Source organism: Rhopalosiphum maidis, chromosome 4, assembly GCF_003676215.2.
Source record: "Rhopalosiphum maidis isolate BTI-1 chromosome 4, ASM367621v3, whole genome shotgun sequence".
In the NCBI taxonomy this organism is placed as follows: domain Eukaryota; kingdom Metazoa; phylum Arthropoda; class Insecta; order Hemiptera; family Aphididae; genus Rhopalosiphum; species Rhopalosiphum maidis.
In genome coordinates, this window is record NC_040880.1 from 36,209,854 (window position 1) to 36,281,942 (window position 72,089).

Here is a 72,089-nt window from a genome sequence, read left to right on the forward strand (position 1 = left end):
GTTACCTAACGTCTGCAGCACTGTGTACACAATAATAAATATATATGTATGTATATGTATGTACATAATAGTGCTTTGGCGGCGGCGTATTATATCATAACGTCGGTGGTTTCTTGCGATACACATATATTTTACGTAATAATATTATAAATAAAACCACCGAGTCCTATGTGATGGACATGACGGAGAGCGTGTATGCGACCGTCACGCTGGAGAAAATAAAATAAATTTAACCTTACGTCGCGAACGGTTTGATGTGGCTAATAATTATTTATTGTAATGCGACATGCTTGTATCATAACATAAGTACAGCAACAAAATCACATAGCATCAATAGACTAGTTTAATATCGTATATTAACTCGTTCGGATTCGGCCGAGCTTCATTCCAATAGTGATATATTACACATACTTTAGGGTGAATCGTCAATTGTGTTAACCTCCTTTTCTTTTTCAACAATACAGTTATTCAAAATCTGATTTTTGGCATTTTAAATTTTAAAAGTATATTTAATGACCATATTATTTTCAAATCCTTGAGATTTTTGTACTGTTAAGGAAAATATTGTAGAGATACAAACATTTATTTTTTTAATGAATAACCTCCCTTTTTTACTGTACATTATTTAACAGATAATTTCTTTGAATATTTTGATGGATCAAAAGCAAAATGCAAACGAGTAGTTTTTGAGCTATTTATGATAATACGTAAGTTCATAATGATATGAGTTTGAAAAATATGGGGGCTATGGTAATTTGAACATTTCGTTAATTTATATTATTCTATCAATATTTATAATTTATAAAAAACGATTCAAGTATCATAAATTCAATATTCAACGAAATATTTATTTTATATTTTTGTAATTTTTAAGGATTATCCTTAATAAACCAACTAATAACTGGAAAACTACTCGTTCGAATTTTTATTTGATGGGTACATCAAAATGTAAAAATAATAGTTCTCTTTTTACTTGAAAAATAGAAATCCATATCACCATTAGACACTGTAACATAAAAATCTCAAAAATCTGGAAATATGATCTTACTAAATATTTAAAACATTTCAAAGATCAGAAGTTGAATAAATGTAATATTAAATTAAAAAAATAAGATTAGCATACTTAGTAAATAAACCTATACGGCTATATATGCACATTAACCTGCATCAGCATTAATTCAAAATAAACTCCTAGGAATATTATTATCTGCCTACGCATGTAATTAGTTTAAATTTAAATCATCAAAACATTTACGGAGTCATGGTTTTAATCAAGTTACAACGAAGTACAAATAAGGAGCAAATTGATTATATTTATTTTAAGCACTTTTAGCTCACAAATCACAATTGCAACCATGACCCACGGGCTATATAGTTCAAAACCACGTGTAATCAAAATCCGATCGGTATGATTATAAATTATCATGAAGTATATAATAATTGTTTTATTTTAATGAGCAACTAATAACAAAACCTGTTATATAAACAATTTTCTGATATTATCATAACTAACTATGTATAAAGTAAACTTAATGATTCTAATAAAATATATCATATGATATTAAAAATTACATCAAGCAAAAACTTAATGAATAACTCAGTGTCGAAGCGTGAATCTTTAGATCGGGAAAACATTGTAAAAAAACCAACCACAATTAAAATAATAACGATATTTCATATTTAGAAAATATAACAATATTAAACCATAAATACACTAACAATAAATTAAAAACCAACAATAATAACAATTTCATGGTGGTCGATAATGTGACGTCGATTACTGAGTTAATAACGATTACTTAAAAAAAATAAACCTAACAAAATTATGAACGGCAAAAAATGTTTTATAGAAAATTCCAAACGATAATTTTTATTTTGCTAATACAGTTTTATTATTTATACTTCATAGACATGTGTGGACCACAAGGAAGCTTAATAGAATATATGTAACCAGTTAAAGACAAAGATATTTACTTACAAATTTGGTAAAAAAAATTATAATTACTTGTTGTGAGTACAGAAAAAAAATGTTTAGTGTTAATACCTATTTAAAAAGAATCTAATAATTATTATATCACATATTTTACACATACCTTGTCGAATTCCGCAGTTCGTGTATGTGCATAATGACCCGTAGAGAAGCTCGTCTATGTATATTATTATTACACGCATGGAATGTTTCAATAATCAAATAATTACCATCACACACGCGGCGTTTTAGATAGGCCATTTAGGTACATTGTTGTCGCGTAGTCCATCTTCTAGTATCTCACGTGTTCATTTGATTTGATTTTTAATGAAAATCAAAATTTGTCATAGTATAGATACTATCGGAAATTTTAAATATCAATTAAATTGCATTTAATATACATTGAATAAAATATACAAATTAATATTAATCTTATAAAATCAAAATATTTAATTAATAATATGATCGTATGTAAACATAATATTATAGTTGGTAATTAAATGTCATTTAATGTAGTATAAATTAAACTGTATAATGTAATGAAAATTCAACCCATTGCCAATATAAGTAATGTAATGACGGCTAATAACCACGCAGTTTAGACCTTGACAATTAAATAAAATAAATAAATAAAAAGGTATGTAATTAGTAATAAATTATTATGTAACCTAAGCACCTACTCGAGAGCTTTTAAATGAATAAACCAGAATATAATAGGTATATATTATGTAGATATTGTAAATAGGTATCTGACACCTTATGCCTTTACACTATTTCACCTGATCCATTCATTTATTTAAACTTGGATTACAAAAGTAATTTCGAGTAATTTTGTTTTATTAATATAATAATAATATATATATATATATATATATATATTCTTACTCGAATTTACTTTTATCTTATATTGTACAATGAAATTGTTTTCTTCTTCAAAAGTTTTCTTCTTACGTGAACTTTTACAGTCTCTATAGGATATAAGAATATTTTAAGAGAGATTATTAAGGCGTAACAGGCGTTTAATAAAATGTAGCCATTGGCGGTTGGCGGTGGCATATACACGCGTGTACGTGTGTAATTAAAATATAACTAATTGTCATCGACTATAAGTAATCGAGAAAATTAAGTTTTAAATTTAATTACGGACAAAAACTCGTGCTCGCTACATGTACTGACTATACATTTTAGATATGATAATACGGTATAATACACTTACACAGACACACAGTTATACGAATTTACATAAATATTTATGTTCTATTAGATTTTAGATAATTTATTTCATAAATTATCAATTGTTATTTATGAAACTATTAAATTTTATTGACATTTTCTTTTTAAAAAATCTATCAAGATACTTTAATACTTATTTTTTTTATAATTTATTTGTTTATTTGTTAAAAAGTACTATATAGTCTTTTAAGTTTTCTCATGACAAACTATATTTTTAATTTTCTCGAAGAACGTTAAAGTTTAAATGCATATTGATAAAAAATAAAGGTATAAATATAAAAGATATTCGTTGGTTCTTTTTTTTTACTTATACTTCAAAGTATCAAACGATTAATATTCTGGTTCAGTCACTCCGTGGGCTATGGAATAAAAATCTAAGCATTACTTTAAAAATCAAATAGACGTAGAGTTTTCCCTGACATATCCGGTGGTGAAACAAATAAGGCCAATATAAAACTTACAAAAAGAAAATGTCAAATATAACAATGAATGTCTTTCTTTGACGGGTGTTTGTTAAAAGAATCGCTCTGTACCCACCACACATAAACCTAATATAGGATAGCTGCTGGTCAAATTATATTGTTTACATTACTACAGCACCGGTAGCTATAGGTGGTTGAACAAATAGGATTTGCTGAGCGTTGAAAACTAAAAAGCCGACTTACTTTCTTTTTTTTTTTTTTACCTTATTTATGACTCTACGACTGTAGTGAATATATTATAATATATATATATTTGGATGTGTGTGTGTGTGGTTTTGGGTGTGTATATTGTATATATACAAGTAGTAGATACATATATATAATAATATACATGGGATCCTACATCTATACAGTATATATATATATATATATATATATATATGTGTGTGTTAGTAGGATGTTTCTTATTGGAGAAAAGCGCACTTGACAACCCTTGTAATTCGAAAGGCGTGTATTTCTGTATTTCTTGTGCGAAAGATCTATTTCTCAGACATGAAATGTCATACAATAATTCCACCGCGGTCATTATGCACGTTTTGGTTTATTTCTATATTTATATATTACGGTACAACTGCCCTAAAATACGAGTTTATTGGACCTCGAGTGAAACAATGCAATGAACAACGTCCACAAGTACCTACGTCACGGTCAAACAACACAACATTTAAAATATATATTATTATATTATACAGTGTTTGGTTGTGTTTATCCTTGAAATACTCACCTATAAAGCTAATGACAATATTTGTAATAATTGCACTAATATATACTTCTTTTATGTACCTTTTAATATAAAATTATTTTAATACATTTAAGAAAACTTAATACTCATTTAATAATATAGTATATTATATTGCTACTTCCGTCTATATTCAATGAACAATATAACATAACGCCACTGCGCAAAAACAAAATTAATCTATGTAAAATTATTATAGAATTTAGCACCTTTTATCAAGTTTTAAAAGAAGAATATCTTGAAGATGATAATAATTAATATTCTGTTTTTAAAATATTCTCTTAAACGATAATTTCTTCGTTAATTAATATTTTATAAAATATAATTAGCCATTTTCTCGAAAATATTATCATCTTTAAGTTCAGTAATAGTGATGAATTTAAACTCTAATACTATTGTATAGATGGGACAATTTTCAATTTGTGCACCTAATGGTATTTCGTTACGTTGATCATTAGATAAACTGAAAAATTTAATTTACACATGTACTTACTGTTCACTTACTCTCAGTGAAAATTTATAATTCAACTTTTAAAATATTTTCTTATAAACGATGCCTCTTGACTATTTCCGTAAATAATAGAAAAGCGAATACTGTGCAACAGTTTTTCAGTATTCTTCGAATTTATATTCTTAATATCTAAATCATAACTCAATTATAAAATAATAACAATTTTACTATAAAAATGTAAATATAAATTTAAAAAATATTGAAAATCTCTAATACTTATAATTTATATGTTAATTAAAAAAACACGTTTACCCTGAAAAATACGATGAAAATAATAAACTTTAAAACCAATACTGTGATGAAATTTATTCAAAGAATTACTAATAATTTGACGTGTGTTGTCATGAACGCTTTAGATATAAAAATCGTGAGAAATTCTAACAATATATTAACATTATTGAAAAATCTCAAACTTGTTGAATCGAATAAAACATACTTAACTAACTACAATATGAATGAATAAATTATACACGAGTACAGTACAAAATAAACAAAACAGTTTTTTCACAACTGTAAAATTGTGAATAATAATAGTAACACCTAACGTTTTATCCACAGCAGTTTGGACATTGATCGGTCATTCGAGTCGGGTATATCAAATAACTAATGGCGAATGAGTGTAAAATCCTACCCTAATATGTCAAACAGATTCTACCGTTTTAGGCTTGTAAAAAAAAAAATAAAAAATAACTCTGGGACACAAGACTTTATAATAATACATACTACATATATTACATAGGGTTTTGGCGCTCGTTCTCGCGTTGTCGTTGATTTTTTCTCACGCCCAAAGTATACAATTTAAAAACAAAAGCTTATTCTCGTAAGACAATTTATTTTTACGCATATGACGTGTTAGTAAAAATGTAAATATTAAATAACAATTTTTCAAATACCTATCGCAGTTTTTGTAATTATATAAAATTTCGTTACCGGTGATCGATGACTGCAACATATAGTTCGAAGTATTTGGCAGCGAAGGCAAACAACGTCAAACTACAATAAAGTCATATTATTGTTATAAACACTTAATACACGGTATTATATCATATATGTATAATACAAACGACCAAGAGGGAGAACGTCAACGTCACGGTATTAAGTATACGATTCGCAAAGTTTGTGGTCTATATTAGTTATTGTCGCTCGTCTTTGAAATAATTTTCGTATATTTGTCTATACTATACTACTCATTGTAATCGATAACAAATACGCCACGGGCAATATTACATATATTTTATTAAAGTAGACACACCGTGCATGCGTAACGCTAGAGACTGAAATTTTTTTAAAATATAAAATCAAAAATTGTGCAGTAATGTTGCGTATTACGAAAATATGTTATTATTTTTTTATTTTTTTTTTTCATAATTTATTCATACGCGATAGTGTTCTATCATTTATATATTTGTACATAATTAATACTATTGTGAGAAAAATATCTTTTCAAAAGATATATAAGCATAATATTTTGAGAAATTCAATAATCTTTTAAATTTTTACTTATGAGTAAAATCAATATAGGTATCGATGATAATCATAATAAGGGAACGGATTTTAATTTAAATAAATGTTTTTATATAGTTTTAATATCGGAAAGTTGTTGACATATTTGTACGTTTCATTTAATTTTGAATAAGCTGATGCTAATTGTATTTTAAATATTTTCAAATATTTTAGAATAATTAAATATTTCTTAAATATTTCATAAATAAATAAATAATAATTAAATTTTTTATAGAAAAGTATACGTAATTTGTATTATTGTAGAAGAAATGAGAAATTGAGAAATTGGAGTTTTAACCAATTCTAAATTACGAAACATATTGTGAAAAAAAACCAGGATTGAACTCCGTAATGTTGATAAGGGATATACTATTAAACAAGTTACAACTCCAAAAAACAATTTAGAAATACAATACAATCCAAAATAATAATTAACGTGTATGAAATATGCACTTATCAATGTCAATTAACCGTTATAAAGCAATAATAAGATCGAATCGCCGTAATTTTAAATTTGAACATCTCAAATTTTATGTCGTTTCTAACTGTTTCCCCTACAAATACTATTTGGATGATTCAGAATAAAAATTTTTAATTTGTATTATGCGTTATTTATAAATTATAGTGAATCCTATCTTATTTTCCATTTAAATATTTAAATATTATAAATACATTTTTATGAAGTAATAAACAAATATATTTTTAAATATTTTTTATTTTGTACTAAGTTAAAATCCGTTCCCTAATCATAAATTATGTATACAATGCATCTGTAAAGGGATTGAGAAGAGAAATGTGTATTTTTTATACCATTTTTTATAATTCACGAAACTTGGAGTTTATTTAGAATGAACCGAATGAAAATTTCTAAAAAACATTTTTCTTTTTTAGGTAGTCTTATTTAGGTATTTTAAAAAAAAAAATTTTATCGCTTCTTTTAATTTTGAACATTAGCCATTAGATCATCTTTAGATAATGTACCTACATATGTGACTTATTATTATGGTACATACATCAACTGTGCAATACGAGCAAACATATAATTTAGCATCTGCATTATACATTAAATATTATTTAAGTACGAATTGTAAAGTAAAAAGTTATTCAATTATAATATAAATTATAAATATGAGTGTCGCACTGCACTTGGAGTTTACCCGGAAATGGTATTTGAACTGTTTGTAGGTACCGCGTACAGTTACGTTTATTAGATTCTATTTTTGCCGTTTTCCAGAAATATACTGGGAAACTCATAGAATTATCTCTTTCCGAGTACAATCTGCGTTCAATTTGCAATCTATGGGATTGCGCAGCATACAAAACTTTTTCACATTTCTCTATTGTAGCAAAAAGTGTTAACCGAATGATCAAAACGCATATTACATTGTAACAAAACCAATAAAGCTCTATAAGGCCCTGTATGGGATATTAAACTAAAATTGATTCGTTAGTAGAATGTAATCGATGTCACCCGTGGGTGTGTGCTACAATAACCCCTAACTCCATCACTAACCGTTTACCCACTTTGAATTATAATAATAATATTATTCCTGCCTCGCGATATATTATATACCTACATATCTATTATTGATATTTGATTTTATATACCTATATTTATATATATTAATATTATGTATAAATATACGATGATCAATAAATAGTATACACACGCGTCGTTGTCGTGGTAGACAGTGCTATAGCGGCAGTTTTTTTAAATTATTTTTCCGTAAAAGAGTTCTCAAACCTGTTCACATTTGTAGGTACCTGTGTATATTTAATTGGAAAAGCATTTGCATAAAGGTGGTATGGACGTTACAATTCAATAAGATGGAAAGTATATGCTAAAAGCTAAAAAGGCACCAATTTCTTATATAAAACCGTCGAGCTGCTTGAAAATAACAGGTACACACAAATTACATAATATACGAATAAATAACCCTCCATTTTGTCTACTCAACGTAGGGATTTAAGAAAACTCAAGCTTACGGGTCGGTGGTTAATCAACTATGAGCTAACGCTCTTGTAGCAATGTAGCGTTCCGTGACAAAATATATATTTTATAGGTATCTATGAGTAGTGTATGGCGTATATAAAGTGAAGTTAATGTTAACACAAGTTTGTCCTATTTCCGAATGATAAATCTAAAATATCTAATCTATAATATTTAATATAGAAACGTATGCATAAAATACACAAGCACGAAATAACCCAAACGTAGTCTCGGTTACCTATCTTTACCCATTTTATATTTACAAAAATAAATTATAAGCTAACATTATAATATTTTAATAGTTTTATATAGATATAAATAGGTATTAGATACATCATTAATTTATTCGTATAGATATTAATATATTATTTATTATAATATTATATTATAAGTAATCGTTATTACCTTGGGGACCACAGAATACTTAAAACATGGAAAATGGAATACAAGACATATTAAAATAATTGTTGACATAAATTATTTAATTAGATGTTTTGTTAATTTGACAGTTGGTTTGAGTCCAAATCTGGAAGACATTTTTATAACAATTCATGTAATATTAAATTCAGAAGTTTATAATTACCTACTTCATATTTTTTTCGACTATCTATTTATAGTTTAAAATAAAAAACCATTTATAGTTCAACCTTTTAATTTTAGAACAAATATACATTTTATTATATAGGTACAATAGGTACATCTATTTTGTTATAAAAATATTATTATAAAATCGATATTTTTATTTTTTATCATTACAAAAACAAATATAATTCTTTGTTAATGTAAATAGGAATAATTAATCAGTGCTCTAAGTACCCAATAAGGTATTATAATTAACAAATTATTAACAAGATTAATTATTTTGAATTAAAAATATATTAATTAAATACCTACTGTAACACAAAATATGCTAATACAGCTATAATTATGTAGGTCTATATCGTAATCAAAATAAAATATTATCATACAAATTATTGTCCCCATAAGAAATAATCAAAAAAGCCCACAATTTAAGCTTATCGAAATTACTTACTCAGCAAAAGTCTGAACAAATAATAAAAATAGGTACCAACAGCCATATACCAGATAAAACTTAATATACTTAATTAAAACCACTTAACCATTACCAACATTCGTAGGTCTAGCGATATTCAGTTTATCACGTTCACATAATTATAAATCGAAAATCCACAAACGCACGAATTTATCCCGAAATTTGCATAACTTTACACAATTATACCTACGTTATCAATTTTCCACATGCAAATTCGCGAATTATATGATTACGGAAACTCAGTCTTCCCGATTATTACTGATCGGTGTTAGTAAGACAGTTTTCGTACCTATACTATATATCTACTGAGTACTGACTACCTAACTGTATAATTCGATAACTCAAAAGTCAAAAATGACTTAGTTTTGCTAGGTAGGTCGATATAACTAATTATAACTATCTTAAGAGATTAGGATTTCGGTAAAAATTATTCTATTTTAAAATGGAAAAAAATCATCAAAATATAAAATTGTTATTTTAAATTTCCTTTTACCTAATTATTTATTTTTTAGCTATTTTAAGGATAAAAAAAATTTATTAAGCTCATTTTTAGTGTTTCGTGTTTCTAAGACTTTGGAATGAGGATATCTCATTGTAGTTAAATTAGTTTTAAGTGGCACTGTTGCTTACTCATTTATCAGACACAAAATAACAAGAAAATTGACTTAAAACTTCGTTTTACTTCAAACTCATTTAAACCATATTGTATTTGTTAACCCACTTACTCTTTTTTAACACATTCTTGTATTTCTTAGCAACAGTCTGATTACTCTGATTAACTTCCAGCGCATCATTAATAAATATGGAACTTCTTTAGCAACAATAAACGACAATCTAATTATATTATTTGTCAACTAACAATAGAATAATTGAGATTTTCATCAAATGTTTTAACTTTTTAGTGTACTTTGTGATATGAATAAAATGACATAACAAATACCAACACAATAAAACATTTCATGCACAAGTCACGATAAGTCCAATAGGTACTGTCATTCTTTCATTAAAATAATTTTAAATTTAATTTAGTTAAGCTTTCGTATAAATTATAATAAACAATTTTACTTGGAAACAAGACGAAAAAAATTATGTTTAAAATAAAAAATCATTACAAATGCATGTTAAATTTTAATTTTTTAGTAACATTTTTTTTTTCTGTACAAACTATTAACTAATAAAAATAAAACGATGATCTTGATTAAAGTAACATGATAATACAAACGCCTATTATTATTTTTATTTTTAACATATTATAGGCTATTACTTATTCGTCCTACCGAATGTTATTACTATAATTATTAACAACTATACTTCATTATCATTCATTATAATATTTATTATTATAATTACCTACATCAATTTTAATTAATTTATGTATATATATTATATCATATAGCACATAAATAGGTATGTTTATTATTAATGTATTATAATTTCACAAATAAATGAATTCCACAATTTTTTTACTCGTTTCCCATCCCTATACTAAAACCTAATAAAACGAATATAAAGTTTCAAGAACACCACTGGGCACTGGTTAACTTCACTGTCCAGCAAGAGAACGCGCCGCAACCCGACTAAATCAGTTATTCTGCGCATTCCCCAATGATTCCCAGCCATAAGCACAGAACCAGTTTTGATAGCATGGTGACGCGGGAGGATGCGCAGAATCACGCGTTCTTTCGCTGGACAGACCAGTTATTTACAGTGCTGCGCAAAGATAACTAAAAATGTATCTAGATACAGCTGATAAAAGATGGTCAATATCGAAATTAACTAGATAAAGATTAAAGACATCACTATTTATCTAGATAAAAAAATTAGAAATGTATATTTTATTTTATACACACTATTATAGATATATGGAACTTTACTATATTATAATATCTATTAATATATAAAATACACATTTATCTTAATGCAACTATAAAGATACCTATGCCATTCCCGGAAATCAATGCATTATTTTTATTTATATAAAGATTTTAACGGATAATATGAATATACCATTTTACCAAAATATCATTGTTGTGTACATAATGTATGTTTAGCCTATCGCTTATGGTCTACTTCTACACAAGTATACAACGTCGTAAATCACAACCTATTATTACGTATAAGGTATAACCAGTATCAGACTAGATAAAATTAAAGAAATTACGTTAATAAACGGTACGGAAAGTTATAATTACTTTATATTTATAATTTAGTTCCTTTTCTATACTCCAAAGAAACATGAATAGCGAGACTGGTTTTCAACTATCTCACTAATAGTTGTGTACTAACCTAACGTTCTATTTTCTGGAAAAAAAATATTCCCATAATTTATTTATATAGATGAATTGGGTAAAACGATACAATTATTCATCGAAGATATTCTTGAGATAATCAAATTAATTTATTTAAATAATGCTAACACTGACTACACAATAACTGATTACAATATTCTAAAATAAAAGAAGGTAGATTTTGTAAATTTTGCGTGGCATTTGTGAAGTTTAGTGGTGGAACAAGGGTTTCTTTCTAAGGCATTTAGAAATTGTAATTTTATTAATTATTTTAATTTTAATATTACAATTCAAAATATAACGTATTTATACATAATTATAATTAATTTTTTTGTTAATATTTTATTTATCAATAGGCGTTTTAAAAGTTATTTATTTTGACAATTACATACTTAATTCAATTACGAAATTAGCTATGAAAAATTTGAAAAGTATATGAATAAAAAACCCGAAATATTACCTATGATAAATTTTAACTTATGTTAAATTACCTATCACTAATTATATGAACTAAAACATTAATTAATATCAACACAAGCAATTAATTATGTTAGGTAGGGACCAACCAACTGAATTTTGTGTAAGCTTTACATCTCTGGACTCGTGATTTATAAAAGGAAAAAAGTCCTATAAAATTAAAGTAGAATTGAAAGAGCTAAATTGATCAATAGATGTGTACATTTAATATACGGGTTTAGCACCTGATTTTGATTAACGGAAAATGAGGATTAAAATACATTTAAGATTAATTTGCTTAGTTATTTTAAAACTAAATGAATGTATTATATTAAATAATGTATTCTTATGCCAATAAATAAATGTGAAACATTGAGCTAGGTATTCAAGTTTCTGATAATGGTTTTGGAATCTTAAGTGTATGTATGCTTCGTCTATAGATCCATGGGCGGAAAGGCCTACCGGGAACCCGGACATTTCCAGGTGAGCCTTCCTTCGTATTTCGGTAATGAGGCCCTTTTTTGACTTTTTTTCTTATGTGGGGCCTCTTTTTAAAATAGGTAGGCTAAAAATGGCCTATCCGCCCGTGTATATATCTTTTATCATCAATCATCGTTACAACAAATATCCAGACACTATTTATTTTATATACTTTAAATAAGTATATATACTTATATAATATAATTACGTACACAGGTTTAATCTAATATCAACCGTAGGTTGCACGATGTCATAAGTCAAATGTTGTTCCTTGATAAAAAAAAACTCAACCAATTTTTATGACGATTAACTTAAACCGAACAAATACACGTTTAATAATAGCTTTCATAGTCTAATCATCGACGAATTAAACGTTAACGTTACAACGTACAAAATAGATTGTCTTTTAAACGGTATAGTTAAATTGCGTTAGCACAAAAACGAAAGTACATTTATATGTAATGTACGAGAATCGTGTATGTATAATAAAAAACCACACAAGATGATTAAAATGAATAAAATTCTAAATAAATTTTACCAGCAAACAGTATATATAAAGAACAAAAAATGTTGCGAAACTATAGACACGCTTGCATAGCAGTGTTTGTAAAGAATCTTGCATAATAGCGCATCGTTTTCCATATACACAGATTTCCACTATTTTATACGATATAACGAGAGAAATCTCAGTTTGTAGGGAAACTGAGAAAGGATTTAACTACAGGGATAAAAGTTGAATGGAACCGACAACCGAGGCGGCTTACTGATGCTTTTCAATGCCAGAATCCTTTCAGATATTTTCAGGAGAGGAGAGGTTTATACGGACTAACGAAACATAATTAATAGGAAGTGTTAAACAAGAATTTAATAATTGAAAAAAATAAACGATAAAATGTGTTTAAATCGACATTTATATTTAAAACAGCAATTAAGCAATAAATTCATAAGGTAGAGGAGCTAAACTGATTGGATCCGTTCCTCTTACTATGTGACCTGGTCGGGGTCCTTGAGGCTGAAAACAAATTGAACAAATTAAATAAATGATAAACAATATTTAATCAAATGTTAGTTTGTATACTAAAATTTAAATGGTATACTTATAACTTTGCTATAATTTGTATAAATAATTATGGTGGATAGAAAAAAGATCATTATATATATATTTTTAATAATTACCTACTAGTATTTTCTAAAATATTAGATAATATTATAATTGAAATTTGGATTAGTTATTGCACCAAAATAAAACTGTACTCAGAAATGTTTTATCTTTATTGTTTACCCACTATTAGTTTAATTTTTATTATTTTTGGCTTTCATAAATATTTCTGTAAATAAGTATACACATAAAAATGTTCAAATGTATATTTTTTCATGTCTTTCAAATTCTTTTTAATTTAAAATTAAATTATACCAACATTCTAGAACATTGAGGCAACTTTAGAATTGTATAAAATGTCATTAAGCTAAAAATCATAACATTTTTATGAAAATGTAGTAATTTTTAAAATCATAATCATAGAACAATGTTCAATTCATAAAATCTATTAGAGTATATACACGACACAATGATAAAAAATATACACATAGGAAATAACACTAATAACAGCTTCATTAATAAATTCAAAAATAAACAATCTTTTTTAACAATAAAAACAATACCTATAATAAATCTAATGTGTTTACTGAAAAATGAACTATTATTCTTACTTTGCGTTTAAGGCACACTCTAATTCCCTTCTTTTTAGCATCAGCAACTTTATCTTCGTTTTCTTTGACGCGCTTCAAGAAATCATCTCGGCATTTTGATGGGTTGACATGTTCAATACGAATGTTAATTCTAAACAATTAAATAACACAAATATATTATAAAATAATTAATATTTATTATATGTTAATCTCAAGTACAGAATTAAATATATATCAACACAAACATGTATCAACTAGACCCATTGTGTATAATAGTAAGTATCTATTTATAAGTATTTACCAACAAAACTATAGTGTACATTACAAGAAATGTTTTCATATGTGTATACCTCTTATTGAATTGGATAAATATTAGGTAATCTAATTTTCCTTTTTTAATTAATTCTTTGAAAGCAAAATAAGAATTGTCAATACTCTCCATGCAAACATTTTTAAAAACTTCAGTGTTTGTCAAAAAGTTTATAATAATATTATAATAAAATGTATTTTTTTTAAATGGTATTACACATATGTTAAAATAATGAATTTTGCAATCATTAAAAATATATTAGGAATTTTTAATTTATTAATTGTTGGTAAAAAGTTAAACATACAAATATGTACAAATTAACCATCATCATTACATTCAGTCTAGGGCGGTAAATAATCATAACAATGAATACATTAAAGATACTCCACAAACCACATTTAACTTAGAATATAACATTTAGTTAAGAGTAAAATAAAACTTAAATTGTATTATTGCTCAGATCAAACCTTCAACATGACTTTCAGTCTGGGGCGGTATAAAATCATCATATAGTGCATTAAATTACAATTTATATTTTAATATTTGATGAACAATTATTACAATTTACAATATCTCAAGTTAACAAATACTCAGATTAAACCTTCAACACGACATTCAGTCTGGGGCGGTATAATGTCATCATAATTTGTTAAGTAATATAACTGTTATTTTAAAATTAATAACATTTTATTACATAATTTAATATTATGGATAATGTTTAATGTCTAATTAATGTAGATTTTACCCATGCACCTAATGTTAGTATACTTGAACATATTTTAATAATACAAAAAGAAGATTTATATTTTCTAACTATTATACTTAAATATGTATAATCCCTAGTACTTATTTAACAACTTAATAATACTTATTACTACTTATTATTATATTTTAATCTATTGTGAAACCTAGAACTACATACAAATTTACCTAATAGTGTATATAGAATATTATAAAATTTTAAATATAATTAACATAAAAAAATAAATGGTTCAATATTAATTATTACTCAGATAAAACCTTCAACATGATATTCAGTCTGGGGCGGTATAATGTCATCATGTAATGATAATGATATGTAACTAGATGTATTTTCTTACAACATAACAAATTATTCTATACGGAAAACTTTAAGGTTTCTATTTAAATAAAATTATTTATTTTTAAATGATCACTTGTACAAAAATTACAATATTATAAAAAAATTCCTAAAAATCATAAAATGCTATTACCTTTAAGTTTAATAACAAATAAATTAATTGTAATACTAAAACTATCAAAGCTAAATAATGAGTACTACTGAAAATAAATTTTCTGTTGCAGAATTATAAAATGGAGACAAAACATGTGTGAAATTTTTTCTAAATTGTATTAGTTAGGTTTACCTAAGTTTCATTAATTATATTTTAATATTATAAATCACTAACAATATTAAAACTATTATTCAGGTAATATTTTAAATTAATAGGAAAACATATAACAACAAACATTCAGATCAAACCTTCAACATGAGTTTCAGACTGGAGCGGTATAAAATCATCATAAAATATTCAATATTTTACATATATGTAGCTTAGATAAATTTAATATCAACATAGATTATTTAAAATTTACCTCTCCCTCCCCAAAAAAAGAAGAAAAATGATAATTATTAATTACTCAGATCAAACCTTCAACATTGAGATTCAGTCTGGGGCGGTATAATGTCATCATATAAAATTTGAAAATTGATAACTTTTAAACTTTATTTTATTTAAAAGATCCATTATAATATTAATAAAAATATAATTAAGAGAAAAAAATATATAATTTATTTCAGATCAAACCTTCAACACAAGTTTCAGACTGGGGCGGTATAAAATCATCATATTGTTTTAAATTTTTAATATTAATTATTCTTTGTTTTATAAACACACATAACTTTTATTAACATTTTTCATGAACTTAGCATTTTTAATTTGTATTTATGAAAACCTTAAATGACATTCAGATCAAACCTTCAGCATGAGATTCAGTCTGGGGCGGTATAATGTCATCATATAAAATGTGAATATTAATAATCTTTAGGCTTTAATTTTATCAACAGATGCATAACAATATTATTAAATATAATTTAGAGAAAAAAATACTTAAAATTACACATATTCAGATTAAACCTTCAACATGAGTTTCAGACTGGGGCGGTATAAAATCATCATAAAATATTCAATATTTTACATATATGTAGCTTAGATAAATTTAATATCAACATAGATTATTTAAAATTTACCTCTCCCTCCCCAAAAAAAGAAGAAAAGTGATAACTATTAATTACTCAGATCAAACCTTCAACATTGAGATTCAGTCTGGGGCGGTATAATGTCATCATATAAAACTTGAAAATCGATAACTTTTAAACTTTATTTTATTTAAAAGATCCATTATAATATTAATAAAAATATAATTAAGAGAAAAAAAATATAATTTAATTCAGATCAAACCTTCAACACAAGTTTCAGACTGGGGCGGTATAAAATCATCATATTGTTTTAAATATTTAATATTAATTAATCTTTGTTTTATAAACACACATAACTTTTATTAACATTTTTCATGAACTTAGCATTTTTAATTTGTATTTATGGAAACCTTAAATGACATTCAGATCAAACCTTCAGCATGAGATTCAGTCTGGGGCGGTATAATGTCATCATATAAAATGTGTATATTAATAATCTTTAGGCTTTAATTTTATCAACAGATGCATAACAATATTATAAAATATAATTTAGAGGAAAAAAAACTTAAAATTACAAACATTCAGATCAAACCTTCAACACAAATTTCAGACTGGGGCGGTATAAAATCATCATATTGTTTTAAATTTTTAATTTGTATATATAAAATCCTTAAATGACATTCAGATCAAACCTTCAGCACAAGGTTCAGTCTGGGACGGTATAAAATCAACATAAAATGTTAATGTCTGTAGCTTAGATAAATTTATCAATAAAGATTAATAAAAAAATTAAATAAAATAAAATTAATAAAAAACTATCTTAAATCGTATAATTACTCAGATCAAACCTTCAACATAAGATTCAGTCTGGGGCGGTATAATGTCATCATATAAAATGTGTATATTAATAATATATAAGCTTTATTTTATTTGATAGATGCATAATTATTAAATATTATTTAGAGAAATAAAAACTTAATATTACAAACATTCAGATCAAACCTTCAACACAAGTTTCAGACTGGGGCGGTATAATATCATCATAATTTGTTTAGCATTCTTCACGTTTTTCTACTACTTAGATCAGTTAGCTGTTCCTAAACTTTCTTAGCCTCAGAGCCTTTTTTGTAAGTAGAAGTTTCTCACAGAGCCCCAAGAAATAATTATCATTAATTTTTATCCGTCTGTGTAAATGTATTGTGGTATTAAGAACAGAGTCCTTGATAAGCACCAAGGGCTGCACAGAGCACAGTTTGGGAACCACTGACTTATTATGTATTTAGTTATCTATCTACAGATTATACAAAATAGATATTTAGGTATTTATTGAAAGCACATATGTTGAAATACACATTTAGTCAACAATAAACAAATAAAATTTAATGTACCTAAATTAAAAAAAAACTTATTTACCTTTTTGCAATAATACGGTTGCGGACTCTTTTATTGACGATTACTCCAAGAGCGTGTTTGGATACATTGAATACTCGTCCAGTTTTACCATGATAGACTTTGTAAGGCATACCCTTTTGAACAGCTCCATTTCCCTAAGAAGTAAAGATTTCATTAAAATGTGATATAATATAATGATTTCAACAATTATAAATACTTAATATAATTAAATAATTTATTTACCTTTATATCAACTCGATCGCCAACTTTATACACTTTCATGTACGTTGACAGAGGAATGACTCCATGTCTACGGAATCTTCTGGAGAATAAATCCCTAGTACCATGCCTATAACCTTTGGAGTTGGTCATATTTGTTTATTATCTGAAACAGAAAAAAATATGTAGAGGAACTTAAACAATTCAATTAAGGATTTAATAAAGAAAAACATTTTAATACCTGTAGAAATAATTTATATAATAAAGATCAATTACTCAACTAAAAAAAATATGCATATATTTTACCACATTATCTATTTGACATAGTATTTAAAAGAATCCTTAGACCAAACCTTCAATAAAACATTCAATGAGGGACAGTTTATCGCTTTAGAGCACCTTGTTCATTGATAAATATGATGAATCAAGAATTCCAAACAAGAATAATAAAAATTAAATTGAATGATCATGAAAAGTAAATTAAACACAAATCAGATAGGTATATTATGAGACGTTTCAACTGTGAAACACATGCCATTTGTTATGATTGATCGCTGAATGTTTCAGCCAACTTGAGCGCATTGAAACTTGTAATAATCAATCGCGATGAAATCAAGATGCATACCATACATACAATCTTTAATGCCATTCCCATAGCAGCTTTGTCGACCTGATCGAGCCAATCCCAATATCCAGACATTCGATTTACGAACCAAAAGTTCAACGGTATGATAACGTTCCGTTAGCAAACGATCAATCGAAAGAGAAAGAATAGAAGATCCAAGACGAAATGCGAGTGTCCCATTATGGTTAGGATTTAGATACGAACTATGAGAAATCGTCAATGCCGAAATGTGAATAAACACGAAAATGATTCAACCCTTTTAGATATTAACAGTGTTCATTACATCAGAATAATATGAAAAAGAAGTACTTACTTAAACTTACGACTTAAAAAAAAAAGTCCTAAGACACACCACACTTCAAAAAACGAGTACGTGAAAGTAAAAGAACCGAACAGAGGTAAATTACTTTTAGGTTATGTTATGTGTTTTTCATTCGAAAGACGATTCGTCCGAAAAACCACGATACAAAATAATATTATTTCGTCATGGAGAAGAAAAAATATGTGATTATTTTTTCATTCAAAAATCGAAAACCACGAAACACGATAGGTCGTATGGTTTATATTATTCCATGATAATATATAGTTCATAATATAACTATATATATATATGAGTTGCATAGGGTTGTATACATCCATTTATATATACCGCATTGACCACATAGTTGACTTACCCGACCTTATCATTGGTCCTAACATTTGGCGCAAAAATTAAATTTAAATAAACTAAGAATATTATGGCCTTGGTGACTAATGTCAATTAGATTAGTAAGATTGTTTAATGATTGAAATTAAAATCAAATAAATAATCTTTTTAGGTGATTAAAAATTAAATTTTTTTATAAATGCACGTATCTACCAACCAATTCACTGATAGTACTTAAAAAATATTCAATTTATGAGGTCGAAGTGTGGAAGCTTATAAAACTGGTTTATATAGACATCGAAATAAGAGAAAGAAAATAAATAAAATAATTAAAATTTACATTAAGTCAAAAGTAGTTATTTAAAAAAATTGTCTAAAAATATAATATTTACCACTTACTTTTATGAACAATTTATTATAAGAAATAACTCAAAATAATTTATTTTTCAGAAACATTTAATGATAATAACATTGGTAAAAAAATAAGAATACATTAAACATATAGGTAATTAACTTATTGAATAAATTGGTTTTAATTTGGTAAACTGAGTATATAAAAATAATATTATATAATAGTTTACATTACTTGAATTCAGATACAAATTTAAAAAACACTTTTGAAGCGTCAGTTTCTTAAAACAAAATTCAAGTACCTAGTATGTAATACTAATACATGTCCATTAAAAATTATTAGCTAATAATATTCAGTTCCATAGTATAATACACAAATACTACAAATTCATTTTCATCATGTTTTTTGGAATCTTATTGATCTGAACTTGATCCTTAGACAACTATAGTTAAGTTAATGATATTAATTTTTAAATTTAAAAGATTAATTTTCAAATACTCGTACATAAAGAAATGTTAGAACGTGGTGAATTTTATCATCCATTTACTTACTTAAGTTTATTAATATTCCTAGATTTATTTATGATTATTTTTATAACTTATTAATTCTATCTAATTAATTCTATATTGAATCTATCATCCACCAACTTACCTAGAATTATAATTTAAATTTTTTGGTTAAACAAAAATTAATTATTAAAATTGTAGGTATTATTCACAACTTACTTTGGATTCTTGTAATAGTGCAATACCATATCAAACCATTAAAACTACTCACAAGAACTATAGATTATAATAATTACTAATTAGACCAAACCAATTAACAACTTAATATGAATAAATGCAAATATTTATTTTTGCACTACTTTAGTAGGTAAATATTATAATAAACCTAGACTGTATTTTAACCTTTTTCTATAAATCTTTGACTCGATAGACTAACTAATAATAAATCCCACTGTATAGTTATAATAATGTAATACCTACCTATAAATATTATTTATCACAAAATTGACCTTAGAATGTAACAAAATATTAAGTATTTTGTTCAATATTCATCCAAATTTACATAAATAAAAAATAATGTCATAGTGATACAATGTTTGAAATTATTTTAAAAAAGGTAATTAATATTAATATATCGGTATTATATTATAAGTCCATATACATAGGTATCAGGATTTTTTTAAGCTAAGTAATATTAGTAATGATTTCAGTGGTTTCTATTCCATATGATGAATATAGATAGAAACTACAAATTAATTCAAATATATTTCGCCTATTTCCAATTTTGTGGTACTGTATGTGATTATCATTAGTTATTTCGTTTAGTGTTTTATATTTTATTATTTGTAACTAAACACACTACTAAACAGTCAGTAATTACTAATTTAGTCTGTCTACTCTGTATATGTTCAGCACTTCAGCAGTAGATGTTTAGACTATATTGTTTTCAGAACAATTATATTACTATCATGATTTAAACTATGTTTTCTATATAGTATACAATTATTGTCAATCACTATTTACTAGGTATTCTGTTTTTTGTCAAGTGCTAATGTCCTAAAGAGTAAATACTAAAGACCTAAAGACTATATAATTATCATTAATCATTATTCGAACTCGTAATCTATTCTGTGGTCGCACTGTCAGACATCGGATAACACTAATCTATACAAGAAGATAATAGAAACATTAGAAACAATATCCGAATTTATAATAATATATTATTATAATTATTACTTTTCTTATTATATAAGTTATTAACTCAATAATTTATTTTACATAACATCTCAGCAGTCTTTAAACGGCATATTATTATAATTACTTCTCACCAACCTGGGTTAAATTTTATTATGTATGTTATTTTATTATGTTTAAATTGGAAATCAAATTATATTAAAATAAAAATTGATAGCGTTTAGAAAAAATCAAAATGGATAGTTTTCATTTACCCTGTAACAAGATAAAAGATGAATATCAAAAATGTTTCAGTTCTTGGTTCACTGAATGTTATATGAAAGGCGATTATGATGACAAAAGGTGTGCCAAAAAATTTGATGAGTATCAAAAGTGCCTTCGAGAAGGTATGCAAATACACACTTTGGATATTGAAGATGTATTAAAACCTTACTTGGGAACAGAGCGCATGAAGAAGTAGTTATAACAAATCTTTTTTATATTATCTAACTAGTTAAAAATTAAATTTAGTAAGTACCTTTTTGTTAGTAGCTTAGAATAGGTAATTTAATGTCTATTAACTGTTCCTTAACAAGTTTTGTTAACTTGTAGCTGTTGAGTACTTATATTATTAGAGTATAAGTTTTTTATTTATCCAACTGTTTTCAATTTATTTTTTACAATTAATAGATAAACTTGGAACAATAAACGTTGTTATTTAATTTATATTCTTTTTACTTACCCGTACTATAATACAACACAATATTTTATGAAGGGTGGCAAAAGTGTTGTAATTAAGTATGTTTTAATACCATTTGATATTATTTTTTAACTAGATAATTATATCATTAACTGGATATTTTAACTTAGTTATTAAGTAAATAATTTATATGATAATTTTTTATTTTAAAAATATACAATTCTATTTGTATTTTTGCAACATTCAAAACAACAAAAATTTTGGTTTCATTACAGCATGATGTTGTATCACATAAAATCCACTGTAACATTATACCGTGTTTAATTTTCATAATTCTTTTATAGAAGTTACTAATGACTTCTAGTCATTTAGTACTTACATAATGTTGTACATTTTAAACCAAACTTCTGTTATTAGCTTTAATATAGAGTGAATGACCGATTATACAACTTTAATTTAAGAACAGTTAGTATGACACCTCATAGCCATACATAGATATATACTAATTTTAATGTGAGTTACAAGTATATAAAATTATAATTTTTAAATTTTTAAAACTTGTTACATTGGTCTAGGTCAGAAAGAGATGAAACAAAATAATGCACTGATAACTTCTTATTGCCTCCCCTATTCCACTAATTTGCGTCTTTGAGAAAAATATAGTCTAGATGACCGGCTATGATTAATTGAAGATTTGGAAGTCTTTTATTATTTATCTATTGAACCATGTTTAGGATACCAGAAACAGTTTTTTTTTTATTAAAAACACCAGGTTATAATTAAATATTTATATTATAAATAGTGACATGATGAGAAAAAAAAAACTTGAATTCATGAATGATTGTACTGTAATGAGTGTAGGTAGTATGAAGTGAAAATTTTTATATTTTAATTGGGTGCAAAACAAGAGCCTTTGATGCAGGCAGCAACACAACATGGTCCCCCATCTCACCTTGTGCTGTAATCATTGGGTACTTCTGAAGTAGTAATTGGCATAGTTATCTAAAAAAATATAATAAAAAGGTAAGTGTAGATATGTATTTTATTTCATTATAGAATATTTAAATTGTTAACAAAAATAATTGTTTATTACCAGTGTTAATATTATAAATAGACACTTTAAGACAATTACAATTTTATTTTTATATATTGAATTAACTTGATTGTTCAAAAACGCTATAATATTATAGAAAATTATATGAAATTAATTAAAACTCATTTGAAATTTAATAATTTATAGATTATAACAATATACTATAACATTACCATTTATACTTAGCAGAGAAGTTCACAGAAAAACATTTTGGGGGGCGTTTTTGAAATTTAATTATTATAAAGTAGAATTTTTTTTCAAATAAATATACAATTCTTTTTTTAAGAAAATTAGCTATACCTACTTATAGGTACAATACCTATTTTTTTTAAGTATAAACATTGATATCAAGAAAAAATTACAATACTAAATATAATTTTTGCAAAGTTTTAGTGTTTAGTCATTATGTTAAGAATACCTTCACAGTTAAAACCTATGTCTATGTGCATTTAACAATATTAATTCATTTAATCTATCGTCACCAGTTTTGTTACGTAAATACGTCAATACACAATAGGTATAATTTTATTTTATTTATAATTCCTGTTAAGTATTTTTATTTTTATTCAAATTATATTAATTATTTTAATTTATTAATATTAAATTTTTAAATTGCTTTAACCGGTTTCCACAAACACAATGTAATATCGTACTTATCTATCACAGTATAATATGACAATTAACATTAAAATAGAATAAGTAAATAACCATACGAAAACCAAATATTTCAGGGGGTTTTTGAACATCCAAAACACCCCCTTGTGTACTTCCCTGATACTTAGTAATTATAATAATTGAAATCATAAATAAATATTTATAAACTGATACTTTCTGGGGTATTTGTTCAGCTACACACATAAACAAAATTAAAATTTTCTAAACCCAAGTCCTTGGAATAATTACAAATACAGTGATTCACATAGTTCACTAAATTAAGAGGATACCACCACACATGTGTTTTTCTGTCTTACACATGTACGGCATACTAAATTTTTGTTCACCAGTTTCAATAGTGTGCTTTTAGTTTTGATATTAGAGTGAATTTACCTATTTTTAAACTTTTAAGTAAGAACATTATATCGTTCTATCGTTGGGTTTTTACAAAATTTTAATTTTTAAGTGAGTTATACGTATGAAAAATATAAAAATTTGAAAATGCTCATAATGTTATTTTAGTCAACACCTTGTCTATAATTAATTTTTAAACATTTAAACACATTGTAGTATTTTATATTCATAAATTATTTTATATAAAATAAATATAAATTTTTTTTTAGCTAAATTAATTGTCTCAACAATTGTTATAACAATAAATTATCAACATAAGAAAATATATTACATATAATTTAAAATTATATTGCCTTACTTTCTCAAGCATTTGTAGATATTCTACCCTCATGGTAGAAAAATTGGAAAATTTTGCATAATTAATTTGTTAACAACCATTTCTTGCAATTAGTAGTCATTGGAGTGAGCCAAATATTTATAAATTACACTATGATGTTTGATTGTTTATTGCTTCTTGTTTCCATTCTAATGGTGCTGTTGATTTGTTGTGCCATAAATTGCTCGCTACTGAGTCGTTGAAGTAGATGTTCAGAAGTCGTCTTCTTCGACCATGATGAATTGCCTCTGTGAACTCCATGAAGTTGAATTATTTTCAAAAATTTGAAAAAACATTTTTTGATTAAACAAAAAATATTTGATTAAGGAATTTTGCTTGAAAATATTAAAAATTCCATTACTGACTGTGCCAAATCAGTGACTGTTGAATAGTGTTTTGATGTAGTGGTGAAATAAAAAATTATTAATTAGAAAAAATGTCCAAATGAAAAGTTCCTGGTATAGACTAGCATGAAGGCGCTTGCTCTAACTCTGGTAAATCTTGTCTTGTTCACGTTCTTCGTTCTGACCTCAACATGCTTGTGTTATTAATTTATAAAAACGTGTTAAAACACCATACAATATGTGTAATATAAATTATTTGATTTATATTTATTCATAATACATATCATATGTTTCATATAACATTATTATGATTCCATGTATGAACTAGATGCATTGATATTGAACATCATCATTCACGGACTAAGATATAGTCCGTGTCATCAATACATTTATAATGATAATAATTTTATTAAAATCATTAGTTTAAGAAACGATCTTAGAATTTAAAAGGTAGTTTTTTATTATTATCATAACCAAATAAACAAGTATTGTTTAACATAAATTATTTGAAGATTAAAATATTTAAAATTCAATGATTGATTTTAAGTTATGGCGGAATCTTAAATTTTGCCAAGACGAGAATAAATGAATAAAATATAAAGTTCATAACCTCAATTAAGTTCAACCTGTAGCGCTCGTGAGTAACAATAGAACTAAATCTGCCTCAGCAAGCGGACAAATGATAAAGTCTATGGTCGGACCTTATCTTCTTAGTCCATGGTTCATGAAATTATCACAGAATAACTGTGATATTATATCTATCTAGCAAATATAAAAGATAAGCCACGAGTTTTAGTTTTCAACAATACTCGATATTCTTATTTCTCGTTTTCTCAATGAATTGTTCAAATTCCAATCTTAATATCTATAATTTTTAAATTAACAGTTAATAATAAATCTTTAGAATAATCATCGTTAAACGATGTCGAGCAGTCGTTTTACACCAAGAGGATTTCCCAGGGTTCCGCTTCAAAATGGTATTGGACGTTACATATGTCAATTGAAAAGAGTCACATTAAGATTTTGTAAAAGCAGTGGATCTAGTCGCGGAATTCGTGATTTCATTGAAACAGATCTAATAAGTTTTGCACAAGACCACCCAGGTACAGCAGTGTACTTGAAACCTCGTCGTCACAAGTCCCCTTCATTTGTCGCCGAATATTTGAATGGTGAACGTGAAGTAATCAGCTGTCATAATTTTACTGCACAAGAAATGATCAAATGGTTAAATTTATATAGCACTCGATCTGGTATACCACTTATGAGGTACGTCAAAATGTGGCATACAGAATGCCCTTCTATTCAAGGTGTCTGGAGTCCATTTACAAATAAGGATCCAGCATTAAACACTACACAGTTTCCATCTGAGATGTTATCAAAGCCTGTATGGGAAGAAAAGTCAGCCACAGAAGAGTTATTAGAAATGATAAATAAACAAAAAATCAGTGACGAAAATAATGATGATACACAGAAGGTTCAAGCAGCTAATGTGTAAATTAGAAATTTTCAAAAAATTGTTAGTTACACGATTTAATAAAATGTTATTTTTAATTTTATATAAATATATCGAATAAGTATATTTTTAATAATTCATACTTGTATTATTTAAATTGAATCAATAAAATAGGTATATAATTAGTATTTAGTTTGACATTTTCGTTTCATTTGATAAAAAATATGACTATAACTATGACATAAAACTATGACCAGTGGTGGAATGATATTAAAATATTTACTGATATATAATAGTTTTTTTGCTTATAATTTTTGATATAAGCATTAGGCAAGTACATAATTTTTAATTTGAATAATTTAAATTACTGTGAATTTTTACTTTATTTAGACCCTCCCAAAGTACCTACTAGTCCATTTTACTATTAGTAACCATCTTGAAAATCAAATTTGTTTTACTGCTCCAAAAAATGATGGCAAAAAAACCAAACATTATTGTAAATCTTATGTATTCATAGCTATAATAGAAAACTAAAATTTAGAACTTAAATGCTGTTTCATTTGATTGCAAATTATATTACACTATTCAATATGATAGCTTTGATATGTTTTATATTATTATGATTGCTCTTGACTACAGAATTATAGGAGTTACATGAATGCTTATTGTGTGATTATGGTTTTGCACACTTTATGATTTAAATAAATTATAAGTTTATCATATAAGAAGCAATCCGATTTAGAGTATTCTAGACTGATGACCCAAAATTTAACAAATGATATTCATTGCCCATTGGAAAATTTAGTGTTTTGACAGTTAATAAATGATTTATCAAAGTGTGTATCTATGTAGTGTTATATTATACCTTGTGTTTTGTTCAAAGTCTCAATTTATATACCAGAAAAAAAAGTGTTAGATGATCTATTAAGTAGATACAATAAATAAGTAAAGTAAAAAAAATATATAAAAAAATTAATTACAAATTAAAACTTTTTACTTTCTTGATTTTTAATTAAGTAAGTATGGTAATTGAAATGAAAAAAGTCTGAATTTTTAAAACTACAAGAATTTTTGTTAAATAGGAAAATGATAAAAATGTAACTGAGTTGTAATGAGTAGGTGGATAATTAAGCTAGTTTTAACATAAAATATTAATGAGAGGGATCCGATATCACATCACGATTTGAATCCACAAAAACATTGGCGTGAACAGTCCCAAAATTTATATTTTTTAACTTTTTTCCAAAATTATTATAGCTAAAAAGTTTGTTGATAGCTCATTAAAAAGGGGTTATCAAGAAAATACAAAATATGAAATTAAAAATTTTCAAAAAAATTTATCTAATTTTTCACAGTTAAAAAAATAGTTTTTTTTGCTAGATTTTCATTTAGCGTGGTAGATTAGCGAAACTGGAGAACAGATTTTGTTATTTGGGGTCTTGTTAGATTCATTTTGGCTAGGAGAAGTGCTGTGAAGATTTTCAGAACTTTAACTTCAATCATTAACTCACTACAAAGCTATAAAGCTGAAAAACATAAAATCGCCCAAAAGTCCAAAAGTCTTGAAAATGTAAAATAAAATGTCTCTTAAGTAGGTCTTATTGATATTATAAAATCTAAAAATGTATAATGACAATTATTTTAATAGTTTCGATTTGGACAAAATTGGGTACTATAATTTAAATGAGAAATAACAATATGTTAATTATTTTGTTATAATTTAAAAACATTATTCTTTGGAACTTCAACTTGTATGCATTTTATATTATTAAGAACTTTACTAAACACAATAAGATTTGTTTTAAAATATTCTCTATTTTTGGTATGTAAGTACTATACTACTATGAATCTATTTTTACTGTTTTACGGTATTTACAGAATGGTGTAATGACATTTTGAGTTAAATAATTTACAGATATACCTAGTATGATATAAATATAATATATATATTATAGTACCTAGTAATTAAATAATAATAATCTAATAAATAAAATATTTTTGGAAAAAAATTATATCCACCTATAACGTATACTAAAAATAAAATAAATGGCTTTAATGGATGTATCATAAAAACTAACATATTATCATGAAGTATACTTATACTTAGTGATATTATAATAATTAAAAACTGACAGATTGTTGCTGTTCAGAATCGTTTTTCGTATACATACAATAATATATGATTGTACTCAAATTTAACGCACCCATTATAGTGATTTACTCGAGACCTCATTTACATCATCAAAGCGGTACACACTTGCCTACTTTTTATTTTTTGTTTTTGTTTTAATGTCAATTTTGGTTGGTTGTTTCTTGTTTCCTATGTATTTTTATATTGCAAGCTGCGCACCGATCACCGACAACTATACATGGTTGGATTTATGCAGTAAACAGTAGACCTAATAAACGGATCACGGTTATTATCACATATACTACACATAATACAGGTAGGTATATTTATTATGCATTTTGCTGCTATATCATAATCATTAACCGCACAGCTAGTATACCTAGGCATAATATGGTCGCGTACAGGTCTTCTCAGAGTTCACGGGAACCAGGTCTCGTAAGTATTTGTTCCTCGTGTTTACCCGCAAATAACTGCTCTGCTGCACTATTATAATAATAATGTAATAATATTATGCTTGTCGTGTGTCTTGAAATCGATTATCCGCGAGGATACTGCACGCACGTACGGCCCGGAGGCTGACGTTGCGACGGAACGCGTGATCTGTTTGTCGGGGTGTATAACGGATGATAATAATAATAAAACATAATGTACTATCAGCAAGGACAACAGTCAACTCTACACGAATTAATCTATAAGTATTCGGAGTGAACCATTATTATTTATTAACTTGTAACACCAGTGCTGAGTAAAAACAAAAATAATATCTATATTATCTAGATAAATATTAGATTACTATAGCTAAATAAATATTTATATTAATATGAAGATAAAATATTCAATTTTTATCTAGATATTTATATATATTTCCAATATTTCCATAGTTGTATTTAAATCTTGGATACCAATTAGATGCTAATTTATTAATTTATTTAAATCAGGTGTAGGTATTTAATTTGTATTTAGATATATCATCTAGATATCACTCAACACTGTATAACACTAATTATTTCAGATTACGTTAACGTTGTAGAAAATATCTTTTACATAATTTTAAGTTGTCACAAATTTACAAAAAGAACATTTTTATTTTTTATTATATTTTATCGTTGTCAATTTGTAAGTTTTTAACTCTCGATGACAACTTAATTGTTAATTACATGTTTTCTGAAGCAGTGAAGCAGAATATTATTCGAATTATTTCGATTTTCGATCTATAAATATCAAATTTCGGAAAAGTAGTTTATTAGTTATAACTTATAATGATAGATTGATACCTAACATAGTTAAGATGACAGGCGGAACCAACATTTAGCGGGTACTACTGTACTATTTCTTACCATATCACTCATATTTAAACTACACTTATCCAAAAATGTTTTTATACACTCTAAAAGATGTTTAGGTACTCTAAAAAAATATTTTGCTTTTGAATAAGGAATTAAAAACATATATGTTATTATTAAAAAATGTATAATTTATAATACTAATAAAAATAATAACGATAAAAAAATAATTAATATAATATTAAAATATATGATTTTTTTTTAATGTTGTTTCTTACATTAAAATTAATTAAACGTAAATATTTTTTGAAATAATGGTTGTGTTATGTGTGTTACGTCAAATAGATCAATCAATGTATAAAGTATGTATCTATCTATTATTATCAAGGATCAGGACTTAAAGCACTTAAAATCAATAAAAAAAGCGCCTAAAAACATCATTATAAGCACTCAAACATTTAATCACTTAAATTTGAGCAAAAATATTTAATAAAAAAAAAAATTTATTTTTACATGATAAAGTAGGTACTAGACATAATTTGTAATTGTGCTAAAAATAATATAATTAAAGATTACAAAAAACATTGAAACAAAATGATTAGGAAAAGTTTCTAACTAAGAAATCAAAAAATCTTTATATTAGATATAAAAAAATCAAACTTCAACTTCGAGACATTTTGCCTTATTATTTATAAATTTTTCTAGGGATTTTCTGAAAAAACCATAAAAAGTAGAAAAACTGGACAAAAAAGCACTTATTTCAAATTTAATAATTGAACGTGTTGTAACATGACATACACTTCCATAGCACTCTGCTACATTTTAAGTCAATCCATAAAAATAAGCAAATGCTTTAAGTCCCAAGCCTTGATTATTATAAATTATCATATATTATTTTAATATGGTACATCTACACACAAATTATCAGCCAAGATATACAGCGTTGCAAGCAATGCAAGCCTATATTATATTAAATATACTATATTTTACATATATATTAATATTACATCATACGCAGAAGATTTGAACGCATACTGTTTTACATATTGTCTACCTATAAATTATTTATTTTCAAACACAGTGCGCGGCGGCGTACCTACATGGTACGCGCGTGTATACCAATATTACCAGTTATGCTATAATACTATATTATTATAGTCTATAAACTCCATCAAAACCGATTAAAATATTGTTTTGTGCAGAAAATGCGCGGAAACGAAATTCGAAATATGAAATTTTAAAATTCATCTTGAACGTGTAGCAAATCACGACTGCGTGACTATGACTAATAAGTAATATACATAATAAACACAGCCGTTTACTGACTTCAGTGTACTTTTAATGTGGATACGATAATAATATACATTGAAAGTTTTACGGTTTACCTACCTATATGTTTCTAGCCGTCATTCATATTTCATAATGCACTATCACGTTAACTATACTAATTATGTTGCCGCGTAAACGTATGGTAAAAATTAAAAATAATATAATATAAATTATTCTAATATTAATTGGTGTATAATACTTTGATGGTTATATTATATTTTAGACGATTTAATGCGTTACCATCGCTATCAGCAGTTCAGTAACATCAATCACAAATAACAACTCCAATTTTTAGATTAACAAATCAAACTGTCGATATCATCAGTGGTGTCCCTAGGAATTTCAAACGTTAGGGGATTTTATCTTATATAAGCAATCATAAATATATCAGTAAATAATTGTGTTATAAAATAAGTAAAATGAAATTGTTAATGTAGTTTATAAATTATAATCTGCAATTGGAATAAAATATAAGTTATAACACTAATACCTTTATAAGCATATTTTATTCCGTGTTTAATGCATAACTGTTAACTGTATAATATATAGATGGATATATTTTATACATGAGTTTGTGGCGTTTGTGCTGTTTATACTCGTATGCATATTGCATTATAATAACGTGTACGCTTTCTCTGCAGCGTCAGACTGTCGTTGTCTAAACGGTGGCGACTATGTCCTAGTCAGAGATTGAGAGATGAATGTTGACTGTAGATGCTCCGTGAAGACGTTTCGTGGAAAACATATTGGTACACATTGGAACAGCTACTGCAGATAAGTGATTTAACACAAGTTTACTGATGTACATACCAAATTTGATAAAATTTTTGTACGTGCTTTGTACATATTAAACACATATAGTAACATAAAACATTATAATACTATTATAGAAGTGATGGCACACATTATATTCGTAAAACAAAAAATTTCGAAAATATTATTATTTCTAGTATAGGGGTGAAAATATGTATTGTTCCGTTTTGTATTTGTTGCTCCATGGGGTTTTAATTTTGAGAGTAGGAGTGTTACAACTTAAAAATTTCAAAACTAGTCTTAAATTTTCACGGAAATGGTTTCGTTTTTATTAAATTATATTAAAATTTCAAAAAAGGTTAATTTTAACTGTCGACTCTCGACCGAGCTGGCGAAAGAAATTAAACCGTGTCCAGGGAGACTTGTTGCTAGCCGTTTCTTTGTATTTTTGACTTTACGTCATTTTACTGAGGAAGAATTGTGATTGTCGTACGAAATTTCAAAATAAAGCTCCGTGTTACGGAAATGTAGCTGTGCATTATATTCGCCAAACAATGTTACCTATCAAGAATCTTAATTTTCTCTTATAGAGCTGCAATACGTACCTTTTTTTTGAGTGATTTTGATTTTAAGGTGAAAGGAGTGTTCTACCAATTCAAAACTAGATAAGTATTTTCACGTGAACGGTGTTCTTTTTATACACAAAAAAAAAAACAATTTTACAAAACTTATCGTCGTTGATACCTGTTGCTAGCCGATTTTGCCTTGCGTAATTTTGATTTTTCTCGGGACAGGAGCGTCTTGTAAATTTCAAAATTATAGGTTTGAATGTACACAGAAGTGGCGTACATCATATTCGGAAAAGAAAATGTCAAAAATCTTATTTTTTATTTGGAAAGAGTTGGAAATACATATTATTATTGCTCGCTTTGGGTAATTTTGATTTGGCCAAGGAAAGAGTGCAATGCGAATTTCAAAACAATGCTGGCTACGTTCACGAGAATACCCCTTTACGTTTACACTTATCAGTCACGTCAAAACAGGCAGATTATTGTAATAATTTATAATATTATAATGTAGGTACCTACGTATAATAATCTAAATAATCGCAATATGCCCATATAATTGTCACGAACTCCGCAGTCCGCATACCTACGTGGTAAGGATCGACAAGTAAAAATGTTAACGATCGATCTATGTATTATACATTCAACATTGACATTTTGTTACAATAGTAAATATAGTGATAATGAATAAATTTACATTTTACAGTCATAAGCATAACATAATAATAATATATAATACGATGTATAGTCATTATTGATCGATATATAATATTATTATTTATTAAAGCCGTAATGGTTCAATCAGTACGGTCTGCGCGGGTAATAGGAAGGCGGCTGCTTGTAGGCGGATTTGTATAGCGGGGCGGCCGGGTAAGCCGTGGGCTCGACGTCGGCATCGTCGGCGTGCTGGTAGACCGCGGCCGGGGCCGGACGGTAAGCCGCGGATGTGATGGACGGTTTGTAGGCCGGTTTGTGGGCCGGTCGGTAAGCCGGTCGGTAAGCCGGTCGGTAAGCAGGGGCGGCTGGGGCGGCGACCGGTCGGTAAGCAGGAGCGGCTGGGACGGCCACCGGTCGGTAAACCGGACCGGCGTCCTGCGGTCTGTGAGCCGGGACAGAAGGGGCCGGGTGGCCCTCTTTGGACACGACCGCGTTGAAGCCGTTCTGCTCGTCGGCCGTATAGTCCACCACGCGCTTGGTGCCGTCCGGTTCGACGACCGTGTACTGTCCCTTGACATAGTCGCCGTCCCTCACTTCGGTCTGCGTCTTATAGTCGCCCGTGTACGCGTCGGACACGTCGTAAGCAAAGTTGTATTTGGGCGGGGCGTCGGCGTGTTCGTCATCGGCGGCCGCGCGCCTGTAGTAGCCGCCGTGACGGTAGTCCGGCGCCGCTCCGTAACCGTACGCCGACACGGGGCTGCCCGACGCCATCTGCAGCAGAGCGGTGACGATGACCACTACTACGACCAGTGACCGCAGCTGCTAAAAAGGCATAGAGTGATTAGTTTTAGTGGTTTGAGGTCTCGGTTTCTTTTTTTATTAAACGTGGTCCGCGGCGTTTACTTCTCGCCTTTTTTTTTAAAGTTCGCCCAATAAAAATTAACGTTTAAAACTATAGTGTTAGTCATTTAGAAATTGTTTATTTTTCTAGATCAAAATGTTTAATGTGTACGAATTCTCGACATTTTATTGAAACTGTTAAATATGTCCTACATGATTACATGATAATACCACACATTATGTTATACTAAAATACCTAAGTACATTATATTTCTATGATAACTCAAAAATCACGTATTTTTAGATGTGTTGGATTATTCTTACGGATAGGCTAATAATTAGCCTTGTATAATTGTTTAATAATTATTATAAGTATATTTAATATTATATTGTAGTGACATTGAGTATACATTTTATGTGCCAATGTTTGGAAGAACTATAGGTTGTGGGTGTTGTAGTGTTTTAGTGGGTTTGTTGTTATTTCTTTATAGAGAAAAATCGAGTATAACAGGCTGTCACTGATAGCTGTTACTTGTTTAATGAAAACTAATTTTGAAAAAAAAAATATTATTTTTAAATAAAAAATTATACCCTTTTTACGGTTTAATGATATTAAAACGAATCATACGTTTAAACGATTTAAATTATTATAATAATACATTGTTGTATACGCTAGACGTTGGCTATTGAAAGTTAGACGCATATATTATTATAATACTAATGTGATATTGAATAAACGAATAGCAAATCTTAGAATTTCGTAGTGAGGCATGTGTTTTGATTATTAAAATAAACACCAAAATTTGATTAACTGAACTAGTTTCAGGGTTAAGATTACGAATAGCTTAATATTATAAACACATTAATGACAAAATATAGCGATTGTTATTATTGTGTGGTTAACAGACTACCGCGACGTTTTATCAACAATTTTCGTATACATTCAGCAATTAAAACACTATAACTTAAAAGATAATATAATAACGATTGAAATAAAAAGCAAAATAATTTAAGTGAACCTATACCTTCAGTGAACTCTACGCATACGCATTATTACATATTATATAATACGTATATGTGTGTATAGTATATTCAATGATTTAGAAGAAACGAATACATTATGGTGAGGTATGAATAGATTTTAACCGTATCATAAGCTTACCGTGTATGATGACATTGTAGTAAATTGCGTACTTAGTATATATAGCTAACGTGGAGAACTTTTGCGAACTAATCACGCTGCGAGTGTCGTTTAGAAAGATAACGATATTTTGTGGGTAGCAGTTATAAAAAAAATAAAAATAAAAAATGACAATACTGTAAGCCAACGTGCGTGAGTAAAAAGACTGAAAGCGAACGGTTATCGACACGTATTTATATATAATATGTACGGAAGGTGTACAGGCGGCTGGCGTAAGACGAAGGAAAGGAAGAGGTAATAAAAACGAAGGACTGCACGCGAGTACCTGTTCGTAGCCTCGGGCCTTATCCCGGCCCCGAGAAAATATATTTACGTATGTGCGTGTATATGTGAGTGGCACTCTGCAGTGGCTATACATGAGTATGATAATAATAATTGGATTCCGTGGTATACGGTTCGCGTTGACCACGGCGGTAGCTGTTCGCGCTTTGAAACTTGAAGTCAAACGTCGCCGAATGCGCGTGAGAACGGTCCTCGTTACTGTATAATATACTGCTCGACAATGATATAAGTATAATAATAATAGATCGTCGGTTTCATAAGTCGTACTACGCTGTACGTCTGAACAATGGCTGATGCACTTTTAGCTCCGTAATATGGATATGTCATATATACCTTAACAATATGTATAGGGTGAATTACCAAGCATGTTCATTCAAAATTTTGTGTTAATGTTTATTTATTTAATGATGGATTTATTGAAACCTTTGGAAATATAGACTTTTGTTTTTCAACCGAAACTACCGCTTTTAAACAGTTAATTAACAACTATTAAATGACTCACAAACATGTAATTACAATTACGTTTAATAGTTATGCGATATCTCGCAAAACTGTACGCTATAACTGATCATTTCCGCCGCCGAAAAACTATTTTTTATGTGATACATCATTGAGCAAAACTGTTTTAAAAGTATATTTCATGCATCAACATTTTTCTGTGTTATTATATTACTGTCGGATTATCATGCAAATTTCAAAACTTAGTTTGCATGTTCACTAGAATGGAGAGCTTATCAATTAGGGCAATATTATATTTTTATATACAAAAGCGGTCGCTGTGCTCCTTAAATACATGTATAGTACATCTCATATGTTATGTATAGTGTATACTGCTATATACTAATAATCATGGAAAATAAAAACAGATAGAATATATTAACGCGAGAAGGGGGAAGAATTTACGAGAGAAAAAAATATAGGTATTTATAAAAAAAAATTCGGAGTTGTCGTCGAAAGTTGCTGGAGCTTAGCCTTTTATTTCTATACATAATCATATACCATATACATAATATTCAAATTTTCAAAATTACACTTTACCATAATAGTGAACCTACAGACTACAGGCTATAATCTACATAATAACATACGTATACAGGGTACAAGGTACGACATCCTGCAGTATAAACTTTATACTTTATCTATAAAGTATAAAAATATAATCTATGTAAAAAAAATAGGGTAATAAATAATAATCGTAGTTCGCAATATACGCAGATATTTTCTGTTTTCTCATTTAAATTAGAAGGATGGCTAGAAACACGGCGTACCACACTGTATATATAAGGTTAGAATATATTTAGTATCAATTTCAGTGAACTATAAAATGTGTAGTCATATTTGATATATATATAAATATATAATATACGCAGTATAGACACCGCTTATAAGACTCACAAGTCAAAGATATAAAATTCAATCGCTTATTAGATTAAAAATCAACTGGACTGGTTTGAACATAACCAAATCCATTAAAAAATTCAGTTATAAGGCTCATCATCATTTCGGTTATAAGACAACAATTTCATAAAATAAGGTAGATATTTTTGTTGTAGTGGTTTCAATTCATATATTATTTTCATATAAAATACGATTATGAGTAATATATCTCCGGAATATAAAAAAAAATTAATTTATAAATTTATATCAAAATTTATTTTAGTACATTTTTAATAAATATCATAAATTGTATAGGTACATGCAAAATTAAAATATTAAATATTATCTGATTTTATTTGTAATACCTATGTAAAAATAATAATGAGAGTTTAAAATTTATGTGAGTTAATATACATATGGATATGTATTTAATTAATAATAAGTATTATATTTATTTAATAATATTTAATAATATCTAACATATTAACATAGTAATATAATTGATTATAAATACTATACTATAAATAGTATTTATAATCAATGGTAATATGTGATAATAAAAGCAAATAACAAAATAAAATTAATAATTACAATTTTTGTTTCATTTTTCCCACTTCGCCTGACACCTATACGACTCACTTTGTGCTGGTCCGAAATTGAGTCTTATAAGTGGTGTCCACTGTATGTCTGTATACATGTATATATGTATTATATGCTTGAAAGTAGGCACACAGGACCTAATAAATAAATCTCGTGACTCGTATATTATTGAATCAAATAGGAACGAAATAACTCACATATAATGCCTTTCGCAAACTGTAGGACCGTTGGAATGACTCTCGTAGTAAGATAATCAAATATCTATAAAAAAAAATGTGATAATAATAAATAATGAGTAAAATTGTTTTCATACGTAATGTAATAAACAGTATAGTAGGTAGTATAGGCTTTTAGTTTTTTTTTTATAATATAGCCCGTCAAAAAATATTTTTAGAAACGAACAATATTACGTAACAAAAAACCGTAGATAATAACTACAACACACTGCAGCAACTGAAATCGTTATAATTTATCATTTTTATAATATAGTAGCATATTATAGTGCCTATTTGTATAGAAACATATATATTATATAGGTTAGTGTTATAATGTATTATTATTTGATAGTTACCATTGGTTATAATAACATTAACACTATTTTTTTCTAATCGTTTATCAAAAAATCTTCTTATACATACCTATAGAAATAAATATATACATTAGGTACTATAAAATATCGTATATCAAGCATTATTATACGATTAAGTGTCAGAATTATATTGTGAAAGACGCAGAGAACATGTGACGGTGAAAAGTTTACAGTTTCTGTGAACGACTTAGAATTATGTAACAATCACCTGAATCACCTAGTAATATCTAAATAGAAGATCACCAAAAATGACAAAATATACGTTGTAATATCCACACGAAATCAAGTGACGTAAATATAAAAAGTAAAAAATAGTCATAGCCTGCAATCTGGACGTAAACATGAGTGGAACAGATAAACAAAAACTAAAAGAAAAAACATGGAAGTATAATGGGTACAGTTTTGTATACAAAGGACTTATCTTGCGAAAATCTACTTTTTCCTGTTTACGCGTATCTACGCGAAGTGCCGAAAACGTGACTACGTTACGTTTATATACGTATTAAAATAATAAAGTACTTTACGTTGTTCGGCATTAGCTATGTATGCGCTAAAAACTGAAAAATTCATTGTTATCCACTATTAACCAATTGAAAATTTATACTGTTATAACATTTATAAAGTTTATTCGATATATTTTTTGCTAAGACCAAAAGTTAAATACCTATGTATTTAGGAAACAATTTTTTGGATTTTTAGTTAAAATCTCAGAATAGTGTGATGGCCCACTTATATGGTATTGATCGTATTGGAATTTATGTACTTAAGGTATTGATTCAAAACCCCTGCATACGTTGTAATTTATTTTGCCTGGAGTCCCACTAGAGGTAGCGCCGTCCTTGCAGTTAAACACTGTGATATAAGCCGACCGCGGAGCAGGATTTGAATCCCCGAATAATTTGTAAACTCATTTCCGACGACGGCCAAAGAGAAACCTTCAGTCTAAATATTACTGCTGCAGCTGCTATTATTGTGCAAGTCTGCAATGACGGTTATTATTACTCACTTGGGTACAATTCAGTTTGCAGCCACCATCGACATAGGTCCGTATACACACACACACACACACAATAATAATAATAATAATATAATATAGTAAATAATATTTCACAGGTAATAGTAGAAATATCAAATACCTATATATACATAATATATTATCTGTAACGAGACATAATGAGTCGCAACAGGTCGGCAACGTTTCATGAGACACGCCGCCCTGGAAATGACACGAGCAAAGTATAATGTACCTAACACCTGTGCCTAAATTGCTCAACTTCGTTCAACTTGACCCCGTGACTTCTCGTGAATTATTTACATCGACCGCACAGCTCGTGATTCATTAGCGATATATTGTGGTTTTTTTCTGAAATAATTGAGCTGCTAACCGTTACCATTAAAACGTAAACACAAAATAAATCCACACATTATTATTACTCTAGTTTTTGCTTCTTTAACCATCAAGTGGTAGGATGAAAATATAAAATAAACATTTACCATTGATCAAGTGTTCGTATTATATTATTATTTTCTAATTATTCCGACATTGAAAATTATATTTCACCCCTGCTAATATGTTTAGTCGTTTTTAAACATTGACGGATAACGATTGGGCTGCTGACTGTTGTTGATGTAACTGATTGCTTTGATGTAACTGATGCTTTGATTGCTTTAACTCATGTATTCTGCGCATTTACAACACGCAACTTCATTATTCTTTTTTTATTTTAGTATGAACCCTATTTTGAATTAGTTGAATTGTTTTAGGTTATTTTGAATCGAATTGCATTCTAAACCTTTAATTGGTTAAATGAGAGCTAAGTAATCTAAATACATGTAATAAAACAATAATATTGTATATTAGTACATTTGATATAAATAAAATAGACTTATGTGAATTCTAAATGCTTCCAATTAAATCTATTAGGACAATGAACATAATTTGTACAATATATCCATTTCACAAATTCAAATATCATACAATTTATACGTTGCAAACCACTAGCTGGCAAATAATAATGGCCAATGAATCATTCAATAGTTACTCAGAATATTAGATACATATATAGAATTTAGATCAGGATCGTTAGTGAATAAATACGTTAATAAGTTATGTGTACATGACATATGTGTAATTTGTATAGGTAACTTACATAACATGTAATAACGCATTACTTAACACTAGATATACCTAATATCTAATATAAGTGAGTGCACGAGTTGGGTCTTATAAAAATATGTAGTATCAAGTAGACACTAGATACCACGAGTAACATTTTAACACGACTTGTGAATAGGACTATATACTACTTATAATATATATTATGAATTTAGGGAATGACTTTTATGGATAATACTATCAAAATGTAATTATTTAATACAAAATCTGCGCTACATTGTACATAACTGTATGTATATATTAATTATTAAAATATGCCTTATCGCAATAAATTAGAATAATAAGTATAGGTTTAAACTTTAAACTTTAAAAAATAAAATTCGTTTTCTAAATTTATTATTGTATGTACCTATAAACTGTAAAGATAATAATTGAGATTTTTAAGATGATATATTGATAAAAATGTATAATATTTCGATGAAATGTATTATTTTTATTATTATAAATAATTTAATCGTACATCGGTACTCAAACATCGATCAATTACTATCATAATCATAGTAAACGATTAGTAATCGTGACTTATTAGTTATTACTATAATAATATTATACGTTTATATAATTATATTGAATATGTCAATTATAGTAAGTATACCTAATGATTAATGTATAAATATACAATTAATGTTATTGTTATTCTATAAAGTATCTACGTCTTACACGTTTTTAGTTTGATAATGTTTTTCATTAGTTACTTTCAATACCAAAAAAGTTATAAACAGTGGTGTAACTGTGAAAAAAAACTAGGGGAAGAGGGTGTACAAATTATACTATTGTCCTTTCCCACCCGCAATTACGCCACTGATTGTAAATAATTATTCATTTTAAATCTCTGTAAAGATTAGCGAAAGACACGCGTTCGACAACTGGAGATTTGACATTTCGAATAATTTAATATCTCAAGTTCAGTTTTAAGTGTCATTCTTATTATAAGTGTTTTCCAAATCGAATAAGTATATATAATACTATGATACTGTCTATATTTTCTTTTGGTTTAGCCTAAATAATATTTACCTATCTTATTCCCCAAACTCAGTCTGATAAAAACCTATCATTTAGTTTTCTTGTATATAATATCGTCATATTTTTTGTACATATAATATTTGATAATATTATTTGTTTTCAATTAGTAGGTACTTAAAATAGATATTGAAGTTATTACATTTTTACATCTATTAAACGCAAAAAACCCGCCTACATATTACCTAACCTAAATGTATGTATATAGTAATGCGTGAAATCATTTAAATTAGTATATAATAAGATTTAGATTTTGAAAATAAAAAAGTTGTAAGCGACTAAGAGTTGTAAAAACTTAATATAATCTATAATAATTACAAGCTTGTAATAATATTAGTATTCCTAAATATCCGGGAATCAGTTAAATATTGTAATTTGTAATAATAATACCATATTATTAAGTATGAATTATTTTTTATAGCTAATAAAATATAAATTTATGGTATCTATCGTGAGAAATTTGCAGAAGTATTTACTTGAATTTTTAGGTATCTATAAAGGCTAATAGTCATATATGTTGAAAAAATTCAAATTATAATTTATAATTTTATACGGTTGTAATAAAAAGTAAATGTTCCTTAAGTATCTAAGTATATATTATATAGCCATATAGGTATAGTATTAATGATTATAAAATAGTCTATTCTATGATCAATGCTAGTATAGGGTACCTCAAATTGTAATTTTAGTTTAAACGCTTTAAATGTAATAAACAAAATATAAAATAATGAATTTTTTTTTATAATTTAAAAATTGGCTTTAAATTGAAAAGCAAATTGCATATATTTAGTATACTATTGACGGTAAGCCAAAACTATTGGTTCTTTCCAAGATACGTAAAAAAGGTATTAGGTTATTGGAGTACTGCTATCTTTCTGACATAGTTTTTATGGATAACGATTACGTTATTCTTCATTCTTTATAGTAACTAAATACATATATACATACTAAAGTACTAAATGTGTTCGATTGTCTGATATCGGCATAAAACAATATCGGTGTTATGATCGAAACAGGTCATGCATCTATATTTTATTTAACTTAGAAAATTAAAAATGTCAATATGTGAAATCATTAAAAAAAACCTACTGTATCATATCTATTAACATTGATCGACTCAGGTAAGCATTATTAAATGAATCAGTAATGTAAGTAAGTATTTTAATTTATTTTATATGATATAAATGTAGTTTTTTAAAACCGTTTTTATTTATTTTTTTATTGTTCTTTAAAAATTAAGAGTTAAAAAAGGTATTTTTAACATAGATGTTGTTTAATAGCAATTAAAAGAACTATTATTTAATAAAATAAATTATTTTTTTTAAGGCACATATTTTTAAAAACTTTTAATTTCACTAACGGAATTGATTGGATTTCATATGAGTTTATTTAACGGAAAATTGCATGAAGTTCGTTATACGATTATAATTTATTTACTATAAAATTAACTTAAAACGAAAGACTAAAGTGAATAATTATTCAACCACGTGGTGACCCGTGATAATATATTGTGATAGAAATCATAAAGTATAGTTTATTTGTCAAACAAGTGATCCATCGCACTCTACAATCATTTTAAAGGCAATATCCAATAAGATTTAAGTAAGTGTAAGCAATATTTTAATTTGTTGTCATTTATTTATTAATATAAGAAAAAATAAATACTATTAATAATGTTACAAATTTTAATATTTATAAATTATAATGAGCGAACTACTTAGATATTATGAGTCGATATGTGTGTAGTGTGTGTTATTAGATCTAATCAAAAGAAACAATATATCATTAGATTATAAAAAAAAAAAAAACGCTATCACATGCTAAAACGGATGTTATACAAAGAATTTCATGTCGGTACTTATTATGAATTATGAACATAAAAAATCCTTTTGAACCTATAAAATTTGTTATTTTATATTGAAATGTTGAAATATTTAATTAAGAATTTTTAGTAGTAGGTACTGAAATATTACATTTACTTATAAAAAAATGTTACTACCATGTTGAGATCACCTGTATTTCGAAATTTGTCAAGAAAATGTATTCCATGTTTACTTAATTAAAAAAAATGACAACAATAATAATTTTAACTACTAAACAATAAATACACTATATTATCTATATAATTATTTAACGTAAAATAATAAAAATTTAAATTTGACAAAATCAAAATAATATTATGTTAATAATCAATGATTCGGAAAACAAACACAATCATCTCGGATGCTAATAATAACAAATAAGCATACTTTGTAACATACCTTTATATTTATTTACTATAACGATAATTATTTGGTGCTTATATACACGTAGTTATACGTATAGATGGATAGAGCACCGAAAACAAGTACCATCCTATTAAAATAAGTAGGTACATTGACAGCCAACATCAATTTGTATTGTACAGCTAATATTTACACACTAATTGTTTGTTTGTTTGTTTTATATACATAGAAAATGAGTATAGTGTATAAACAATAATATTATACAATAATGGGCGCAAAATATAATACCTATACGCTGCTGTGTGCCGATCGAGTCAATCGCGAAAAAAAACAGACCATCGTCGCACTCTGACTGGTAAATACCCGTGTAAAGGACGCAAAGGGAAAGTTAAATATTTTTAACTTTTACGCGTCGTACACGTCTAATACTGTCCAATACCGTTCGACAACACATCATCAGCGTCATCTGCCGCAGCTCTGCGTGGAAAGTTTTGATTTCCGTACGTATACGATCGCACAATGACGTCCGATAATTCGCACCAAGTCGACGGACCTTTGCAGCGGTGCCGTTGCGATTACCCACAGCCGCCGGACGCCGATCTCATAACGGTATCGGCCGTCGTCGATTCCGCGACAGAGGTGGAGGCACAAAGGAGACAGAAGCAGCGGCGGCAACGTGCCGCGGAAAGTGAAGCGCATGATGACGGTGCGGCGGGCAAGTCCTTTTGGAAAAGGCTCACGGCGTTTGTAACGGATTGTGCGACGTGCGCCGTCCGTCTGTGTCCGAACTGTTGTCGGTGAATAATTTGTAAAATATTATAAAATATAATACTATTATATGGGTAATCTATATGGGGGATGATTCATTTAACGCAAGACATTCATTATTTCAGAAGATTTTCTTTTACATAATTTTCAGTCGTTACAAACGATCATTTTTGAAGAAATTATATTTTTTACTTTTCTTTAAGCGTTTTTCTCTTTTGAATGACAACATGTATTTTTAATTTCATATATTCCGAAACGGAATATTATTCATAGTATTATCATCAATACAAATCCAATTTCAAGTAAGTAGTTATTAAAATTTAGATGAACGGAGTAGTGTGTCAACATTTTTTGGAATATCCATATGTAGGTATCCCTTGTCTAAACTTTAAATATCTATTTATAACTCATACAGTACTTATTCAAATTTCGATTATTATGTACCAAACAACTTTGAAAAATATTCTGCTTTACATATAGAATTAAAAATGTATGTTATTGTTAAAAATTTACAATGATAAAACTAAGAACAAATTTATAAATAATGTTTAGCGTCAAATTCATCACACGGTATACATTATTGCAGTATACCGAGTTGTATAAATCATATTGTTATTACCACTTACTGGGATAAGCTGATTTTACTGTATATGTTGTTTCTATACTATGAGATATGAAAATTTTGTTATTCGTTTATATTTGTTTTTTAATATAAGTGCAGATGATTATAAGTTTGTGAAATGTATTTACAGTTGATACCTACCTATTTAAAATTATTTAAGATTTTATACGGAGCGAGGGATATATTATTGGTTTTACAACGATTATTATATTTTTTTAAACATAATAAGACTGAAAACCATCACGGGATTTTATTTGTTGCGCATCTATAGTAAAAAAGTACTAAATTATATTATATTTAGTAAGCAGTACAGTTCAATCAGTAAGAAAAAAAAAATTGAACAATAATAATTATATTATATAATTGTATCAGTCTTGTCAAACAGTTCAAGTTTTTAAATTAAAATATTCTAGATTTTAGTAATAATCCAGAATAAAGGAATAAATAATAATTCATAATCAAGAATAAATGTTTGTCTATAAAATATTTTTGGAATTTAAGTACAATACTATAAATCTAAATCCTTACTCTGCTCAGTCACGTACAATCTAAAAACACTCAGTTTAGTACTAGCAAGTATTGAAGTATGTTTTTCGTTTTAACTAAATATTATGTAGGTGCAACTATATTTTTTAAACTGTATTTAATTTATAAATTTTCAATAAAATTTAATTTTATGTGATTTATAATTTAAATTTATATTTTGTAATTATATAGTACTATTTTTAGGTAACTACATTTTTATATTATAATATTAAACAAAATTAATTAATTATTTTTTTTAATTAATTATTAATCAATAAATACATTTTTAAGTTTTTATCTTTGGTAAAAACTTCTTTTCAGTACAGTTAATTACACAATGACTTTGTAAAGTTAATTTATAATATATTTAATATAGTATGAAACTATAAAAATGTACCATCAAACGAGTGGATTCTAAATTTATTTAGATACCTATTGGCTACTGTATTATAGGTATATAATATAAGACTAAATTATGCACATAAATATATTAGATTTTGTTAATTTAAATCTATTAAATATATATATATATATATATATATATATTTAAGATTTTTAAAAATGATTGTTGTTATTTTATTGAATAGTTGAGCGTACTATGAAATAGACAATTTAAATTGTATTATTTTAATTATTATTAAAAATATATGAGTTTATTTATAAGTTACATTTTATTAAATTTTTTAACTTGACAATTAGTTCTGCTACATTTATTGCAGCATTATTTCACGAATTAATAAGTCGTAAATGTACAATAAAAGTTAAGTATATAACCAAAACATTGAATTTGTCTAAAATTATAAATTCCAATCATAAATTTGTATAATATCAGTATTGATTATAAACACTAACTAAATAAAAATAATCGTTTAAAATAACCAACATTTACTCGGTTTATGATCTATACTGATCGAATACACATGATTCATATATATTATATTTATAATATACATACACATAAGATATAAACATATAAAAATATGTATAACAACAATAATATGCGCATGGGTGATAAATACATATGGGTATTTAGTATTCTCGCAGAAGAGAATCGATGGTTAAAATATGTTTTATATACATGGTGTAATAATCTATAATATTATAATAGGAAATTATAATAAACACGTTAGGTGACAATTTTTGGCGGGGAAGGGGGGAATGGTTTTGAGGGTTACAGTTGTGGATAGGTAACCATTTTGATCAGCACTTGGGCGGCTGACATTGTTTGCAGTTCTCCATCTGAGTTTCAAATTCTTCGATTTGTAGCGTGCAATCGAAGAAATTGTACTTTTTGTACATCTTGCGCGAAGCTTCTTTTAGCACTGTAGTAGTGTTCGCACCAGGCTCTGTATAAATAGAATACGTAGATGAATAATTAACTTGCCCACAAACCAAGACATATAGGTATGTCGTGCATACAATCAATTATATTATACAGCGATATTTCTTTGCAGCGGTCACCGAGGAAATTATAAGCTACGTTAAAAGACAATCCAAAGTTTTCCCGCTAATACCGGTAAGTCACCATTACTAGACGCTTATCGCTGTATGCTATGCGTATAAATGAAATCTATGATTATACTCACTGACTGCTAAATGGGCGGCTAATGCGATTTTGTCCGGACTCAGAGCCCAAACCCTTAGATTATGCACCCTAACCACGCCGTCGATGCTCATGAATGTTTCTAGGACATCTACAAAATTCACACCTTTTGGCATACCTTCCATCAACACTATCATAGTATCCCGGAGTATGTTAAATGTAGTGACCAACACTAGTAAGGAAAACAAGAACGTGCATATTGGATCTACGATTTTCCAATCAGGCTGAAAAAATAAATATTCATTAGTATATATCTTTTAATCTATATTCATATATATATATATATGTAGCAATTGGGATAGATGATTGAATCAGATATGATTTAAAATTAAACATGTTTTCTTAATTTAAGACATTTTATTATTCAATATTCAAGTATTAATGATTTTAACTGTACGGTCAACAAAATATTCGATACATTCTTTTGTACCTATTCATATTACTTAAACAAAGAATAAGTGAATACATTTTTAAAAAAGTACTTATCCATGTACTTTCTTTGAAATATAAAAAAAGTAAAAATCAAATATTTTTAAATTTAACGAGATATAAAACAAAGTATAGGATCTATAATAATATTGAAATATAATTTAAATTAATGTTCACGATTGCTTGACGGTATATAATAAAATAACGATGATGTGTCAACTCTGTGAGTTATTTATTAATATTTTGGCAGAATATTATATATTTTATAATCTCAGCTCACGTACAAGGTTTAGACAAGCTGCACGTGGCGAGTTCAAGTATAAAGATTTATACTACAAACTCCGGAACGTACATATACTTACACGAGTATAAAGTTAATTTAAGTGACCGTAGATAGAAAATACAAATATTTTATTAGTTCATTTAAATATATCGCAAACAACCCGTCAATTATTGAATTAATTAAAATGAATACGTTTACAAGTATTGATTTACACTAAAACACGCGTTAAATACACTGTCAATATCGTGTTGCGTTTTAAAAGAATTACATACAATATTATGAAAACATAATTTTTTAGTACTTATCATACACACAATGCGGGGATAATTTTTTATCGAAATTATTATAAAATTATGTAACGTGACGGAGTACCTAATCGTTATTTGGATTGTTATACACCGCATATCGCTTGTATCTAACACTTTGTGGATCAGTAACACAAAACGAGTAGATACAACAATATAATACTATAACAGGATATAATTTAATATAGGCATGGAAACTCAAAATTCTACGCACGCAGATAAAAATTAAATTTTAACACTTTTAGAAAATTCATGGTACAATAATAATCAATTATTATTATACACTATTATAATAGCCCGACGAGTTAGATAAGAGTATAAATATAAAAAAAAAAAGAATTAAATACCGTCGAGGAATTTTATGTGCATTAAGTATTCAACGAGCGTTAAACAGAATACGTGCTGGGTGGCACGTATTTGCTCTTAATATAGTTACCTATACTTACTCTAAAGTATACGATAACGGCGGCAATCAACACACCAAGGCTCTGAATAATGTCTCCGAGGACGTGTATGTAGGCTGCCCTAACATTGATGTTGGAACTGCTCCGGCCGGTCGCCTCGTCGTGGCTGTGCGATTCGAGACTGCCGCCACCGTGAGAGTGTGAGTGTTGGTGAAGCGTCAAGCCCATACTGTAACAACGCAAACGCGCAAAACCAACTTTAAAAACGACAGCATTATACATTTTTAAACATCGTATTGTTATTGTATTCGAGGCCTTAGATTTATATTCAAATAAATATTTTTTATTTAAATTTAACTATAGTTGAAACGATTATCATAAAAATCTATAGGTATAAACGTTAGCATTTTATAATTATGAGTTCTTTTGGTGAAATTATTGTTTACGTATTTGAGTCTAAAAACGTATTAGTTGAATATTTCTCCAAAATAACGTAAACATTTATATTATATATAATTTTAAAAAATATTTTTTTTAAGTACAAGAGTCCATGATACATGATAATATTTTTTACATTTTTTTATTTTGCAAATTGATTATTAATAAATATTCCTACAACAGCACCGGTTATCCATTTATTTAAAAGTATAAAAATGTTTGCACATTAAATCATTATATTTGCAATTTGTTTTATATGCATATTGCATACAGTAAATAAAAACATGTTACAATTTTTTTTTTTCATACATCACATGACTCAGGCCAAACTTATGGTAATTATCGTATTGTATAGTAATGTGTATTGTTTCTGTTTAGCGGCTGTTACTTTTTAATACTTAATGTATGATTAAATTAATTATTTCCTATGCCTACACCGCCAGCTACGGTCGTTAATATTTAAATAGCTTTATAGATACATTTATATGTCGATCTACGTCATGCATGATAACGATAATATCAATAATAATAATTAATATCGCATCACAGTCGAGTATAATATCGAATTGCACGTAATATATCATACTCACACCAAGTTAACACACAGTCCGACGGCGGACGTGATGAGCATAATGTCGGCGTCGATCGTATACGTCATGTCTGTGAGGCGCTCGACGGCCAAGTACAAGAGCACACCGGTGACCACCCAGATAAGAAGAACAGACGTGAGGGCACCCAACACTTCGGCCCTGTACCATCCGAACGGCATCGACTGCGTGGCAGGTCTCGAGGCCACCCATATAGCGCAAAGCGATATCATGAAGCTGGCGAAGTCCGTGAGGAGATGTGACGCATCTGTCGCGATCGCCAAACTGCTCGACAAATACCCTCCTACCCAACATAATGTCATTTAAATAATTACATCAGTAGAATAATAATAATATATGTACATCGTGCGCCTATTCCGATCGTTAATATTTAACATGAATAATCCTTGCCAAAACTTACCGACTCCCTCTCCGACCATGAACAACAGACATAGTATGCTGGCAAATATGAGTTTTCTCCTAGCCTTCTGACTGCTTGACGTACTCTCTCGGTTCGGATGACAGTGTTCATTGACTAGGAATTATAAATCAATTCGTTAATGAGGTGCAGACTCAAGATTTTAATATTAACTTTACACAGCAAATACGTTAATATAACAATTATTTTAATTTCAAAATATCACAAGAAACATAATAAAAAAATAATACTTTCCCAAGATCATATAATTTACGTATATAGCTATTTGTTATTTATTTACTAGCAAATTTTGGTATAGTGCGTAAACACAATGGGTGGATGACTTAATGTGTAATAATATAATAAGCGTCGTGAGTGCTAAGACATGACAGTGCCTAAATAAAATATTAAGTTCTCGACTATACATACACCTATATTGTTTTAATTTTTGAGAATACATTTTATTTAATATTTACATGTTTGGAATTAATATGTATTATATATAGAGAGAATCACCAATAACCATCACGTATTTTTTATTCAATAATTTATTTTTTTTTAAATTTAATAACTTAGAGAGTGTGCTTTTGTGGTAAATCATCCTGTATATATTTCTAAAAAGGTTTAAATATTTCGTATTATATGAAAATTAATGTCTTACAACAAAACAAATTTAAACTATAGTATTAATATAATATTGATTACATATATAAGATATAATAACCATATATTATACACTTATTATAACTTTTATATAAATATTAGCTTCACTTTAATGTTAGTTAATGTTAGATTATTTTCTTTTCTTCCTCACAAGTCACAGATCTTTAATTTTTTAATTTCCTCATTTCTGTTCGACTAGAAATGAATAAAGAAGTCTTTCTTTCTCCAAGCATAATTTTGCTGTATTATGTACAATACGAATATATATTGATGAAAACTAAAGAAACAAATATAGCACCTTAAAACAACTAAATAAAATATAATAAATTCCAAAATATCCTATATAAGCACTCGCCTTATTTAGATTTCAAAATCATTCATCCTATATTGTAAAATCCCGCATTAAAATCGGTACAGCCGTTTAGACGTTTCACAATACTCACACATATGATACAATTATTGTTATATAGAATTTAGTTGTATTTAATAATGATCATATAATAAACTATTTTTATTTCTTGTATATGCAGACTTTTTTATTGATTATGAAAATGGTCTTTCAACTAAAAGTGTTATCAGAATAAAAAATAGATATATTATATTAAATTATCATTAACTTTGTTACATTCGTTTAATCTAATCTGGTCGTGCAACTGTGCATATTAAATATTATACAGTAAACAATATATTTTTAATAAAATGTTCAATAGTTTAAAGTGTTATTCAGAACACTACATTGCAACTTTATGTTTAATTGGTTTTTTTTTAAATAATGCATAAGTAAGTACCAATGAATGGTTATAGGATACTAGAAAATGTAAATTTGTTTATATTAAAATATACCACTTACCTATTATTGGTTTAGGTAGGTGCTTGGTATAGTAATATGCCTAAATTGTAGTATATATAACAATACACTAAGCACTTTCAACGTAGAAACAGTTTTTTTTTATTTTTAACTAATACAATTTTGTTACGATGTATTAAAAACAGTTTATTTCTATAAATATCAAAATTATAGTCATTATTAATACTTAAGTGAAGAAATTTAATATAATTGCGTCTCCGTTCTTATTGATTTATTATTTTTATTAACTGCAGACGTTTATCTATCTTCACGTATTATAAATGTGTATAATTTGTTAAGTAAACTTTAGACGGATACTTACAGATTGTGATTGATGATTTTCCGTCTATCGGGTCTGGGGTTTCGTGGTTGGAATTATTGTCGTCGGCCGATACCAATGTGGCGCAACAGCCGGACGGTTTGCCATGTATGCAGTACACTTTACCAGAACTGTTCGACGGTTGCCGTACAAAAGCTCCAGTCATCGTCGGTGTCGTGCTCATGAACACTTCTTCATTAACGGACCCGTACTTGGAACTTTCACCTAACCTGAAACAAAAACAAAACGATAATTATTTTTCCGCATTGTTATGAACACGACGCGCATATCGTAAATATCATCACTCATTGGCGTTTAATCAAATAAAAGCCGTATATATCGTGATGGCAAACGAATAATATAATATACATAAGTAAGAAAAACTCGTATACATAAAACGGATAGATTTAAATACTAAGAAACTACGCGTGAAAGATACTATTGGAAAATATTAAATATTAAAACACTCGCGATCGTTGCTTACAGTGGAATAAATTCGTTTTCCATGGTGCATTAGGATCGGCAATTCACTGTGTAAAACTGCCGCAAAACCGATATATATTATAATTATATTATTATATTATTATTGCCAAGACCGAAGAACATCGATATACAATGATAGAACAAAACACTTTGCGCACAATCGCACTGCTAATATAGCGTAACAGTTATCTACGTCATGCTACAATCGAAATTGAAATAATATTCATTTCGAGACAAGAAATGCGTTCAACAAGTCCCATTTTTCAGTAACTACTATATTTACCGATGGAATTGGTCCGATAAGCACTCTAATATTGAATATAAAATAAAGTGAAAAAAATATTTAAATTGTTTTCCATGTTGTTATCTATACTAATTATGATGACACAACCCTGGAGGGGGTTTCGATTCCACCCAAGAACTACGTTGCCGTTGTGCTCGAGATTTGAGATTAAAACACACCTACAGTATTATGATATTAATACTATATTTGTTTTGTATTATTTGAGATTATTTTCATTCAGATCCGTATAAGTATAACAGCAAATAAATCTTTACAGTGGCACTCAAACATGTTTTTCTAACTTAATATAATATTTTAAGTAAACGCGGCAACGTTTCACGCATTTTTCGAATCCACAGGAAAATGCTATGATACGAATAACCTTTGGCTTTCATTATCAATACTGTTTGGTCCGTTCAAATGTTTATCTTGTAATTCAACATTAGTTTCAATTTTTTTCATATAAATTATACAAATCTAAATAATGATATTGATGTATAGTATACCCTATGTAAGCCAATTGAATAATTTCTAAAAAATATATATAATTAATTATAGTTACTTATACTATTGTTTAAAGATTTAACTATTTAAGGGTGATGACTGTATACCTAATATTTGTTTATTTAAAAGTATAAACTATAAATAACAAACAAAAAAACTAGGTATACGTGTTATTGAATGACAATAGTATTGTGTTCATGTTCATGAATAAATAATAATTTAATCATTAATCATAAAACAAAAATGATTAAAAAATAAAAAATGAGTACAACAGGTATTGTAGATATTATTACTTGCCTAATAATTTGCAATTTACATTCGACTTTGCCAATGTCATAAATGTTATTATTGCATATTAACTAATAAAACGAATTAAAAACTCTATTCTTGACAAAACTATGGACTATAATAGTATGAACTATTATTAAGTAGGTAAGTAAGTAATATTATAGAATTACATTAAAAAGAATCATCTTTATAGTAAATACTAATCGTATAAAAAAAAAAGTATTCTCATATGTATAAACGTATAGTAGAAACAATTGAATGTATACAAATAGTTGATTGGTATACAAATTGATAACTAAAGCCATAAATAAAATAATTTAGAAAAAAGTAAATATTTTTATTTAAGTTAACAATGGAGGCCAAGTGTGCATTTCATGAAAATTGATACAAAGTAATTGGTAGGTGAATAGGTATCTGATAAAAATTATAATGACCATAAATTTAAAAATACCACGTAAATTATGCATATCAATGGACCAGTTAATAATAGTTTAAAAAAATCTCTGTACATTAAGGATTAATGATAAAGATCAATTAAGGATATCTAGCTTAAGCTGTTAAATAATTAATTCGTTATCAAAAAATCCGGAATCGATTAGTTCAATGATTAGATCGTGATATAGTGTATTCAAAATATATTGTATTCGACATTGGATTTAATAGTCCATGATCAAAAATTTCGACAGAAATTTTTATATTAACATTAAACACTAACCTTGACCGGAAACGTCAACGTTACGCTAATTTCCATTTGTAAAAAGATTTTCAAAGAATGTTATCACCTATAAAATATAAATAATTACACTAGAGGCAATTTTAGACTCAACACACAAGATGATACATTATCATTACATGTATAGTGTTGTATAAAATTATTATAATAACTATATATGTAAATTGAATATTTTAAGAATGGTTTGTATTGAGACTAATGAAAATTAAAAATATATCTGGTTTTATATGACGTGTGTACCCAGAGTTCTACTTAACATTAAAAAAATGTGTAAACTAGTTACCTACATATGATTTAATACATACATTTTAAATTTAATTATAATAATAATTTGTACAATTCAAATAATATAAACAAATAGGTAACATACATACGTATTAAATATTTATAAAATATTAAACATAAACTTTGATAAGACTTGTTTAATGACTAATACAAGTTGTACACACTAATAATACAAATATATATATATATATTGGATAAACAAAAGATTTTATAGCAGTATTTTTATTTAAATTATTGTTTATTATTATATAATTTAAAACACGACTTGGAAATATTTTGTTTTATTAATTTAAGTAAATATATATATATATTATATCATTATTTCATAATTTTCATTTAATTATCTTAATAGTATTATATTTGTTTTAATAAAACATCCGTAATATGATGCAACATTTGTAAAGTTAATACTAAAATTGTGATATAAAAAATCGTATATATCTATTGGCTATAATAAGCTTTTTAATCATATCTGTCTCTCTATGTATAGTCATAATATTTTATTATCGTGCATATAAAAAAGATTTTTTTTTTAAATTAACTACATACTTAATAAATGTATATTCCATAAAGATGAAGAAAGAACATAACTAATATAAGAGAGATTCATAAAAGTGTAGACAAATTTAAGCCACGTTCACCTAACTTCCTACCTTAACTAATTACATTATTATTATATTTTTAAGTTAAAATTACATTTATGAAAAATAATCAACAGTAATTAATAAACTGCAAATTTGCCGCTTTAATAATATTGTCATGCTCATTAATACTATCGGTGAAAGTTAAATGACTGTATAATTTGTTTTGATGAGGACAACCCTCTAAACTGAGTGATGTTTCATAATTAAGTTACAAAATATATTTAATTCTTAAGTTCTTATTTGAAACTGTTCTATAAAATATTTTTAAACTATTTATTAAATTATTTTGTTGGCAACATTTCATGAGCAGTATTTGAAGCTATTTAGTATGTATGAATACAATTTTATATACTTTAATTAGTACTTTTTATAAAACTATACTTAGGTATTTTAACAACAAAAATATTTAATACCTAGTTTCCGCTTATTTTTATTATGACTTTGGTAGTTTATAAGATTAAAAACTTGGTCAAGAATCAGAAAGACTGAGAATAGACTTATTACTGCAGGTTTGCAGGCACTATAAATATGTATACTACTTACACCGTACACCAAATGAATATTATATTTAAGGTAGATAGTTTTTGATCACTATTACTTAAAGAGCAATACATTTTATTATTTAGATATATTTTAATTTTATTATATTATATTATATAAGTACATTTGGTAAATTAAAATTTTTAGTTGTAGTTTTAGTAATATATTTTTGATTTTAAGTATTTTTCTATGCCAACAAAAGTAAAAATGATTCCAAACTTAAAGTATTTTTTAATCAGGATGGTATTCTTAGTAAAAATAATTACTTTTATTTTATAATATATTCGTCGTCGAAAAAATTTAAATATTAAAAAATTGATGGTAAATAACATGATTTTTGATTTTCTACTCAAAAAAAAGTAGAAAATTTGTAAAATTTAAAGATTTTTGTAATAAAAAAAGTGTTGGTGACTGATCAACGATTCACTATATATATTGAAATCTGGTTATAAAATAACCAAATAAAGTTATCTAACCACAAGCTATTATAATTGAAGGGTTACGGAGAAAAACGATAATAGTCAATATTCTTAAAATGTTCAGTGTTGCAATTTTAAAATTTCAGATCTCAAAACAACCAAGAGATCGAGTACGAAATAATTCAAAAAAATTTATTGTAGTTATACAATTTATTTTAGATACAATGAACAAAAAAAATATTAAATTTACATTTTTTTTTATGAGAGAAAAAAAATTCTTTTGACTATCATTGTTTTTCCCCGTAGCCCTTCAATTATTAAAAATATATCATGATACGAATCATAATTTATTTCTCTTTATTTCGCCAGAACTAAGACATTTCAATTTTAAACAGAAAGCTACATATTACTTTTTTAACAACATGTCTTAAATTTATAATATAAAGTAATACTACTTAAGTAATTACAATTGACAAATAGTAATTATTAATTATTTACCAAAAATATCAAGTTGTTTACTTTAAAAATTAATGTCATGCTTAAACAAGTTTTTTTATAAGCAAATAATTATTTAAGTTATTAAATTAAATACATATGTACAATATGATTTATGAAAATAAATATTAATCTTATTTCAAGATCCATCCAATTTACAAGAGCTCTCTGTATATAATTGTCGTTGATTATAATACAATCTATATGCATAAATATAGATATTACTAAAAGTACCACTTCCTCAAAGTGTTTAAAGACTACTTGACCTTGAACGAGAGTAAAGGATGAACAAGTTACTTTAAACTAGTTTAAGTTAAGCTAGTTAAAATTAATAAGTAAAAGTATTAAAAAATTACCAATAGTTAAAATTAATAAGTAGAAGTATTCAAAAATTACCAATTAGCAAAGTAATGAGAAGATTTTATAGTATTTTCACCTTTTTTATCTCGGTTAAATACATATTTAATATTGAAAACAATATTTTTAGTCAAATTGAATACAGAAATTATAAATTAAAATACTTTTACAATATTAAATTTGAATTATAATATGTGTTAAAAAAATATAAAATATAAAATTTAAACTAAAATAAAATATAGCAAAAACAAGTAGGAAATTTTTAAAAACGCGTTAAATTTAGATATTTTTAAATTTTGTAAAAACAATTTTAATAAAGTGTGAACAATATTACTTCAGTGTTCTAACTTGACCTTTTATATTGAATGAAAGACTTTTATAAAAATAAAATTCAAATTTTAAAATTTAAACAAACAACGAGTCTATATACTTTCATATTTTTTTTTTAAGAAACGTAAAAACAAAATAGATACATTTTTAAAAATTATTTGAGTATCAATTAGAAAAATAGTTAATTATATAATGGGTATAAAAGAAACACTGCAGATAGCCACTTTATATTTATATGTAATATGTACCTATATATTATTATTATTATATTAATAAATATAAAAAATTATTTATTCATTATATTAATGTTATTGCCACTTATGACTAAATAGTTAATTTGATAAATAGACTTCAATATTACTTGTAGGTACCTACCTACTAAACGTCAGTTTATCTGTTTAATTTCAATTATATAAAACTATAAAATACTCTATATAAAAATATATGATAAATTTTAATCTGTACATTATATACATCAACTGCAGTTGTTAGTAACTAATAGTAATTTTATTAGTCGTTATTTAGTTGTTTATATGAAAATAAGCTATAAAATCGAACAGATATATCAATAGCATAATAATAATTGTACATTATTATTAATCGCATAAAATGTTATTGTAATATTATCAAATATCGATCAATATAGTGATAAAATAAAAGGTAAATTCGAAAAAGTCGAATTAAATACAAGAACTACGCCGTATATTTCTGCATTGTTGCAATTAATAATTAGTAAGTACGTAAAAATGGACGACTATAATATACTATAGTAGAATTAAATTAAAATATAAAAATTTCTCACCGGTTTTGTTTTGGGTTTTGATATTATATATAAGTATATAAATAGTTTTTGTGTATCTACATGATCACAAGCGAGCCGTGTATTTTTGAAATAAAGTCATTATGTCCTCAAAAAAATAGAAAAACGAATATATATGTGGCGTGTTTTTGCGTACATAATAACTACACATAATAATATGATATATTAAAAATAAATTAAAACACTTTCTGTGAGAGTGACTGCAGTCACGTATTAATAACACGATAGGTGCGATAAACAAGCGAAAATAACCACTATAGCGTATCCATGCGTTGTATATTATAATGTACACATTTATTATCAGTAATCAAACCACAAGAATTCATAATAATATACTCATAAAATATTATAAGGAAGATAGATCGCGATGGTGGCGGAAAACGATTGGAAACAATATATAATTATATTATGATGTGACGACTGTGTCGGTTGTAATACGCAAACACTAGAACCGCAATCTATCAAACTTAAATTAAAATTTTAGTAAAAAATATTGAATCAGTTGATAGATTAGCTTGAAATACTACAAAACATTAATTTAAAAACAAATCCAATAAATTTTCGAATTTCAAATCTATTTTTTATTAAATATACTATAATTATTCTTAATTAATTTCGCTGGAAATGCTGTAAAAAATACTGATTATTTCAATGAATTTTTATCAGATGCTATATATTCTAAAAATGAATTATCTTTATTCTTGCGTTACTTAATGTGTATAACAAAATCTTTTGTAATTGGAATTTGTTCCCGTTATCAAGAAATTGTTATTATTATTATTTTCCACACGACCCGATGATCATAATATAACACAATAATATCATAATATTATATACAACATTATGGTATTTAGTTACACGTAACAAACCAAAACTGGTCTAAATGGGCATTTTCCTGAAGGTTAAAAAATAATAATACTGTCTGTATTATATATTTTTATAATAATGTTTGATCCCACTATAGGAAGCCATGCTCTGTCTTGCATACATACAATATAGCAAATTTACATTTAGCAGAACCTATTTTATGTTATTAGCTTTAATACTAGAGTAAATTTACCTAGTAGTCTATAAGATTCCCTAGATAATATTCTCACTTTTAAGTTTAATATTATGTAAATTTACTCTAATATTAAAACTAACAATGTATAATGGATTCAGCTGAATGCAAATTTGCTATGTTGTAGTTATGTCATTTTAATATACTTATTACTTATTAAGATCAATTGATAAATGTATCGAATAATCATTTTGTTTTAACCACATATAATAAAAATATCACTCTCTAGCCACTTCTGTAGAATTTCATAGGCTTACCTTAAAAAACTCATACAAGCTCATAAATCCAACTGTTATATTATAAATATCATTATTTTATAGCATGTACATTAAAATAATTTTTAATCAAATAAAAGTTGGATTATTTTTATTCTTATCAATACAATGGTTGATCCTTGTTCAGCCCATTTTATTTCAGGAATAAAAATATAGCGCTAGAAAAAAAGTATTCAATACAATTTAAAAAACAAATAATCATTTACACAGTTGATTTTTTGTTATAATAGAAATATTAAATATTTATAATTTTTAACTGTGTTTTAATTGTAATTTTTATTGTTTTTAATTTTACAATAGCTAACGTTCACGGTAAAACAGGCAACAGGTAAAAAAAAAATTTAGTGGGAAGGGGGATTACAAAATATAGCAATACAAATTGTACCACGATAAAATAAAACAATTTCTTCTTCGTTACTCGAAATTATTTCAGGAGGGGGTTAACCTAACCACCCCTGTATACGTGCCTGCGGTAAAAACATCAAAATAACTATAACAGTTTTAGAAAGAGAGATAGTGGCTAAGTTTGAATATTTAAATATAAAATAAGAAATTAAGCCTCCCCCGGAATTCAGCTCAATCTTCAACTATGAATGCGTGTCCGTATACATGGTGGCTTTAGTCTATGCATTTTATATTGCTGGGTCATTCTCACTAATAGAGACTTCAGAGACGTACCACGTACATGCATTATAGGTAACTACTAACTACATAAAGAAATCTTTTTGGAAATTTGGCCGGAGCGATTATTTGGTCAGTATTTGTATAATGAATATGAACACTCCATGCATCTGATCTAGTTACCAAGACTAGATGACCCGTAGTCGTACATGTAAAAACGGTAAAAAAATACAAAAATATGTACTAAAGATGAGAGTGTATTATATATAGCATATAATACATATGTATATAGCATAGCACAGATTGACGTTTGATTAGACGCGGTGTTCGGACGTTAGCGATAGTATATAAATATGTAAGCAAGTTAAACGAAATTATAGGCGTATTCAATCGACACCGGAAAAATAAGGTAAGTAGGTCAATAATACTAAATTATTGAACGTTAAGAATTCGTTGATCCCAATATCAATAGGGAAGAAAACTATAAATTAACGTTATTTTATAATACATTATCTTAAATATTTATTAAAATTTAACTGAAAAAATTATTTACCGCAAGTTTAATGTGAGGTTTAATAGGCGATTAGAGTAGAGGAAAATAAATTGATCTAGAAGAAAAAAACTACGTGATTGTCATTGCAGATCAATTAGCAAAGTTATCCACAATGTGGTCATATTTTAATCAAAATTTTAATTTTCTCTACCTATCGCGCAAGCGATGAAAAACGTATGATCGTTTGCATGTATTCATACATGTTCCAGAACTACTATATTTTAGAATTTATTGCATTATATATAATTAACAGTAATCATTTAACATTTAACAAAATTGAGATTTGCATATTATAATAATTTGACAACTTTCGATAGCATATTTAAACAATAAATAGAATGAAGCTATTATAAAATGTAAACGTACAAAAATCGCTTTTATAAATACATAAACATTTAAAAAAATGTTAAAGATACAATTTAAATAAATTATAACTGAAAAATACCTACTTCAAATACGTTGTATCAAATTATTATTTCATCAAAATACATAGACAATACATCAGTTATTAAATTTGAATTGTATGTATATTTAGTATCATAACACGTAATTAATTAAATATATTTTTATATATTTCTAAGTCATATTAATTCGTTAAATTGTAATTGTGAGTTATTCTTATTAAATTTGGAACTCGACGATTAATAACCGTGTAAGACTATTACTGAATAAAGTTTGTATATGCTAAAGAATAATACAATTTTACCGTACAAAAATCAAACCATTTGTAGGTAGTAAAATTAAACTGATTTACATTTAAAAAAACATTGATAGAATTAACTATAGTTTATAAATTATACCTATAGGTATACATAAAAGATAGAAAACTTTACAAAGTATAATTTCAAAAAACTATCAGCTAAGAAACCGTTCTTCTTTACAATATAGTGTACCTTGTAATTTAATAGATAAATGTATAATAGGTGTTTGAAATTTAAATAATTGTACATTATGAAAAACGAGTAATAATATTATTCGTTATTATATAGGTACATTTTACTACTATATTAATTAAATAACATTAAAATCTAAAAGAAAATAAATTTTTTTTGTTTTCCACGGTTATTTTAGAAAGTACTAGGGAATTTCTACTCTTGGCTCCTTCAATAAGTATAAAATATAAACTAGATTAAATTTATAAATAAAAACTTGAGAAACCTCCCTCGAACTTGATTATATACTTTCTTCTAAAAAAAATTTTTCGGACACAAAAACACATATAAAAATTTAAAACCAATACTTCGCTCAGAATCTAAAATGTGTTTAACAAATTTTTACAAATTATTATTTGTAAATCAAGTTATTATTAAAAATAAAATTATATTTTATAAAATATAACAACATGGATTAATAAATATTATATAAACTGAATAATTAATACTGCCTAATACCTATTATATGTCACATGGTTGAATAATAATTTAAACGCATTATAATCAATATTATCTGGAGTATTAGCTTTTAGCTAGCACTACTGTTATTAATTAAATTTAAATTTTCAGGCATACATATTATCAGCAATTTTTATTTAATTAATAAGAAATAATTAATTTTATTCATTTATGAATAATTTGCATTATTAATTTTGTTTAAAATACAAATACTACCGTATTAGTGTACCGGCAACATTTAAGGGGGATGGCATAGGGGACATTCCTGCCCCCTAGAGATTTTGATCCCAATAATCATTATACATTATTATATATCTTACGAGTCTAGGTTAATAGCCTAGATTTGAGCAGGTTAATAGTAAACAGTAGAATTTTATTATATAGACAACTCGGGCCCAAGAGATATTTGGCCTCCCTTTAGATTCTAAAGCTTAGAAAATTAATTAAATTCACCAATGGTATAATATATGATAACCCTTAACGTTAAAATAATGTATTTATCTTACAACAATATAAAAGAAAAATACAAATATTTCAACAAGGTATATTAATACATTTTATGATAAAAAAGATGTTTAACCATATGAAATCATAAATATATTGGTATAATAAATACTTAAATAAATAAAACAAGTAAATTTGAATCGAAATTAACAGAATAGAGTACGTTATTTACATATATTTTAATAATATTATAATCTCGTTAAATTTTAAATTTTTACTTAATGCTCAAAGCATTTATAAATAAGTAATACTAACGTTAGTTTCTATACTTTTTTGAGTTGTTTTTAATTTACATATAAAAAATACACCTACTCGTACATTATATATGTCTAAACAAATAATTCTATTCAGGTATTTTTTTAAAATAATTGTGTGGACACAATATTACCTATTGCATTTTTGTTCTTGAACATCGATAAAAAATATCTGGTTATTTTATAATTTAATAAAATTCAACCAAATCCCATTTTAATAGAAATGTATTTAGTTTTAAAGTCTTGAAAAAAACAACATTAATTGTTAAAGATTTCATAAATAGAAAATACCTTATAGCTCCATAACATAAAATAATCAGTGACCACTACCAATGTTATCAGTCATCATCAAATAAACAAAATAAATAATATATATATATAGCGTGATAATTTAATAAATAAAAATTCATTATCGTTATTCAATTGATCTATAATTTACATTTTATGAAGAAAAAAAAACTATTTATTTTTAATTCTTATTATTATTTTTGCACACATTTCTTATCTATAATAATACTATAAAATAATATATAAAAATTTGATTCATATATAATATTTGTTTAATTGTGTAACAAATAAATTCAATGTTGCGATTTTCTAAAATTATTTTAAATTATGTTTTTAGTCGGTTTCAAATTTCCAAATTATAATTTAATATATTTAAGATATTTATATCTGAGAGGATTTTGTAATTTTGAAATAAACATATAACTGTTTTTATGTATTTCTTTGCAAAATAAATACAATTTAAATAGGCATTTATGAAAACTCAATATATATATATATATATTAATTGTAGTAATGTAATATTTAAAAATAAGAACTATAATACAAATATTATTACTTGAATCCTATAAAACCATGCGGACAATATACTAAATCCTGTGTTTAAATTAATACAAAATATGACGAGCTACCTAATTAAAACACTTTAATACATAAAAAGTGATCAATCGTATTATTTTCAAATTAATCTATTAGTATTTAAAAAAGTTATTGACAGATAATATGATCAGAATAGCGTATATCCTGAATAGTGTATAATATATTCAATGAAAACGTTAGTATTCAAATATGTGATAATAATACAATAGTTATGACTTACAGTTGTTATGTATTTTATGATATGATAAATTTTAGTCTCATATTACAAGTTAAATATTACTATATTATTTTAGTAAATTGAAACAATTTAACATACCTAACATACAAGTACTGAAAAAATATCAGATTTTCAAAGTGCATATTATGTTAGATACGTCAATTATCAAACTAGGCCACGTAAACTGTTGTAAAATAACATAGATATTAGATATAACTGCGTGCCATTAAAAGCAGGAATTATATAAAACAAAAAAAAATATCATTTAGACAAAATATTGAGTTTTTAAACGTTTATAATAAAAAAAGTTTATCAAATTTATTTAAGATTTCTTTGTGGTATCAGTAAGCGTATTTTATGTACATATTATCAAAGTATTATTATTTTTTCAGTGTAAATAACTTAGGATTACCGATAAGCTCTTTTTCTTGAATTTATATGAAAGCTAATAGGTATACAGCTAAATAATAATATATATATATATTTGATGTTGACTTGAAAAAAATATTTTGTCTAATATTTTATAGTAGTTATTTAAAACTTAAGATAAAATCCTAATATAAATTATGTTAATTATTATAATTGCTAAATTAAACTCCAGTATATTAAATATTATACATAGTTGTATTATTAAATAATAAATAATAATTCATAATGTAATGAACAATTATTTTGAATTAGCATAATTTACTTTTTTTATAATTATATTGTTTTGAAGGAGAGAGTAAATTTACAAATGAAAAAAGTTGACACTCGTTCCGGTTTCAAAAAAAACTCTCTATTTATTATTATATTTATAAACAACAAATACAGTCAAATGAAAGAAAAATTAATATTTATTTTTACTACAAAGATACATGAATAAATCACTTTGTTTTTTACTTATAAACAGTAAATAATTTAAATTGAATTCCAAAATATTAAAAAGCTTAAGTAATTTTCATGATGACCAGATACTTCGTAAACAATAGAATAACGTTAAAATATTAATTGTTTGTAGTCAAAACTATTATTTTTAAGACAAATAATAATTATCAAAATATATATGAATTCCATAATCATAGAAAATCAAAATAAATACCAAATTACATATTATTATGTATTTAAAATATACAATAAAAACCTAACCTAGATACATTTATGTAGCATTTGTTCACCTTTGAAATAATAAGTGAAACATTTTTCAATTTTTCTTCTTAAATTTAAGTTATCAGAATTGTTTTAAATATTAATAAATAGCTTATCTTAATTAATATTTAATTTCGTTCTGTTAAATGTTCATCGTTAAAAAAAATATATATAAAATCGGTCGAAATGTTTTTCAACATTTTAATAATACTTATGTGGGTTTATAAATAATTAAGTATGATAGTTGTATATTTAATGCTCTAGGTAATGATAAAAATGTATTCATCACTTTTGTTCATCAAATAACAAAATAGTTTTTTACCACTTTATTAATTTCGTTTATCACAATTAGGTACCATAATCATATTAATGTCATACTATATTATAGATGCATGAGCTTTTCTACCCTAATATATTTTACTAGTTTTATATCAAAGTAAATTAATAATTAATTGTCATTAATACAGCTCATCAAAATAAATTAATGTAAGGTTTGGTTTCTATAAAAACATTTGAGTTAAATTATGTTAGAAATTACTATTTTTTTTATAAAGTTAATTAATTAACAGAACGAGTTATAATATTTCTGATTAAAATATCGATGTTTACTTCAATTAATTTATTCTTATGCAGCTTTAAAAATAATGTTATCATTTTATTACTAACTATATTCAATATTATATTTTAGCATAACGTACTGTTTTATCAAAAAATCATTTAAAACAATTGTAGCTTTAAGTCAAAGAATATTATTTTTTTTTTAATTTTTCAAAACTTGTATGAACAAGTTTCTTGATAATATATTAAATACTTGAAATAGAAAGGTAAGCAACGTCTTTTTGATTAAAGTTGTGTTTTTTTGTTTTTGTCAACATAAATATTTAAACCTAAGATACCTTAAAACTTGGATATAAGAAATTGTGCCAAAATTCAAAAATACGCTCTACAGTACTGACGCACTTGTCAATAATTATATATATTATTTAAAAATAAAAATTCCATGACTTACTCGCGTAACAGTTGGATTTAAGCGATCCACACGGAATGCACAGACAATTGTTAGTGTCAAATAATCGCGAGTCTATGTATCTATATAATGTAATTTATATATTAAAATTGTGTAGAAAAGAATATTAAATAACGTGAAAGAATAAATTGCTTGTCCGCGAACGGCAAACGCTACGCGGCACGGTATTAATCAAACATTATATACAATACAGGTACACTGCGATGGAAAAACAAAACATAATTTAAACGACAAAATATAAAATCGTTTAGGTAGGTAAATGTGATAATGCGTGTATATAAAACGAATTCGGCGACGGAAGAGATGCGTGACGATGATGACCGGTGCAGGTGGCGCAAGCGAGACGACGGACGACAGTCGAATGAACGGGCGGCAGTGCTCGCATTCCCATTTAAACTGAGTGCCGCGCGTTGTGACAGTAGTACGCGGTGTTTTTTTTCCACGACGATTTCTCTTTCCACCGCGAGTATAGTAAACCATTTTACAATATTATAATATTGTATGTATATAATTAATTATTATCGTCGTTGGCCTACGCAACAGCGTCCATCCCCCGACGACGTCGACGACCGGAACCCGCGACGTAATAAATGCGCCGATTACATATTATAAATAACTGTTATGCCTAGTGCCCACATATATATATATACCATACATGTACACACATACCTATCTATATAAAAAGGTAAGGTTAGATAGGAAACAGTCGTGTAAGGTATTCGAATATAAGTGTTTTTAATACTCGTAGTTTTTTTTATTGATTTTAAGCGAATCGATGAATCTATGTTTGATTTTACAAAGATGTGTGATTTTTATATATTTTTCGTGCCTGTCATCAAGTTTTGGAGCACTAAAAATTCTTTAGTTTTAAACTTTAAGGTTGGTCTCTAAAAAAAAATTGGTTAAAACTACAAGAAAATTAGAATATAAACATTATACTAGATTTTTTTTTGACATTTTAACATTTTCAAAATATTTTGGTTCTTTTTAGCTATTTATAGATGATTGGCATTTAAACTTTATTTTAGTTTTTTCCAATATACGCGTTGATCAATTTTTTTTTAAAGCTTGTACATGTTATGCGAGTAAAAAGTTTCCTATAAGCTATAAGTTGTTCTTACAAACATATACAATTTTTAGTCCTATTTTTTTTTTAATTATTTATTTCTAATTATAAATAAGTTTTACTTAAAACTGATGTATTTTTTTTTATAATGTCATTATATAATATACGTTTAAAAAATATATTAAATGTTCATAAAATATTAAAAATATTAGAAGTTAGAACTTAAAATGAACCCAAAAAGAAGATGGTAACCGAAAATATACATTAATGAATTAATAATATTGAACATCATAACTAAATGCAAAAAATAATATTCAATTACTATTTTAAATACTCTTTATCCTGAATATATTTTAATAAAGTATTTATACAAATAGGCGTCTAGAGACAAAAAAGTATTTTAATCAAGAATGTAAATACCTAATCTATAACTAGGTAGGTTTTTTCATACGGACTATGGAGTATGTTTTAATTCACGTGCGACGTCATATTATTGGCTTTTTATGTATATACTATATTATTATCAACCACCATAGCCACCTCGGCATAGTTTAAAATATTTTATTCCCTTACATACCTATATGTAGGCATCGTTTAAAAAAAAAATTATTCGTTAGTGTTTCACGGTCATTAAGAGTCAAGTTTTAACGGCGACAGTCGCCACCGCTGAAGAATGTTTTTCACGGCACGCGTTTGTACACATATATATACAATATATATTATTATTATTTGTATATGTAACATATATATATATATATATATACATGTGTGTGTATTTTATTATAATTATATAAATATGTAAATGGGACAAATGCACGTATTACGTATATTGCATACATATATTATTGTAGTGACCGACATTTTCGTATCGTTGTTACCTATCTATAAAAAATAATATTCAGCAGTGCACGTGCACTATAATATTATATAGTAATAATATTATGTAGAAACGGTATTTTAATCTTTTAAATATTGTTATAATTTGAGCTGCAGAATGCAGTTTATGTTAGAATAAGAACATTTTACGCTCAAAACCTATTAATCTCCTGTAAGTTTGCGAATATTTGTGTGGTATATAGTACCGCTGCTATACAGAACGATTCACTTTGCATAGGTACTCGCTCCAATTTTTTCTGCCAAATTACATAAGTTGTTCATCAACTGTTACGTTTAATTTAACGAACTATCCATATGAGCGGAAAAAATTTTCGTCAATCTTTAATTTTAGTCAACTAACTCATCATATGACTTATATCAATGGCATGCATCATTTTACTAGTATATAATGGAGAAGGGTAAATTCAAATAAATACTCGGAAGTAAAAAATATAGCTCTAGCTATTTTTTTTCAAAAATAAGATACCTTGTATACGCACCCACTATGCATTATTCTCCAAAAAAAAAAAATCTTAACATTTTAACAGAATTCATCAATAAAACTATAACTTAAATATGGATTTATTAATGCTAATAGAATTTTGATTTTTATAACATTATTTAACGCATGTTTAATATTTATAGGCTAAATAGGGTGATTTATTTCTTGGATAAACATAAATTTGAAAGCTAATAAATTACGTTATCTATAGGACACTGGAGTTATTATATGGGCCACGAGTTAATAAATAAGTCATATTGCCCCACATGGCCCACTAAAAAAAATGCAACTAAGGAATAAAAGTGATTCTTATGGCAGTCAATTTATTCAAAAAGTTTGTCATAGAGAACTACAGAAAAATATTAAAAGTATCTAAAATATGGTATTTAAATATACCATAACATTTCATAACAGAATTTGAACTACTGTATTATTAAAGAATAAAAGGAGGTTAAAATATTTTATGAATATCCTTATATATAATAGTATAATACATGTATTTTCGATGAATACATATGTTTAACAATAAACAGAATCACTAACATATTTCGTTACGTACCTATATTGTCCATTAAACATTTTAAAAATGCAAACGTATTTTTCAACGAGAAAGTTTAAAGAAAATAATAAAATTTTTCAAAACATTTAAATTTAATTCTGGAGGCACAATAAAACATATTAAAAGTTTTTATTTTCATATCAAACAAACTTATTCGCGAATTAACCTGTATAAAATATAGATTATAGATAAAATAATTTAAAGCTTATAGCTAATAAAATAAAACATATTTGTAATTTTAATGTTAATTTAATAACACTAGTGTTTAAAGCTTAGAACAAAAAAAAATTAACATATTTTAATGTATTAATTAATTATAATGTGTAATTTAGAATGTAACCGTATACAAATATCGTGTTGAAAACCCGATCCATTGAAACAATTAAAAATGTTAAAGCGCATAGTCTAAAAATGTATTGACATTTACAATTGCATACTAATATATACCTACAATACAAATTAATTACAAAATGTAATTTAAAACAGTAAAGACAATGTAAAATAACCAAGTAATAAGATTAATTGCAATACGATATATATTAAAACAATCATTTAAATTCACAAACACGCACCAATAATATATTATATAATATACTCATAGAACTACAAACGAATTATAAGTTGTTTTAATATTAAATATAACCTTAGGATTTATCAATTAAAAAAATAATAGAAATTAAATAAAATTTGTAAATTTTATACACAACACGGTAGTATCAATGAGTCATATACAACGATAAACATAACACCATTTTCATACGCTTAAATCTCTATCTAAAAGCTTAAAAGTGCTTAAGCTATGAGACAATTATATTTTTAAATGAAATAACTTAGTTTAGAACAATTGATATTTGTTTGAAATGGTAAGTTAATCTTATGGTATATGTACATTGAATTATTTTTCGAATGATAATAGTCACACACACACACACACACACACACACACACACACACACACACACACACACATATTATATAATCATTTATTTTATTTAAATAATGATTTATTGCATATTAATTTTTTTCTTGAGTACACGAGTATACAAATATATCTGCAGTAATTTTGATTTTAGTAATGAATTATGTACTATTTAAATTTTTAATCAATAATCAATCATCACATTCAATAAACAACTCATTAAAACCGCACTTACTAGTAACTTGTATCAATATATTTTGACAGTAAGTTTAACTATTTATTCAGAAAATAAAAAATCTCCGGTTAAGTATTTATAGACTAAATTATCGAAGTCTTACATGAAAATTTTAAATTTTAAAAAATTCACAGAAAATTAAAAAACCAATAAATTACTTCCTTTGCACAAAATTAAATCCAATATAAGAATTAATTTTAATTTTCTTTTCTTTAAAGACTTAAAATGTAGAAATCATTTTTACATCTGCTTAATTTCAAAAATGCAATGTCCAACAAAGCATGCATGACATATATTATGAATTTATATATTTATGAAGTTAAATTGAATTGTATTCTCAATTGCTAATTAATAAATATAAAGTTGTCATTTTTATTCATCAACAGTATTGTACGTGTAAATCATATTGCGAATAGCCAGGAACAGAAAGATTTATTATAAGGTCACGCTGGGACACTGGCGGCGAGTGCACGATTGCATAGAAAAATAACATTGATCCTTCAATATTTGCGATAACCTTGTGGTTTCACCTATACGTAGGCCATACTAAGCTTAGGCTAAAAAAATAACGGCAAATTTATTCTTGTAAATAATATTCATCTTTCAAACAAATACTTAGGAAATGACTAAATTATTATAAGTTCAATAATGAAAAGACACGTTGAACTTGTTCGAGGACAAATGCAAATATAATCACCACGCTTAATCTTCGTTAAAATGACTTTCATCACTTCATCACTCAAAGGTTTTATCAAAGTTAAACATTTATCAGAAAAAAAAAATCAGATTGGCTGCAAAAAGGGACGAATTGTCAACCGCTATAACTCGTAGTGGCTTACACTATGTTGGTTATCATTTAGTTTTGATGTATATTGTATATGTAGGAGTAGGCATATGAAATACGCGGCCCTCAGCTCATTTGTTTGTGGTCCGTGGCTACCAATATAAATAGACAATAAAAAATATTAATATCGTGTCACGACTATCTTAGATTATTAGGGAATTGTTAAATGTTAATGTTAATTTTTTTAAAGCTTTTTTAATTTAGATGTACCTGCTGTGTTTGTAAACATATAGAATAAAATTGAAAAATGTGTAATGAATATTTTTTTTCGTTAAATTTTTATGTGCGGCCCGCGTAAAATTATTATTCAATATTTTTGGCCTACTTAATACTTTGAGTTTGAAATGCCTGTGTTAGATAATGAGAATGATAATTTATATTAACTATTATGATTACATTTTGTTGTATTACATCTAGCACTTATTATATTTATTTATTTATCGTTAATATTGTTCTTTATAGAAATTATTTTTTAAGAATATTTATTGTAATCTTTAAATATATTTTATTTCAATTAATTGATTTAAAGTATTGTATATTACCATTTTATTTCATTTTATATTTATATTTTATTAGTATTATTTAGTAGTAATCATAACTCCGTAACTCCAACACAAACTTCTACACAATAGCTGCTGTCCAACACTAGATAATATCAAAATATTTAAATCTATATAAAATTTAAACGATGTAAACGACTTGCAATCTGATATAAATAATTGTGTTAATTAATGTATAATAATAACGACATTTTGACATGTTAATAATATTGATAGATAAAACTCTTACTTTTCAAAAAAAATTACAAATTCAAATAATTACCATATAAATTAATAAATAATTAAATGAGTATAATTATGACAACAAAAAACGACAACCTAAACAAAATAAATTACAAACATTTGTTTCAGCCACCTCTCAGTTACCTTTTTCGACACGCCAC

General features: G+C 26.4%; 5 protein-coding genes and 6 non-coding genes across 12 annotated transcripts in view; 2 read left to right on the plus strand and 9 right to left on the minus strand.

Moving 5' to 3' along the window:
* Window positions 1-13,598: 13,598 nt before the first annotated feature.
* On the minus strand, window positions 13,599-19,603 carry LOC113550641 (60S ribosomal protein L21). Its single transcript, XM_026952600.1, has 5 exons — window positions 19,472-19,603; window positions 18,558-18,699; window positions 18,336-18,469; window positions 14,416-14,545; window positions 13,599-13,717 (listed from the first exon to the last, which is right to left on the minus strand). The coding sequence occupies exons 2-5, from the start codon at window positions 18,684-18,686 to the stop codon at window positions 13,634-13,636; spliced, it is 477 nt and encodes a 158-aa protein (XP_026808401.1). The 5' UTR covers window positions 18,687-18,699; window positions 19,472-19,603; the 3' UTR covers window positions 13,599-13,633.
* On the minus strand, window positions 15,708-15,772 carry LOC113550762. The gene has a single exon (XR_003405070.1). It is a non-coding gene; the product is annotated as a small nucleolar RNA SNORD31 (small nucleolar RNA).
* LOC113550760 lies at window positions 16,514-16,578 on the minus strand. Its single transcript, XR_003405068.1, has one exon. It is a non-coding gene; the product is annotated as a small nucleolar RNA SNORD31 (small nucleolar RNA).
* LOC113550758 lies at window positions 16,844-16,909 on the minus strand. The gene has a single exon (XR_003405066.1). It is a non-coding gene; the product is annotated as a small nucleolar RNA SNORD31 (small nucleolar RNA).
* Window positions 17,168-17,232, minus strand: LOC113550759. The gene has a single exon (XR_003405067.1). It is a non-coding gene; the product is annotated as a small nucleolar RNA SNORD31 (small nucleolar RNA).
* On the minus strand, window positions 17,499-17,562 carry LOC113550757. The gene has a single exon (XR_003405065.1). It is a non-coding gene; the product is annotated as a small nucleolar RNA SNORD31 (small nucleolar RNA).
* LOC113550763 lies at window positions 17,754-17,819 on the minus strand. Its single transcript, XR_003405071.1, has one exon. It is a non-coding gene; the product is annotated as a small nucleolar RNA SNORD31 (small nucleolar RNA).
* Window positions 19,604-21,933: 2,330 nt separating the features above from the next.
* Window positions 21,934-22,599, plus strand: LOC113549506 (uncharacterized protein C119.18-like). Its single transcript, XM_026950842.1, has 2 exons — window positions 21,934-22,013; window positions 22,074-22,599. The coding sequence occupies exon 2, from the start codon at window positions 22,092-22,094 to the stop codon at window positions 22,314-22,316; it is 225 nt and encodes a 74-aa protein (XP_026806643.1). The 5' UTR covers window positions 21,934-22,013; window positions 22,074-22,091; the 3' UTR covers window positions 22,317-22,599.
* Window positions 22,600-26,133: 3,534 nt separating this feature from the next.
* On the plus strand, window positions 26,134-26,945 carry LOC113548491 (39S ribosomal protein L43, mitochondrial). Its single transcript, XM_026949393.1, has one exon. The coding sequence runs from the start codon at window positions 26,279-26,281 to the stop codon at window positions 26,849-26,851; it is 573 nt and encodes a 190-aa protein (XP_026805194.1). The 5' UTR covers window positions 26,134-26,278; the 3' UTR covers window positions 26,852-26,945.
* Window positions 26,946-33,421: 6,476 nt separating this feature from the next.
* LOC113548467 (cuticle protein 7-like) lies at window positions 33,422-35,698 on the minus strand. Of its 2 annotated transcripts, none has more exons than XM_026949359.1 (2): window positions 35,531-35,698; window positions 33,422-34,347 (listed from the first exon to the last, which is right to left on the minus strand). In XM_026949359.1, the coding sequence occupies exons 1-2, from the start codon at window positions 35,543-35,545 to the stop codon at window positions 33,673-33,675; spliced, it is 690 nt and encodes a 229-aa protein (XP_026805160.1). In that variant the 5' UTR covers window positions 35,546-35,698; the 3' UTR covers window positions 33,422-33,672. The 2 variants fall into 2 exon arrangements, with proteins under 2 accessions (XP_026805160.1, XP_026805159.1); XM_026949358.1 differs by having other exon boundaries at window positions 33,422-34,350.
* Window positions 35,699-46,615: 10,917 nt separating this feature from the next.
* LOC113548115 (zinc transporter 2-like) overlaps window positions 46,616-72,089 on the minus strand; it is a 33,142-nt gene continuing 7,668 nt past the window's right edge. Inside the window, exons 2-7 of the mRNA XM_026948801.1 lie at window positions 52,053-52,279; window positions 50,224-50,337; window positions 49,806-50,106; window positions 48,820-49,006; window positions 47,340-47,580; window positions 46,616-47,099 (exon numbers count right to left, since the gene is read on the minus strand). Of these exons, the coding sequence (XP_026804602.1) occupies window positions 46,954-47,099; window positions 47,340-47,580; window positions 48,820-49,006; window positions 49,806-50,106; window positions 50,224-50,337; window positions 52,053-52,279 (1,216 nt within the window). The 3' untranslated portion in view covers window positions 46,616-46,953. The remainder of the gene's footprint in view (window positions 47,100-47,339; window positions 47,581-48,819; window positions 49,007-49,805; window positions 50,107-50,223; window positions 50,338-52,052; window positions 52,280-72,089) is intronic.

Coding starts and splice junctions, on each gene's coding strand:
- LOC113550641 (XM_026952600.1), bottom strand. CDS start 18,686: ATGACCAACTCCAAAGGTTATAGGCATGGTACTAGGGATTTATTCTCC. Junction 14,546..18,335: donor AACCGTATTATTGCAAAAAG/GTAAATAAGTTT, acceptor TTAATTGTTTAG/AATTAACATTCGTATTGAAC. Junction 13,718..14,415: donor GAGTGTGCCTTAAACGCAAA/GTAAGAATAATA, acceptor ATTTGTTTTCAG/CCTCAAGGACCCCGACCAGG.
- LOC113549506 (XM_026950842.1), top strand. CDS start 22,092: ATGGATAGTTTTCATTTACCCTGTAACAAGATAAAAGATGAATATCAA.
- LOC113548491 (XM_026949393.1), top strand. CDS start 26,279: ATGTCGAGCAGTCGTTTTACACCAAGAGGATTTCCCAGGGTTCCGCTT.